Raw genomic sequence first — 71,912 nt, forward strand, 5'->3', positions numbered from 1 at the left:
GCTTTCAATTTTGGTTAAATATGTCCTGCGGTGGCAGAGGAATTTGGGTTTTTTTGGGTTCGTTTTTTTACGAATTTGGCCTCTTATGATGTTTGTGCGGTATACTGTGTGTAATACAAGGCTGCAGGGAGGCTACTGCATCCATTCATTTGTCTGTTCAGTTGATGTGTATGGATTTGTCCTGCATTTATTTTAGTGTGCAGACATGCAGGGTGTGTTATATACAGACCTTTGAATGTGTATGTATCATTTTGTATAATATGCTTGGATTCTGTGCTTTCCATCTTGTAGAGTCACTGTGACTTCAGTTTCGAAAGGAGCTGATGGTTTACCTGCTTTGTTTTGTCCTTATTCAATAAAGGAACATAATGTTACACATTGTGTTTTTATATTCATATGGAATGTGTATTTGTTTATATGACAGAGTACTAGGGCCACACTGAAGAAAAAGGATAAAGTCATAAATTTATGAGGCTGGTTCTTTCTGCAGAAAAGCTACATATTGTTTTTACAGTTTTGATACTTATGACAATGTGATACTTAATATTCTGGCACATCAGCATGTCTTTGTTTATGAAACCATACTGAAGTACAATTTCACGAAATGCCCCACATCTGTCATTTTAACAACTGTCCTCCTTTAAAACAACTGGTTACAATATTATGACTTGTGTTTTTTTCCCCTCTGTGGCCCTAATATTCTATCATTTTATATATAGCCTTATAGTCTATGGGAAACTGTAAATTATCTAATGATAGCAACATCATCTAAAAATCATTTTTTATCCAAAATCATTGAAATTAATGATCACAAACGTTTAAATAATGACAGTGGGTCTAGTTATATGTGATAACAATGTATAGTGAGCAGTGAAATAACTATTGGTTTCCATTTGTGGTGACTGCTGACTGACATTAGGGATGAGATTAAATAGATCCTGGAATTTAGCCTGGTCTGGAGCAGGCTAGCTCCACAGAATAAATCTCCATGGTAATTTATACCATAACATATCCTCCTGCCCCCTATCCATCTTTAGTGCAACCGGATTACGGATCAATTGAGCCAGGATCACCAAGATATCCTGGCTTAATCCCTTATCCTAGTTTTGTGCAACAGGCCCCAGGAGCTGAATAACAGGAACACGGATACAGAGCCAGAGTGAGTAAACGGTAAATAGTGGAGAGATGTTGCGGTAAACTGAAGCGTCAACTTTGTGCGCATGTTGAGAACTTTAGATATTGACAAGATATTAATCATGGAAAAAATACTGCCGGACTTTTCTAACTTCTAGAGATAGGACAGAATGGGGAAATTACAATATCATGTTTTTCTGTCAGCCTACACCTAGTTTTAAAACACAGAGACGTGGGAAAGTTGTCGTGGAATAGCCAGGTGAGGGTAGGAAACCAATAGAGGGAAATGTGTTCCCCCATTCCTCCTGGTTTATTTACAGGAGACACTCCGCAGCAGTGAGTCCGGTGCCCAGCCGTGAATACACTGCGCGTCTTTGTGCGCAGCCGGCGTGCCAGCTCAACTGCCGTCTAAACTGCTGATCCCGGGGGGGATACTGACACACAGGCTTTGCCCTAGGAATTTCCACCGTCTCTTATTTCTCCCCCCTCTCTCACAACTCTCTCTTTCTCGCTCACTCAAAATTCACAACGGTCTGCGATCATTGTAGATGGAGACATCTTTGAAAAATTAGTTAAAACATAGTTTTTCAATTGCTAAATAGAAACAAGTAGGCTATTGGTCACCAAGGATTACATCGTTTTGGTTTGATTTATCTGGAAACTTTCCTCGGTTCAGGTAGGGACAATCTCCCAAACCAATATTTCCATACTTAGTGGATTGTTTTGGTTCAGGTAGACTGCAACTTCAGACTACAAGGTGATAACGGTTTCATAAGTGTGATGAAATAGCTTAAACGTGTGTCTGTAGGCTATCATTGAAATACTGTCTTTAGATGTGGAAAAACACTTTAAATTAGTGAATTTCCATTATGAAACTAGGACACACATTGGGATTCATGCCATTCTTGCTATTATTGGCTATTAGGCCTACACTCTAAATACATTTTCTCGCAGTCTGAATCTGGTGACGCATGTATTGGAAAAGGCAGGTTTGAGAATGTTTCCATTTATTAGTCGCTCTATCCATACATTCAGACAGGCCTACACCTTTTTACGCACGATGTAAGACAATGTCACCCATGAACAAAGCTGTATGGTCTCGTGGAGTTTTAGCCTACAATCAGTGGCCACTTTAGCATATAGGTACATTATAACTATTTTTTTTTGTTATGTAGGCTATTGAATAAATACGTATTTATATCGTTTTACGCATGGATTAACCGAATGCGTAATTAGAGTTGTTGGGACCACATTTAAATACATGTCTTTGGATAGTTTTAACAGAGCGAGGTGTGAAACGGCTTTTCAAGTCGAGATGCGTCTCACCGAGCTGATAATGAAGCCATGGAATGTAGACCGGCGAAAACCGACGCATACCAGCAAAGACTTGAGAAAGCAAATAGCCCAAATTACTCTAATCCGAAAAATAGACGGGTTGAGAAATTGGATTAACTCGATTAAGGGCCAATACATTTGAGACTCTCTAAACATGTAGGTCTATATAGGATATGGAATGGCTGTCAACTTTGTTTATCTTGTAGTAGAATAATATTTGCGCAGCCAGTTGAATCTCCTTTGATTTTCCAGATGTATCCCATGGTCTGCCCCACAGCCTTGAGGCCTCTGCTGGTACTGCTCTTAGCCATCCCGGGGGCGTACCTTGGCAAGTGTCCAAAGGAGTGCACGTGTGACCAAATCTCACTCACTGTTACCTGTGTCAACAAAAACCTGACAGAGGTGCCTCCCACAATCAATGAGGTAAGCCTAAACCCCATGTGACTGACTCAATGAAATTCTGGATTTTATGAAGTAAGTCTAAAGATTACAATTCAAGGGGCAACCTGTTTGAATAGAGCAGGGTTTCCCAAACTCGGTCCTGGGGCCCCCCCTGGGTGCACTATTTGTTTTTGCCCTAACACTACACAGCTGATTCAAATAATGCTTGATGATGAGTTGGTTATTTGAATCAGCTGTGTAGTGCTAGGGCAAAAAACAAAATGTGCACCCAGGGGTGGCCCCAGGACCGAGTTTGTGAAACCCTGGAATACAGGTTGAATAAGAAAATCATATATATTAAACAAATCTCAATCCTTATCAATTGATTCCCCATCAGATCACAGTGAAGCTGGATCTGAGAGGCAACTACATCCAGGAGCTGCCATCAGGTGCGTTCAAACACACGCCGTACCTGACACACCTGTCCATGCAGCGCTGCAATCTCCGCACCGTGAAAGAGGGGGCGTTCCGTGCTCTGGGCCGCCTCGTCTTCCTCAACCTGGCCAACAACAACATCGAGATCCTCTATCAGGTGAGAGAGATTGACATAGTGTTATATGTGACTGTTTCGTTGCTGTGGTTTGACTATGTTTCTGGGGGAACTTGGTGTTGAAAATGAAAAGCTCCACACTCTCTTTCTTCATCTCATTTTCCCTTTATCTCTCTCTCTCTCAGCAGCTGCTCTCTCTCTGTCTTCCTTTCATTCCTGGGCCGCCACTCTCTCCCCTCCCTCTCATTCACCCTCCCCCCCTTCCTCTCACTCTCTCTCCTCGCCCATCTCCAGGAGTCGTTCGACGGTCTCTCCTCGCTGAAGCAGCTGCTGATTGACCGTAACCGTGTGGAGGAGATCCAGCCAGGGGCCTTCTCTCAGCTGGGCTTCCTCAACCTGCTCTCCCTCACCCACAACCAGCTCACCTACATCCCGAACATGGCCTTCCAGGGCCTGCAGAACATCAAGTGGCTGCGCCTTAGCCACAACTCCCTTAACTACATGGCCACTGAGGCCTTCGCAGGCCTCTTCACCCTCACGCGCCTCAGCCTCGACCACAACGAGCTGCAGTTCTTCCCTACTGAGACCATGACCAGGTATGATGGTTGTGTTATCGCTTCCCTGACATACACCACACCACCTTTTTTCCAGGTACCATAAAGGCCTATTCTACTAACCATTCACGTCTCTCTCTCTCTGTGTCCTCTCTCTCTCTGTGTGTCGTCCGTCTGTCTGTCTGCTCTTGCTCTCTCTGTTCCCTCTCTCCAGACTCCCAGAGGTGACCCGTCTGGACCTCAGCTTCAACCCCATGACCTTCCTGGGCGAGGAGACTGTCTCCATGAACAAACTCACCCACCTCTTCATGGACCACATGTCCCTGCAGGACCTGTCCCACACGGCCGTGTCCCTGTCCCCCTCTCTCACCCACCTGGACCTCAGCCACAACCAGCTCCGCGTCCTTCAGCCCTTCACTCCAGCCTCCCCCAAGCTGGCCCGCCTCAACCTGGCTGGAAACCCCATCTACTGCAACTGCTACCTGCTGCCACTGAGGGAGTGGGGCATACGGAAGAAGGTGAAGCTAATGGGGGCTTGCGGGGGACCGGCTCACTTCTCTGGGGAGAACCTGGAGGCCATCCACCCCCGGGACCTGCGCTGCCAGAGCCAGGAGGCCATGCTGAAGGCTGAGTTTGAGGAGCAGACCAGGGTGATGCCGCCCCCCACCCCTGAGCCCACCAACAAGGTCAAGTGTCCCGCCAACTGTGCCTGTGAGGTGAGAGAGGGGATGCTGAGATTTTGATATGGGTTGTTATGATCTTGCCATCCTAAAATTGATTTACCTCACCAAACCCTCTTCTATCCATCCCTCCTGTCCTCCCTTTTCCATCCCTCCTCCGCTGTTCCCCTCAGGGTGAGACACACCACTCCTCCTGTGAGAACCGTGGCCACACCAAAGTACCCCGCGGCTTCTCCCCCGACACGCGCCTCCTCGACCTGCGCGGCAACCACTTTCACTACATCCCCGCCAACAGTTTCCCGGGGGTTGTCAAGGTAGTCTCCCTCCACCTGCAGCGCTGTAAGATTGTGGAGGTGGAGCCTGGTGCGTTCCATGGCATGAAGGGGCTGGTCTACCTTTACCTCTCAGAGAATGAGCTTGACTCCCTCAGCCCCGACGCCTTCAAGGGCATGCCTCAGCTCACCTACCTCCACTTGGAGAATAACAAATTCACACTCTTCCCCAAGGGGGCCTTCAAGCTGCTGCCTGGCCTGCTGACCCTTCACATGGAGAACAACTCCATTGCCAAGCTGGAGCCAGGGATCCTGACTGGGGCTGAGAAGCTGAGGGGGCTCTACCTGACCTCCAACGCCATCACTGGTGTGGCCCCCAGGGCACTTGACCCGGCCCCCGACCTCGACACTCTTCACTTGGGAGGGAACAAGCTCAAGGAGGTTCCCAGTGATGCTTTAGCGAAGACAGGCAACCTGGGAGAGTTACGGCTGTCTGGGAATCCCATTCGCTGGATTGGGCCACATGCTTTCCAGCCATTGGCTAGGGCACTGAAGGATCTGTATCTGGACGGCATGGGATTGGAGAAAGTGAGGGGATATATTTACATGCCAGTACATCTGTGGTTTTCCTGTCACAATCTCTTATGCTCCAGTTCCTCTCCTCTCCCCTCCCCATGACACCCCTGTGTTTTGTGGTTCTCCTGTAGATGTCTAAGGACTCTCTGGCAGGGCTGGGTGCTGGTCTGAGGAGTCTATACCTGGAGGGGAACCAGCTAGAGGAGGTGCCTGACTTCAACCCTCTGACCGGCCTGGAGGTCATCAACCTGGCAGAGAACCCTCTGCTGTGTGACTGCCCCCTGCTGCCGCTACGCATGTACGACATTCGCACATTATTCTCGCTCTTGCTCCCTCTCGCTCTCTCTCTCTCATATACACACACTGATACATGCTTGCAGACTCCCCCTCTTTCTTCCTCTCTCATGTACACACATGCTGTAACCCACTCACCTTCACCCTCTCATACAAACTGTAAACACACATACAAACATGTATTATTGGCCACTCAGAAATAGACTATACTCAACACACGACAATGCCTTTGTTAAAGCCTAACTCTCTTTGCCTCAGGTGGATTGAGAAGGTGAACCTGAAGGTCCGGGCCACCTGTGTCCACCCACCTGAGCTGCGAGGCCGGAGGGTCAAGGACGTCCACATCTTCAAGGCCTGCCCTGGAGGGGAGAGCCTGTCCTCCGCCCCCCTCCCGAAGGTCTCCAAACCCCCCAAGTCCACCAAACCCAAACCTGCCCACCTCAACGCCCCCAGACAGGTCAAAGTGGTCAAAACCAAAGCTGGCAAGATTCAGACCCCAAAGCCCGCCATCTCAAAGAAAACCACCAAGAGAAGCAAGGTGGTTTGATTGCATGAAGCTTTCACTAGAGGGAGCTATAACTATTATACGTAACTACAGGTGAGGAGGTGTAACTGCTGGAGCTATAATGATGAGCCTTACTTGTCTCCCTCAAGGCTTTGACCTCTGTAGATATGCACAACTCAACGCAGAACAGACCAACACATAAAGGATACTAAGACAGACACACAGGGATCTCCATAGAGGGATGCTATTCTGAAGAGGGTAGGTGGAAATAGATGTAGAATTTCAATAATGTTGAAACTTTTCTTCAACTCCAGGATTATACTATGTTATTTCTATATTGAGTGGCTTCCTGTTGAAAATGTTCTGAATTCATACTAATATTTTAAATGTATGTCACATTCAAGTTTAGTCCGCTATGTTGATGCTTGCTAGTGAAAACCAAACTGTAGGAAGTTCCAACAATTATTTCCCAATCTCCACATTCCGAATTACATTATACTAAGACTCACTATAATGGCCATTAAAGGGCAGTTTGACATACGTTATAATTGCACTTTCAGTTACACACTTTGAAAACATTTTTGAATGTTACCGAGATATAAATAAACAATTATTTCAAATGAGATGGTTGTTCACTGTCGAAAAATGTGGCATTAGAAATAGCTGAACGCTAGGTTCCTACTAGTACCTCCCACTACTCTATTGTCTCTGTACGTGGTAGTGGATGTGTTTCATAGCTGATCCCAGTTTAGTCATTAAAATGTCAAACGTGAAGGAAGGTCATAAATCCCACAGACCCTCAGAGCAATCAGTTCACTGAAGTATTTTAATCCAGGATTGTATATACAAAGGAATCTGGATATAAAACAAAGAAATAAACATTATACAACAACGACTGGGTGTTTGTTATTCAATGTATGAAAGAATATCCTTAACGGGTGTCACAGTACTGGCCTTTCTGTTAAACTGTCCCACACAGATACTCCTGAGAACACTTTTATTCAGCTCCAGAGCTGAAAATGTTCAGAACTGGGACCAGCTCAGCTCAATAGATTGTTTATAAGATGCTGAAATCCATAAAAGCAAGTACGGGTTAAATAAACTCATCTGATTTTCAGGTTGAGGTAATTCAAAGTGATCAGTAGTGTAGTGATATAAGGCTGTGATGGTGTAGAATGAAGTTGACCATAGACACTCATCTATGGTCATTTTGGAAAATTGTATTTAGGGTATATCAATATCAGTGAGTCTCAACGTTCCATCGGTTCCACCTCTGCCTGTTGCTTCTTCTGAGGTTCCGCTTTCTGCTGGTCCTCTCCCTGTGGCTCCTGCTTGACCACCCCCAGGGAGGGTGGAGGAACCTGGGCCTCTGGCAGGGTAGGGACGATGGGGGTCTCCATCTCCACCTCCTCCACCTTCACTGCTATGACTAGAGAGAGAGAGAAAAAGAGGGCACAAACAGTGAGCAATTAAGAAAAGTGAAAGGCATTCAATAATAATCTGTATCTTCTCTCTCTTCCAAGTTATCAACTACATCTTGTATGGATGAACTGTAAGTCATTAAAGGACGCATGTCTACTCACTCTCCTGCTCCTCAGGCTCAGCCTTAATCTGCTGTATGAGAGTTGTGGGGTCTGACTGTTCTGGGGTTCCGGCTTCAGGTTCAGACTGTTGGCTCGGACGTCTTGGGGGGCGGTTCTTGGAGATGAGGTTCGCCAGTTTCTTCTTCACCATCCTTTTCTCTGGAACGTGCAAAGAGAGAGGGTTACAACAGAGGAAAGAATATTGAGTTGCATGGTTGAATCTCAAAGTGGGTTATCTGGTTTAGTTAGTATCTGTGGTGTGGGACGGTTTTGGGAGGACTTACTCTTTTTCCCCATAGGCTTGTGTTTCTTGCGACTTGCAACAGGATCTACGAAAAGGAGAGAACAAACACATGCCAATCAAACACTCAAAGCATCAACACCAAACAGTGGGGCGTGTGTGTTAGTGCCTTCCATCCCTCAGTCCAACCTGGACTCAGGAGTACATGTAACATAGTAAACGAAAATCCAGGACAATCAAATGAATATGTGTTTACGAATTCCAATTTCTAATGTTAGCTAGGTTAGGGGTTAATGTTAGAGGAAGGGTTAGCTAACATGCTAAGTAGGTACAAAGTAGCAAGTAGTTGCAAAGTTGCTAATTAGCTCAAATGCTAATGTTGTCCGTGAGGAGATTCGAACAGGCAACCTTTGGGTTGCTAGACATTCGCGTTATATGCCCACCCATCTACCCCGACCAAACACCTTTCGTTTTTGCCTTAAATAACCTTCTGTCTTATGGACCATACCAAACGTAACATATCATACTCATTTGAGTGTCTCGGATTTGAATTTACTATGTTACGTCTAGTCTATTTTTGTATTTGTATTTATTAGGGATCCCATTAGCTGCTGCCTTGGCAGCAGCTACTCTTCTTGGGGTCCAAACATATTAAAACACTTACATTACATATAAAACAAAAGATAAAACAGTACATCATATAACATTATTACACCACTACATATCTACAATATAACATGTTTAATACCACCATACAACAATATCACAATGTGTGCATATGCATGTGTCTGTACCTTTGTGTGTGTCATTAATGTTAGCTCTCCATGTACTTTTAAGGGCCAGCCGTGCTGCCCTGTTCTGAGCCAACTGCAATTCTCCCAAGTCCCTCTTTATGGCACCTGACCACACTATTGAACAGTAGTCTAGGTGCGACAAAACTAGGGCCTGTAGGACCTGCCTTGTTAATAGTTGTTAAGAAGGCAGAGCAGCGCTTTATTACGGACAGACTTCTACTGTTGTAATAATATGTTTTGACCATGACAGTTTACAATCCAGGGTTACTCCAAGCAGTTTAGTCACCTCAACTTGCTCAATTTCCACATTATTCATTATGAAATGTAGTTGAGGTTTAGGGTTTAGTGAATGATTTGCCCCAAATACAATGCTTTTAGTTTAGGAAATATTTAGGACTAACTTATTCCTTGCTACCCATTCCGAAACTAACTGCAGTTCTTTGTTAAGTGTTGCAGTTATTTCAGTTGCTGTAGTAGCTGACGTGTATAGTGTTGAGTCATCCGCATACATAGACACACTGGCTTTACTCAAAGCCAGTGGCATGTCGTTAGTAAAGATGGAAAAAAGTAAGGGGCCTAAACAGCTGCCCTGGGGAATTCGTGATTCTACCTGGATTATGTTGGAGAGGCTTCCATTAAAGAACACCCTCTGTGTTATTTTAGACAAGTAACTCTTTATCCACATTATTGCAGGGGGTGTAAAGCCATAACACATACATTTTTCCAGCAGCAGACTATGATCGATAATGTCAAAAGCTGAACTGAAGTCTAACAAGACCAGGCTGCTGAGTCCTCAGTTCTTACCTGGTCCAATGGGTGGCTGGAGCTGGTATCCTGTGACCTCGCACCAGCCCACAGGGTAGATGTCTGGTGACTGGACGTCCACCCACTGGTCAAAGTCTGGCTCCCAGCCATCAAAGTGCAGCAGGAGCAGCCGACCCACACAGCGCCTCACAGTGGCCACGCACACCAGCCACGGCTCCATCAGGTCCACCGCTTCCAACTTCATTTTCTGAGTGAAGCCGTGACCAGAGCCGTCCTGTAGGACACACACGCAGTCACGCGCACCCGCCCACACACCATAGAAGCAGAATTAGAACAGTGTTTCCCAAACCTCTGTCAGTACCAATAGTGTCATAAGTCCATATACTGTAGGCTGGGAACCTGTATGACACTGGGTAGATAAAAAGCTTTGAGTTACCGTGTTGAAGAGCTGTGCTGGTGCTGCTCTGGCTCCCTTCTCCTCCAGGTATTTTGCCCAGGAGAAGGTTTTCCAGTCATAGCCTGGTGGAGAATATTAATATGCCACTGGTATAAGGGATGTGACACTGCATGGGGAACCACTCACTTAATTCTTATCATAGATTCACCAAGCAGGTGGTGTTTGACCAAAACAGTTAACCAGAGCAACAAGAAATAGGAAGAGAGAGAGAGCGTAGGGGAGAGAGAGTAGAGGAGAGAGCGTAGAGGAGGAGAGGAGAGAGTAGGGGAGAGAGAGTAGAGGAGAGAGAGAGAGTAGGGGAGAGAGAGTAGGGGAGAGAGTAGAGGAGAGAGAGTAGAAGAGCGAGAGTAGAGGAGAGAGAGTAGAGGAGAGAGAGTAGGGGAGAGAGAGTAGAGGAGAGAGTAGAGGAGAGAGAGTAAGAGAGAGAGAGTAGGGGAGAGAGTAGAGGAGAGAGTAGGGGAGAGAGAGTAGAAGAGAGGAGAGGAGGAGGTAAGGGAGAGAGAGTAGAGGAGAGGGGGAGAGAGGAGAGGAGAAAGAGGAGAGAGTAGAGGAGAGAGAGTAGGGGAGAGAGAGAGTAGAGAGAGTAGAGGAGAGAGAGGAGAGGAAGAGAGGAGAGAGAGTAGAGGAAGAGAGGAGAGAGTAGAGGAGAGGAGAGAGAGGAGAGGAAGAGAGGAGAGAGAGTAGAGGAAGAGAGGAGAGAGTAGAGGAGAGAGTAGGGGAGAGAGAGTAGAGGAGAGAGTAGAGGAGGAGAGGAGAGAGAGTAGAGAGTAGGGGAGAGAGTGTAGAGGAGAGAGAGTAGAGGAGCGAGAGTAGGGGAGGGAGAGTAGAGAGAGTAGAGTAGGGAGCAGGAGTAGAGGAGCGAGAGTAGGGAGAGTAGAGAGGAGAGAGAGTAGAGGAGAGAGTGTATGTACCAGATGCTCAGCAGGCTCTGCTCACAATTACTGGCCTGAGGCCAAACCACATGACCAACAACATTAGACACTTTATGGAACACAAAGCATTCACTATTTCATCCTGGAATATCCAAGGCCTGAGGTCATCTGCCTTTGGCCTAAAGAGCAGGAACCTGGACTTCACCAAAGAAATCGGAAATACAGACATTGTCATCCTACAAGAAACATGGTATAGAGAAGACGGACCCACTAGTTGCCCTCTAGGTTACAGAGCGCTGGTAGTCCAATCCACCAAATTACCAGGTGTGAAACAGGGAAGGGACTCAGGGGGTATGCTAATTTGGTATAGAGCAGACCTAACTCACTCTATTAAATTAATCAAAACAGGAACATTTTACGTTTGGCTAGAAATTCAAAAGGAAATTATCTCAACAGAGAAAAATGTCCTCCTGTGTGCTACCTATATCCCCCCATGAGAATCCCCATACTTTAATGAAGACAGCTTCTCCATCCTGGAGGGGGGAATCAATCATTTCCAGACCCAGGGACATGTACTAGTCTGTGGTGACCTAAATGCCAGAACTGGACAAGAACCTGACACCCTCAGCACACAGGGGGACAAACACCTACCTGGAGGTGACAGCATTCCCTCTCCCATATGCCCCCCTAGGCACAACTACGACAACATAACCAACAAAAACTGGGTCACAACTCCTGTAGCTCTGTCGCACGCTGGGTATGTACATAGTCAATGGTAGGCTTCGAGGGGACTCCTATGGTAGGTACACCTATAGCTCATCTCTTGGCAGTAGTACTGTAGACTACTTTATCACTGACCTCAACCCAGAGTCTCTCAGAGCGTTCACAGTCAGCCCACTGACACCCCTATCAGACCACAGCAAAATCACAGTCTACTTGAACAGAGCAGTACTCAATCATGAGGCATCAAAGCCAAAGGAACTGAATAATATTAAGAAATGCTATAGATTTACATTTACATTTTAGTCATTTAGCAGACGCTCTTATCCAGAGCGACTTACAGTTAGTGCATACATTATTATTATTTTATACTGGCCCCCCGTGGGAATCGAACCCACAACCCTGGCGTTGCAAACGCCATGCTCTACCAACTGAGCTACATCCATGGAAGGAAAGTAGTGTCGAAACCTACCAAAAAACAATTAGGCAACAACAAATTCAATCCCTTTTAGACAACTTCCTTGGACAAAACGTTCCACTGTAAATTGTGAAGGTGTAAACTTGGCAGTAGAAAACCTAAACAGTATAGTTGACCTCTCAGCTTCCCTATCAAATCTAAAAATCTCTAACAGAAAACCAAAGAAAAGTAACAACAGTGACAAATGGTTTGATGAAGAATGCAAAATCCTAAGAAAGAAATTGAGAAACCTATCCAACCTAAAACATAGAGACACAGAAAACCTGAGCCTACGCCTTCAATATGGTGAATCACTAAAACAATACAGAAATACACTACGGAAAAAGAAGGAACAGCACGTCAAAAATCAGCTCAATGTAATTGAAGAATCCATAGACTCTAACCAATTGGAAAACACTAAACAAACAACAACACGAAGAGCTAGCTATCCAAAACGGAGATGTATGGGTAAACCACTTCTCCAATCTTTTTGGCCCTATAACAAAGAACAAACAGCAAAAATATATACATGATCAAATGCAAATCTTAGAATCAACTATTAAAGACTACCAGAACCCACTGGATTCTCCAATTACATTGAATGAACTACAGGACAAAATACAAACCCTCCAACCCAAAAAGGCCTGTGATGTTGACGGTATCCTCAATGAAATGATAAAATATACAGACCACAAATTCCAATTGGCTATACTTTAACATCATCCTTAGCTCTGGCATCTTCCCCAATTGTTGGAACCAAGGACTGATCACACCAATCCACAAAAATGGAGACAAATTTGACCCCAATAACTACCGCGGGATATGCGTCAACAGCAACCTTGGGAAAATCCTCTGCATTATCATTAACAGCAGATTAGTTCATTTCCTCAGTGAAAACAATGTTTTTACCAAATTACCGTACGACAGACCACGTATTCACCCTGCACACCCTAATTGACAAACAAACAAACCAAAACAAAGGCAAAGTCTTCTCATGCGTTGTTGATTTCAAAAAAGCTTTTGACTCAATTTGGCATGAGGGCCTGCTATACAAATTGATGGAAAGTGGGGTTGGGGGAAAAACATACAACATTATAAAATCCATGTCCACAAACAACAAGTGTGCGGTTAAAATTGGCAAAAAACACACACATTTCTTTCCATAGGGCCGTGGGGTGAGACAGGGATGCAGTTTAAGCCCCACGATCTTCAACATATATATCAACAAATTGGTGAGGGCACTAGAACAGTCTGCAGCACCCGGCCTCACCCTACTAACATCTGAAGTAAAATGTCTACTGTTTGCTGATGATCTGGTGCGTCTGTCACCAACCAAGGAGAGCCTACAGCAGCACCTAGATCTTCTGCACAGATTCTGTCAGACCTGGGCCCTGACAGTAAATCTCAGTAAGACAAAAATAATGGTGCTCCAAAAAAGGTCCAGTTGCCAGGACCACAAATACAAATTCCATCTAGACACCGTTGCCCTAGAGCACACAAACAATTATACATACCTCGGCCTAAACATCAGCGCCACAGGTAACTTCCACAAAGCTGTGAACGATCTGAGAGACAAGGCAAGAAGGGCCTTCTATGCCATCAAAAGGAACATAAAAACCAACATACCAATTAGGATCTGGCTAAAAATACTTGAATCAGTTATAGAACCCATTGCCCTTTATGGTTGTGAGGTCTGGGGTCCGCTCACCAACCAAGAATTCACAAAATGGGGCAAACACCAAATTGAGACTCTGCATGCAGAATTCTGCAAATAATATCCTCAGTGTACAACAAAAAACACAAAATAATGCATGCAGAGCAGAATTAGGCCGATACCCGCTAATTATCAAAATCCAGAAAAGAGCCGTTAAATTCTATAACCACTTAAAAGGAAGCGATTCCCAAACCTTCCATAACAAAGCCATCACCTACAGAGAGATGAACTTGGAGACGAGTCCCCTAAGTAAGCTGGTCCTGGGGCTCTGTTCACAAACACAAACAGACCCCACAGAGCCCCAAGCCAACAACAACAACACAATTAGACCCAACCAAATCATGAGAAAACAAAAAGAGAATTACTTGACACATTGGAAAGAATTAACAACAAAACAGAGCAAACTAGATGCTATTTGGCCCTAAACAGAGAGAACACAGTGGCAGAATACCTGACCACTGTGACTGACCCAAACTTAAGGAAAGCTTTGACTATGTACAGACTCAATGAGCATAGCCTTGCTATTGAGAAAGGCTGCCGTAGGCAGACCTGGTTCTCAAGAGAAGACAGGCTATGTGCACACTGCCCACAAAATTAGGTGGAAACTGAGCTGCACTTCCTAACCTCCTGCCAAATGTATGACCATATTAGAGACACATATTTCCCTCAGATTACAGAGATCCACAAAGAATTAGAAAACAAACCCAATTTTGATAAACTCCCTTATCTACTGGGTGAAAAACCACAGTGTGCCATCACAGCAGCAAGATTTGTGACCTGTTGCCAAAAGAAAAGGGCAACCAGTGACGAACAAACACCATTGTAAATACAACCCATATTTATGTTTATTTATTTTCCCATTTGTACTTGAACTATTTGCACATTGTTACAACACTGTATATATACAGTCGTGGTCAAACGTTTTGAGAATGACACAAGTATTGGTCTTCACAAAGTTTGCTGCTTCAGTGTTATGAGATATTTTTGTCAGATGTTACTATGGTATACTGAAGTATAATTACAAGCATTCCATAAGTGTCAAAGGCTTTTATTGACAGTTACATTAAGTTTATGCAAAGAGTCAATATTTGCAGTGTTGACCCTTCTTTTTCAAGACCTCTGCAATCCGCCCTGGCATGCTGTTAATTAACTTCTGGGCCACATCCTGACTGATGGCAGCCCATTCTTGCATAATCAATGCTTGGAGTTTGTCAGAATTTGTGGGTTTTTGTTTGTCCACCCGCCTCTTGAGGATCGACCACAAGTTCTCAATGGGATTAAGGTCTGGGGAGTTTCCTGGCCATGGACCCAAAATGTCGATATTTTGTTCCCTGAGCCACTTAGTTAACAATTTTGCATTATGGCAAGGTGCTCCATCATGCTGGAAAAGGCATTGGTCGTCACCAAACTGTTCTTGGATGGTTGGGAGTGAGCCCACTCCCTTGGCTGAGAAGCAACCCCACACATGAATGGTCTCAGGATGCTTTACTGTAAGTCGCTCTGGATAAGAGCGTCTGCTAAATGACTAAAAATGTAAATGTAAACGACACAGGACTGATGGTAACGCTCACCTTGTCTTCTCCGGACAAGGTGTTTTCCGGATGCCCCAAACAATGGGAAAGGGGATTCATCAGAGAAAATGACTTTACCCCAGTCCTCAGCAGTCCAATCACTGTACCTTTTGCAGAATATCAGTCTGTCCCTGATGTTTTTCCTGGAGAGAAGTGGCTTCCTCGCTGCCCTTCTTGACACCAGGCCATCCTCCAAAAGTATTCGCCTCACTGTGCATGCAGATGCACTCACACCTGCCTGCTGCCATTCCTGAGCAAGCTCTGCACTGGTAGTGCCCCGATCCCGCAGCTGAATCAACTTTAGGAGACGGTCCTGGCGCTTGCTGGACTTTCTTGTGCGCCCTGACGCCTTCTTCACAACAATTGAACCTCTCTCCTTGAAGTTCTTGATGATCCGATAAATGGTTGATTTAGGTGCAATCTTACTAGCAGCAATATCCTTGCCTGTGAAGCCCTTCTTGTGCAAAGCAATGATGACGGCACATGTTTCCTTGCAGGTAACCATGGTTAACAGAGGAAGAACAATGATTTCAAGCACCACCCTCCTTTTAAAGCTTCCAGTCTGTTATTCTAACTCAATCAGCATGACAGAGTGATCTACAGCCTTGTCCTGGTCAACACTCTCACCTGTGTTAACGAGAGAATCACTGACATGATGGCAGCTGGTCCTTTTGTTGCAGGGCTGAAATGCAGTGGAAATGTTTTTTGGGGATTAAGTTCATTTTCATGGTAAAGAGGGACTTTGCAATTAATCTGATCACTCTTCATGACATTCTGGAGTATATGCAAATTGCCATCATCAAAACTGAGGCAGCAGACTTTGTGAAAATTTGTATTTGTGTCATTCTTGTTACCTTTGACCACGGCTGTACATAATATTACATTTGAAATGTCTTTATTCTTTTGGAACTTCTGAGTGTAATGTTTACTGTTAATACTTATTGTTTATTTCACTTTTGTTTACTATCTACTTCATTTGCTTTGGCAATGTTAACATACGTTTCCCATGTCAATAAAGCCCTTAAATTGAAATTGAAATTGAGTAGAGGAGAGAGAGTAGGGTATTACCAGGGGGTGGTGTGAGCTGTATGTTGTGCTTTTGGCAGTATCCCTTGGGTAGGATGGCATGGGAGGAAGCGTGGTAGCAGAACCAGTCAGACCCATCACCCGACCCATCTGTGCCATCAATGCCCACCATCAGGTAGCCATCCAACAGCACCTGAGAGACAGAGACAGAGAGAGAAAGAGAGAGTTACAGCAGTTACCTTGCTACTAGATTCCATTTCAAGGTACAACTGCTTTCTCCCCACCTGTTTTAACCAGGTTGGATCACAAGTCTGCTGGATAGAAGAAGCCATTAAAGCACTACACAGCTGATTTAAATAATCAAAGCTTGACGATGAGTTCATTATTTCAAATCAGCTGTGTAGTGCTAGGGCAAAAACCAAAACGTGCACCCCTTGGGGTCCCCAGGAACGAGTTTGGGAAACCCTGCTCTAAAATAAACCCTTTTTCAGGACCCTGTCTTTAAAAGATAATACAAATCTAAATAACTTCACAGATCTTCATTGTAAAGGGTTTAAACACTGTTTCCCATGCTTGTTCAATGAACCATAATCAATTAATGAACATGCACCTGTGGAACGGTCGTTAAGACACTAACAGCTTACAGACAGTAAGCAATTAAGGTCACAGTTATGATAACTTAGGACACTAAAGAGGGTAAGGTACAGTGGGGAAAAAAAGTATTTAGTCAGCCACCAATTGTGCAAGTTCTCCCACTTAAAAAGATGAGAGAGGCCTGTAATTTTCATCATAGGTACACGTCAACTATGACAGACAAATTTAGAAAGAAAAAAATCCAGAAAATCACATTGTAGGATTTTTTATGAATTTATTTGCAAATTATGGTGGAAAATAAGTATTTGGTCACCTACAAACAAGCAAGATTTCTGGCTCTCACAGACCTGTAACTTCTTCTTTAAGAGGCTCCTCTGTCCTCCACTCGTTACCTGTATTAATGGCACCTGTTTGAACTTGTTATCAGTATAAAAGACACCTGTCCACAACCTCAAACAGTCACACTCCAAACTCCACTATGGCCAAGACCAAAGAGCTGTCAAAGGACACCAGAAACAAAATTGTAGACCTGCACCAGGCTGGGAAGACTGAATCTGCAATAGGTAAGCAGCTTGGTTTGAAGAAATCAACTGTGGGAGCAATTATTAGGAAATGGAAGACATACAAGACCACTGATAATCTCCCTCGATCTGGGGCTCCACGCAAGATCTCACCCCGTGGGGTCAAAATGATCACAAGAACGGTGAGCAAAAATCCCAGAACCACACGGGGGGACCTAGTGAATGACCTGCAGAGAGCTGGGACCAAAGTAACAAAGCCTACCATCAGTAACACACTACGCCGCCAGGGACTCAAATCCTGCAGTGCCAGACGTGTCCCCCTGCTTCAGCCAGTACATGTCCAGGCCCGTCTGAAGTTTGCTAGAGTGCATTTGGATGATCCAGAAGAGGATTGGGAGAATGTCATATGGTCAGATGAAACCAAAATAGAACTTTTTGGTAAAAACTCAACTCGTCGTGTTTGGAGGACAAAGAATGCTGAGTTGCATCCAAAGAACACCATACCTACTGTGAAGCATGGGGGTGGAAACATCATGCTTTGGGGCTGTTTTTCTGCAAAGGGACTAGGACGACTGATCCGTGTAAAGGAAAGAATGAATGGGGCCATGTATCATGAGATTTTGAGTGAAAACCTCCTTCCATCAGCAAGGGCATTGAAGATGAAACGTGGCTGGGTCTTTCAGCATGACAATGATCCCAAACACACCGCCCGGGCAACGAAGGAGTGGCTTCGTAAGAAGCATTTCAAGGTCCTGGAGTGGCTTAGCCAGTCTCCAGATCTCAACCCCATAGAACATCTTTGGAGGGAGTTGAAAGTCCGTGTTGCCCAGCGACAGCCCCAAAACATCACTGCTCTAGAGGAGATCTGCATGGAGGAATGGGCCAAAATAACAGCAACAGTGTGTGAATACCTTGTGAAGACTTACAGAAAACGTTTGACCTGTGTCATTGCCAACAAAGGGTATATAACAAAGTATTGAGAAACTTTTGTTATTGACCAAATACTTATTTTCCACCATAATTTGCAAATAAATTCATTACAAATCCTACAATGTGATTTTCTGGAGAAAAAAATTCTCATTTTGTCTGTCATAGTTGACGTGTACCTATGATGAAAATTACAGGCCTCTCTCATCTTTTTAAGTGGGAGAACTTGCACAATTGGTGGCTGACTAAATACTTTTTTTTCCCACTGTATTTGGCTAAGGTGTATGTAAACTTCCGACTTCAACTGTACATAGTGCTTTCATTTCTAAACGGTAAAACATACAGTTGAAGTCGGAAGTTTACATACACCTTAGCCAAATACATTTAAACTCAGTTTTTTCACAATTCCTGACATTTAATCCTAGTAAAAATTCCCTGTTTTAGGTCAGTTAGGATCACCACTTTATTTTAAGAATGTGAAATGTCAGAATAATAGTAGCAATAATTATTTATTTCAGCTTTTATTTCTTTCATCACATTCCCAGTGGGTCAGAAGATTACATACACTCAATTAGTATTTGGTTGCATTGCCTTTAAATTGTTTAACTTGGGTCAAACGTTTCGGGTAGCCTTCCACAAGCTTCCCACAATAAGTTGGGTGAATTTTGGACCATTCCTCCTGATAGAGCTGGAGTAACTGAGTCAGGTTTATAGGCCTCCTTGCTCGCACATTCTTTTTCAGTTCTGCCCACAGATTTTCTATAGGATTGAGGTCAGGGCTTTGTGATGGTCACTCCAATACCTTGACTTTGTTGTCCTTAAGCCATTTTGTCACAACTTTGGAAGTATGCTTGGGGTCATTGTCCATTTGGAAGACCCATTTGCGACCAAGCTTTAACTTCCTGACTGTCTTGAGATGTTGCTTCAATATATCCACATAATTTTCCTTCCTCATGATGCCATCTATTTTGTGAAGTGCACCAGTCCCTCTTGCAGCAAAGCACCCCCACAGCATGATGCTGCCACCCCCGTGCTTCACGGTTGGGATGGTGTTCTTCGGCTTGCAAGCAACCCCCTTTTTCCTCCAAACATAACAATGGTCATTATGGCCAAACAGTTCTATTTTTGTTTAATCAGACCAGAGGATATTTCTCCCAAAAATACGATCTTTGTCCCCATGTGCAGTTGCAAACCGTAGTCTGACTTTTTTATGGCGGTTTTGGAGCAGTGGCTTCTTCCTTGCTGAGTGGCCTTTCAGGTTATGTCGATATAGGACTCGTTTTACTGTGGATATAGATACTTTTGTACCTGTTTCCTCCAGTATCTTCACAAGGTCCTTTGCTGTTGTTCTGGGATTGATTTGCACTTTTCACACCAAAGTACGTTCATCTCTAGGAGACAGAATGCGTCTCCTTCCTGAGCGGTATGACGGCTGCGTGGTCCCATGGTGTTTATACTTGCGTACTATTGTTTGTACAGATGAACATGGTACCTTCAGGCGTTTGGAAATTGCTCCTAAGGATGAACCAGACTTGTGGAGGTCCACAATTCTTTTTCTGAGGTCTTGGCTGATTTCTTTTGATTTTCCCATGATGTCAAGCAAAGAGGCACTGAGTTTGAAGGTAGGCCTTGAAATACATCCACAGGTACACCTCCAATTGACTCAAATGATGTCAATTAGCCTATCAGAAGCTTCTAAAGCCATGACATCATTTTCTGGAATTTTCCAAGTTGTTTAAAGGCACAGTCAAATTAAGTGTATGTAAACTTTTGACCCACTGGAATTGTGATACAGTGAATTATAAGTGAAATAATCTGTCTGTAAACAATTGTTGGTAAAATTACTTGTGTCATGCACAAAGTAGATGTCCTAACCGACTTGCCAAAACTATAGTTTGTTAACAAGAAGTTTGTGGAGTGGTTGAAAAACAAGTTTTAATGACTCCAACCTAAGTGTATGTAAACATCCGACTTCAACTGTATGAAAATACCCTCAAATAAAAAGGTGACATTCTGTACTGTCACCTCATGAAAAAACATTTAATATAAAATCCAAAATGTTGGAGTATAGGGCCAAATTAAGTGTACAATATTAGCTAAAACATCACACCATTGCAGCCAGGAAGGAAAATCCTCTCAATCATTACCTTGTGTATAGTGGCCACACAGATGTTGCCCAGGTTTACAGGGTTGATGGCCTCCAGTTTCATCCCCACCTCAAAGAAGCCTCCTTCCATGTACACAGTCCTGGGCTGTGGGGGTTCATAGAGGCATAGCAGTGTTATAAAGGTCCACAGTCATGAAACAAGCCGTTGTGGTATGCAGAAACACAGCTCTATTTGTGCTTCTTTAGCCGACTCCTCTGGTGTTAGTCATGCCAAAGTATCAACAAAGTATCTATAGCTAGACATTGATTCATGTGATAAGTCTATACACTGACCTTCTTAAACAGCATAGGGACGCTGTCACAGTACACCTTACGGAATGTTGGGTGGTCAACGTCTGGGGAAAAAAGTTAAATATGATCAGCCTTCAACTTGATCAACATAGAAAACAAACTAATATTGAGATGCACCCTCCCCTTTTGCACTCAGAAGAGCCTCAATTCGTCGGGGCATGGACTCTGCTGTCAAAAGCGTTCGACAGTGATGCTGGCCCATGTTGACTCTAATGCTTCCCACAGTTGTGTCAAGTTGGTTGGATGTCCTTTGGGTGGTGGACCATTCCTGATACACACGGGAAACAGTTATGCGCAAAAAACCCAGCAGTGTTGCAGTTCTTAACACAAACCGGTGCGCTTGGCACCTACTACCATACCCTGCTCAAAGACACTTAACTCTTTTGTCTTGCCCGTTCACCCTCTGAATGGCACTCATACACAATCCATGTCTCAATTGTCCTAAGGCTTAAAAATCCTTCTTTAACCTGTCTCCTCGCCTACATCTATGTTGATTTTGAAGTGGATTTAACAAGTGACATCAATAAGGGATCATAGCTTTCACCTGGACTGTCATGGAAAGATCATGTGTCCTTAATGTTTTGTACACTCAGTGTATAAATCATTACGGATTTGACGAATATCCACTTTGTTAGATCAGATTTGTGGAATGTGTCTCAATGACGGCATCAGTGTCCTGCGTTCCATTGACCTCTTTACAGCATCTGTGCTAATGTATAATCTCACCTCAAATTTTGACTATCAGTCTCTGTCAGTTTTAAGAGTTGCTTCCTAGGATGGGAAAAAGGCAAAGTAGTACCAACCTTTACCCTGTTGCATATAGAATTGTATCTTATATAATTCTATATACTATAAAGTATAGATAATATACAGTATATATATTTGATTTGTGAGACACTGTAGGAAACCAAATTAATGCAATAAATTCTTAGAATGAAAATAAAAATAAAAAAATAAAATAAAAAAAAACAAAAAAAAAACATAGAAAACAAAAAAACAAACACTGTGCACCAGTTGGTTTAATCCCGTACCAGTCAGTTTGATGACGTGGCCCACTTTGCTGGACCAGCCCACTGGGTGCAGTATGGGGCTCCACATGTGGCACCAGAAGTCTGAGAGGGGCTCCCCTTGGGCCTCCTGCTCCCCGTCCTCATAGACCAGTCTTAGGCGGCCTCCGGTCACAGTCTCCACCATTGCCAGCCGCGTCCGGCTCACCAGAGTGCGGTCCACCACCTCCACACGCATGCCTGTGCGGAACGGACACTTCATACTCTCTGCCAGCTGAGAAAGAAAGAGGAGGGAGGGGGGGGGGGGGGACAGGCAGAGAGAGAAGGGAAGGCCATTAGAGAAGAAAAGGGCAGTGGTGGAGAGATGTGGTAATTTGGTTGGTTCTACCACAGAGAAAAGGCAGTTTGTCTGACACAAGTGTTACCTTCATATAGAAGTCCACAGGCAGCGTTCTGGCTCCAACCAGCCGGTTCATCAGGTACTCCTTCCAGTCGGAGATGTTCTGGTGCACAGCTAGAAAAGGGACACACAACCAATATACAGTGCATTCGGAAAGTATTCACTTTTTAAACATTTTGTTAATTTACAGCCTTATTCTAAAATTGATTAAATTGTTGGTTTTTTTCTCATCAATCTACACACAATACCCCATAATGACAAAGCAAAAACTGTTTTTTAGATATTTTTTGCAAATGTATTAAAAATAGAAAAACAGAAATATCACATTAAAATAAGTATTCAGACCCTTTACTCAGTACTTTGTTGAAGCACCTTTGGCAGCGATTACAGCCACGAGTCTTCTTGGGTATGACGCTACAAGCTTGGCACATCTGTATTTGTGGAGTTTCTCCCATTCTTCTCTGCAGATCCTCTCAAGCTCTGTCCGGTTGGATGGGAAGCGTCGCTGCACAGCTATTTTCAGGTCTCTCCAGAGATGTTCGATCAGGTTCAAGTCAGGGCTCTGGCTGGGCCACTCAAGGACATTCAGAGACTTGTCCCGAAGCCACTCCTGCGTTGTCTTGGCTGTGTGCTTAGGGTCATTGTCCTGTTGGAAGGTGAACCTTTGCCCGAGTCTGAGGTCCTGAGCGCTCTGGTGCAGGTTTTCATCAAGGATCTCTCTGTACTTTGCTCCGTTCATCTTTCCCTCGATCCGGACTAGTCTCTCAGACCCTGCTGCTGAAAAACATCCCCATAGCATGATGCTGCCACCACCATGCTTCAACGGATGGTGCCAGGTTTCCTCCAGACATGACGCTTGGCATTCAGGCCAAAGAGTTCAATCTTGGTTTTATCAGACCAGAGAATCTTGTTTTCTCAGCTCTAGGAAGAGTCTTGGTGGTTCCAAACTTCTTCCATTTAAGAATGATGGAGGCCACTGTGTTCTTGGGGACCTTCAATGCTGCAGACATTTTCTGGTATCCTTCCCCAGATATGTGCCTCGACACATTCCTGTCTCGGAGCTCTACGGACGATTCCTTCGACCTCATGGCTTGGTTTTTGCTCTGACATGCACTGTCAATTGTAGGACCTTATATAGACAGGTGTTTGCCTTTCCAAATCATGTTCAATCAATTGAATTTACCACAGGTGGACTCCAATCAAGTTTTAGAAACATCTCAATGGACTCCCCACTGCCCTCTCCCACCTGGACAAAAGGAACACCTATGTGAGAATGCTGTTCATTGACTACAGCTCAGCGTTCAACACCATAGTGCCCACAAAGCTCATCACTAAGCTAAGGACCCTCTCTCTGCAACTGGATCCTGGACTTCCTGACGGGCCACCCCCAGGTGGTAAGGGTAGGCAAAAACATATGCCACGCTGATCCTCAACATATCTGCCACGCTGATCCCTCAGGGGTGCGTGCTTAGTCCCCTCCTGTACACCCACGACTGCATGGCCAAACACGACTCCAACACCATCATTAAGTTTGCTGACGACACAATAGTGGTAGGCCTGATCACCGACAACGATGAGACAGCCTATAGGGAGGAGGTCAGAGACCTGGCAGTGTGGTGCCAGGACAACAACCTCTCCCTCAATGTGAGCAAGACAAAGGAGCTGATCGTGGACTACAGGAAAAGGCGGGCCGAACAGGCCCCCATTAACATCGAAGGGGAGGTAGTGGAGCGGGTCGAGAGTTTCAAGTTCCTTGGTGTCCACATCACCAACAAACTATCATGGTCCAAACACACTAAGACAGTCGTGAAGAGGGCACGACAACACCTTTTCCCCCTCAGGAGACCAAAAATATTTGGCATGGTCCCCAGATCCTCAAAAGGTTCTACAGCTGCACCATCGAGAGCATCCTGACCGGTTGCATCACCGCCTGGTATGGCAACTGCTTGGCATCTGACCGTAAGGTGCTACAGAGGGTAGTGCGTACGGCCCAGTACATCACTGGGGCCAAGCTTCCTGCCATCCAGTACCTCTGCCTAGATGGTCAGCATCCCGGAGTCGCCTCTTCACTGTTGACGTTGAGACTGGTGTTTTGCGGGTACTATTTAATGAAGCTGCCAGTTGAGGACCTGTGAGGCGTCCGTTTCTCAAACTAGACACTAATGTATTTGTCCTCTTGCTCAGTTGTGCACCGGGGCCTCCCACTCCTCTTTCTATTCTGGTTAGAGCCAGTTTGCGCTGTTCTGTGAAGGGAGTAGTACACAGCGTTGTATGAGATCTTCAGTTTCTTGGCAATTTCTTGCATGGGATAGCCTTCATTTCTCAGAACAAGAATAGACTGACGAAGTTTCAGAAGAAAGTTATTCGTTTCTGGCCATTTTGATCCTGTAATCGAACACACAATTGCTGATGCTCCAGATACTCAACTAGTCTCAAGAAGGCCAGTTTTATTGCTTCTTTAATCAGCACAACAGTTTTCGGCTGAGCTAACATAATTGCAAAAGGGTTTTCTAATGATCAATTAGCCTTTTAAAATGATAAACTTGGATTAGCAAACACAACGTGCCATTGGAACACAGGACTGATGGTTGCTGATAATGGGCCTCTGTACGCCTATGTAGATATTCCATAAAAAATCGTCTGTTTCCTGCTACAATAGCCATTTACAACATTAACAATGTCTACACTGTATTTCTGATCAATTTGATGTTATTTTAATGGACAAAAAAATTGCTTTTCTTTCGAAAAAATGACATTTCTAAGTGACCCCAAACTTTTGAACGGTAGTGTATATACTAGGCGTGTCAGAGGAAGGCCCGAAAAATGGTCAAAGACTCCAGTCACCCAAGTCATAGACTGTTCTCTCTGCTACCTACATGTACAAATTACCTCAACTAACCTGTACCCCCACACATAGACTCGGTACCGGTACCCCCTGTATATAGCCTCGTTATTGTTATTTTATTGTATTACTTTTAATTTTATTTTTTACTTTAGTTTTAGATTTATTTAGTAAATATTTCCTTAACTCTTTCTTGAACTGCATTGCTGGTTAATGGCATGTAAGTAAGCATTTCACGTTAAGGTCTAAACATGTTGTATTCGGCGCATGTGACAAATAACATTTGATTTGATTTGAATTTCGAGTCTCATAGCAAAGGGTCTGATTTTTTCAAATATATACAGTGAGGGAAAAAAAGTATTTGATCCCCTGCTGATTTTGTACATTTGCCCACTGACAAAGAAATGATCAGTCTATAATTTTAATGGTAGGTTTAACAACAACAAAGTATTTGATAACAACAACAAAATCCAGAAAAAACGCATGTAAAAAATGTTATAAATTGATTTGCATTTTAATGAGGGAAATAAGTATTTGACCCCCTCTCAATCAGAAAGATTTCTGGCTCCCAGGTGTCTTTTATACAGGTAACGAGCTGAGATTAGGAGCACACTCTTAAAGGGAGTTTTCCTAATCTCAGCTTGTTACCTGTATAAATGACACCTGTCCACAGAAGCAATCAATCAATCAGATTCCAAAACTCTCCACCATGGCCAAGACCAAAGAGCTCTCCAAGGATGTCAGGGACAAGATTGTAGACATACACAAGGCTGGAATGGGCTACAAGACCATCGCCAAGCAGCTTGCTGAGAAGGTGACAACAGTTGGTGCGATTATTCGCAAATGGAAGAACAACTTCACTGCATCAAAGGGACGATGGACGGGGCCATGTACCATCAAATCTTGGGTGAGAACCTCCTTCCCTCAGCCAGGGCATTGAAAATGGGTCGTGCCCTGGCTGAGGGAATAATGTTTCCACCTCCATGTTTGACGGTGGGGATGGTGTTCTTGGGGTCATAGGCAGCATTCCTCCTCCTCCAAACACGGCGAGTTGAGTTGATGCCAAAGAGCTCGATTTTGGTCTCATCTGACCACAACACTTTCACCCAGTTCTCCTCTGAATCATTCAGATGTTCATTGGCAAACTTCAGATGGGCCTGTATATGTGCTTTCTTGAGCAGGGGGACCTTGCAGGCGCTGCAGAATTCCAGCATGACAATGTCCCAAAACACACAGCCAAGGCAACAAAGGAGTGGCTCAAGAAGAAGCACATTAAGGTCCTGGAGTGGCCTAGCCAGTTCGCAGACCTTAATCCCATAGAAAATCTGTGGAGGGAGCTGAAGGTTCGAGCTGCCAAACGTCAGCCTCGAAACCTTAATGACTTGGAGAAGATCTGCAAAGAGGAGTGGGACAAAATCCCTCCTGAGATGTGTGCAAACCTGGTGGCCAACTACAAGAAACGTCTGACCTCTGTGATTGCCAACAAGGGTTTTGCCACCAAGTACTAAGTCATGTTTTGCAGAGGGGTCAAATACTTATTTCCCTCATTAAAATGCAAATCAATTTATAACATTTTTGACATGCGTTTTTCTGGATTTCTCTCACTGTTCAAATAAACCTACCATTAAAATTATAGACTGATCATGTCTTTGTCAGTGGGCAAACATACAAAATCAGCAGGGGATGAAATACATTTTTCCCTCACTGTATATATATATATACAGTGGGGAGAACAAGTATTTGATACACTGCCGATTTTGCAGGTAGAGGTCTGTAATTTTTAATCATAGGTACACTTCAACTGTGAGAGACGGAATCTACAACAAAAATCCAGAAAATCACATTGTATGATTTTTAAGTAATTAATTTGCATTTTATTGCATGACATAAGTATTTGATCACCTACCAACCAGTAAGAATTCCGGCTCTCACAGACCTGTTAGTTTTTCTTTAAGAAGCCCTCCTGTTTTCCACTCATTACCTGTATTAACTGCACCTGTTTGAACTCATTACCTGTATAAAAGACACCTGTCCACACACAATCAAACAGACTCCAACCTCTCCACAATGGCCAAGACCAGAGAGCTGTGTAATGACATCAGGGATACAATTGTAGACCTGCACAAGGCTGGGATGGGCTACAGGACAATAGGCAAGCAGCTTGATGAGAAGGCAACAACTGTTGGCGCAATTATTAGAAAATGGAAGAAGTTCAAGATGACGGTCAATCACCCTCGGTCTGGGGCTCCATGCAAGATCTCACCTCGTGGGGTATCAATGATCATGAGGAAGGGGAGGGATCAGCCCAGAACTACACGGCAGGACCTGGTCAATGACCTGAAGAGAGCTGGGACCACAGTCTCAAGAAAACCATTAGTAACACACTACGCCGTCATGGATTAAAATCCTGCAGCGCACGCAAGGTCCCCCTGCTCAAGCCAGCGCATGTCCAGGCCCGTCTGAAGTTTGCCAATGACCATCTGGATGATCCAGAGGAGGAATGGGAGAAGGTAATGTGGTCTGATGAGACAAAAATAGAGCTTTTTGGTCTAAACTCCACTCGCCGTGTTTGGAGGAAGAAGAAGGATGAGTACAACCCCAAGAACACCATCCCAACCGTGAAGCATGGAGGTGGAAACATCATTCTTTGGGGATGCTTTTCTGCAAAGGGGACAGGACGACTGCACCGTATTGAGGGGAGGATGGATGGGGCCATGTATCGCGAGATCTTGGCCAACAACCTCCTTCCCTCAGTAAGAACATTGAAGATGGGTCGTGGCTGGGTCTTCCAGCATGACAACGACCCGAAACACACAGCCAGGGCAACTAAGGAGTGGCTCCGTAAGAAGCATCTCAAGGTCCTGGAGTGGCCTAGCCAGTCTCCAGACCTGAACCCAATAGAAAATCTTTGGAGGGAGCTGAAAGTCCGTATTGCCCAGCGACAGCTCCGAAACCTGAAGGATCTGGAGAAGGTCTGTATGGAGGAGTGGGCCAAAATCCCTGCTGCAGTGTGTGCAAACCTGGTCAAGACCTACAGGAAACGTATGATCTCTGTAATTGCAAACAAAGGTTTCTGTACCAAATATTAAGTTCTGCTTTTCTGATTTATCAAATACTTATGTCATGCAATAAAATGCAAATAAATTCATTAAAAATCCTACAATGTGATTTTCTGGATTTTTGTTTTAGATTCCGTCTCTCACAGTTGAAGTGTACCTATGATAAAAATTACAGACCTCTACATGCTTTGTAAGTAGGAAAACCTACAAAATCGGCAGTGTATCAAATACTTGTTCTCCCCACTGTGTGTGTGTGTGTATATATATTAGGGCTGTCAAATGATTAAAATTTTTAATCAAATTAATCAGAATTTTCAGTGGATTAATCATGATTAATCACTATTTGCAATTACACCTGAATCCTAACCATTTTTTTTCTGAAATGCATACCAAAAGATAAATAAAGATATGATTTACTTGAGCCAAGACCTCTTTCCTTTTTTCTTTTTCGTTTTCATAGAGCTCGTGGATTTTCTTCATAACTGTGGCTCTTGACGGTGGCTTATAGAATGAGTCTTGAGACGCCACTTGCAAAACATCAAGGAAACCTGAGTCTTCTACAATGCTAATGGGTCTACAATCCTTTGCAATCCATTTTGCTGTTGTGTTGGTCAAATTATCTGAGGTTGATTTTGTTAATTGCCTGCAAACATTCAGCGTGGTCTGGCGCAAACCACTTGCTGAATCTGACGGCCCAGCAAACGCATGTTTGGCGTTGACATGGTACTTCAAGCTTGAACAGCTCCGGTGAAATTGAAACTCCTTCTTACAAATCTTGCAAATAACCTTGTACTTGTTAACTGTACCATCATCATTCTTTTTATATTTGAATCCGTCAATAGGCCCACTTTGCTCACCTTGCTCCATCTCGCCTCTAGCTCCCAACCACTTTCCTGACCTGAATAATTTGTCACACTGCGCATGCGTGAAATGCGTTAAAAAAATTGACGTAATTAACAGCAAACAACTAATTAACGTCGTTAACGCGCTATTTTTGACAGCCCTAATATATATATATATATATATATATATACAGTGGGGAAAAAAGTATTTAGTCAGCCACCAATTGTGCAAGTTCTCCCACTTAAAAAGATGAGAGGCCTGTAATTTTCATCATAGGTACACGTCAACTATGACAGACAAAATGAGGAAAAAAAATCCAGAAAATCACATTGTAGGATTTGTAATGAATTTATTTGCAAATTATGGTGGAAAATAAGTATTTGGTCAATAACAAAAGTTTCTCAATACTTTGTTATATACCCTTTGTTGGCAATGACACAGGTCAAACATTTTCTGTAAGTCTTCACAAGGTTTTCACACACTGTTGCTGGTATTTTGGCCCATTCCTCCATGCAGATCTCCTCTAGAGCAGTGATGTTTTGGGGCTGTCGCTGGGCAACACGGACTTTCAACTCCCTCCAAAGATTTTCTATGGGGTTGAGATCTGGAGACTGGCTAGGCCACTCCAGGACCTTGAAATGCTTCTTACGAAGCCACTCCTTCATTGCCCGGGCGGTGTGTTTGGGATCATTGTCATGCTGAAAGACCCAGCCACGTTTCATCTTCAATGCCCTTGCTGATGGAAGGAGGTTTTCACTCAAAATCTCACGATACATGGCCCCATTCATTCTTTCCTTTACACGGATCAGTCGTCCTGGTCCCTTTGCAGAAAAACAGCCCCAAAGCATGATGTTTCCACCTGGCACTGCAGGATTTGAGTCCCTGGCGGCGTAGTGTGTTACTGATGGTAGGCTTTGTTACTTTGGTCCTAGCTCTCTGCAGGTCATTCACTAGGTCCCCCCGTGTGGTTCTGGGATTTTTGCTTACCGTTCTTGTGATCATTTTGACCCCACGGGGTGAGATCTTGCGTGGAGCCCCAGATCGAGGGAGATTATCAGTGGTCTTGTATGTCTTCCATTTCCTAATAATTGCTCCCACAGTTGATTTCTTCAAACCAAGCTGCTTACCTATTGCAGATTCAGTCTTCCCAGCCTGGTGCAGGTCTACAATTTTGTTTCTGGTGTCCTTTGACAGCTCTTTGGTCTTGGCCATAGTGGAGTTTGGAGTGTGACTGTTTGAGGTTGTGGACAGGTGTCTTTTATACTGATAACAAGTTCAAACAGGTGCAATTAATACAGGTAACGAGTGGAGGACAGAGGAGCCTCTTAAAGAAGAAGTTACAGGTCTGTGAGAGCCAGAAATCTTGCTTGTTTGTAGGTGACCAAATACTTATTTTCCACCATAATTTGCAAATAAATTCATTAAAAATCCTACAACGTGATTTTCTGGAAAAAACATTCTCAATTTGTCTGTCATAGTTGACGTGTACCTATGATGATCCAACTTTGATGTAATGTCCTTAAAACAAGTCAAAATGAGGCTCAGTAGTGCGTGTGGCCTCCATGTGCCTGTATGACCTCCCTACAACGCCTGGGCATGCTCCTGATTAGGTGGCGGATGGTCTCCTGAGGGATCTCCTCCCAGACCTGGACTAAAGCATCCGCCAACTCCTGGACAGTCTGTGGTGCAACGTGGCGTTGGTGGATGGAGCGAGACATGATGTCCCAGATGTGCTCAATTGGATTCAGGTCTGGGGAACGGGCGGGCCAGTCCATAGCATCAATACCTTCCTCTTGCAGGAACTGCTGACACACTCCAGCCACATGAGGTCTAGCATTGTCTTGCATTAGGAGGAACCCAGGGCCAACCACACCAGCATATGGTCTCACAAGGGGTCTGAGGATCTCATCTCGGTACCTAATGGCAGTCAGGCTATCTCTGGCGAGCACATGGAGGGCTGTGCGGCCCCCCAAAGAAATGCCACCCCACACCATGACTGACCCACCGCCAAACCGGTCATGCTGGAGGATGTTGCAGGCAGCAGAAAGTTCTCCACGGCGTCACCAGACTCTGTCACGTGTTCTGTGTGAACCTGCTTTCATCTGTGAAGAGCACAGGGCGCCAGTGGCGAATTTGCCAATCTTGGTGTTCTCTGGCAAATGCCAAACGTCCTGCACGGTGTTGGGCTGTAAGCACAACCCCCACCTGTGGACGTCGGGCCCTCATACCACCCTCATGGAGTCTGTTTCTGACCGTTTGAGCAGACACATGCACATTTGTGGCCTGCTGGAGGTCATTTTGCAGGGCTCTGGCAGTGCTCCTCCTGCTCCTCCTTGCACAAAGGCGGAGGTAGCAGTCCAGCTGCTGGGTTGTTGCCCTCCTACGGCCTCCTCCACGTCTCCTGATGTACTGGCCTGTCTCCTGGTAGCGCCTCCATGCTCTGGACACTACGCTGACAGACACAGCAAACCTTCTTGCCACAGCTCGCATTGATGTGTCATCCTGGATGAGCTGCACTACCTGAGCCACTTGTGTGGGTTGTAGACTCCGTCTCATGCTACCACTAGAGTGAAATCACCGCCAGCATTCAAAAGTGACCAAAACATCAGCCAGGAAGCATAGGAACTGAGAAGTGGTCTGTGGTCACCACCTGCAAAACCAGTCCTTTATTGGGGGTGTCTTGCTAATTGCCTATAATTTCCACCTGTTGTCTATTCCATTTGCACAACAGCATGTGAAATGTATTGTCAATCAGTGTTGCTTCCTAAGTGGACAGTTTGATTTCACAGAAGTGTGATTGACTTGGAGTTACATTGTGTTGTTTAAGTGTTCCCTTTATTTTTTTGAGCAGTGTATATATATACAGCTCTGGAAGAAATTAAGAGACCACTGCAAAAATATAAGTTTCTCTGGTTTTACTATTTATAGGTTTGTGTTTGGGTGAAATTAACATTTTTGTTTTATTCTATAAACTACTGACAACATTTCTCCCAAATTCCAAATGAAAATATTATCATTTAGAGCATTTATTTGCAGAAAATAACAAAAAGATGCAGTGTTGTTAGACCTCGAATAATGCAAAGAAAATAAGTTCATGTTCATTTTTAAACAACACAATACTAATGTTTTAACTTAGGAAGAGTTCAGAAATCAATATTTGGTGGATTATCCCTGATTTTCAATCACAGCTTTCATGCGTCTTGGCATGCTCTCCACCAGTCTTTCACATTGATGTTGGGTGATTTTATGCCACTCCTGGCGCAAAAATTCAAGCAGCTCGGCTTTGTTTGATGGCTTGTGACCATCCATCTTCCTCTTGATCACATTCCAGAAGTTTTCAATGGGGTTCAGGTCTGGAGATTGGGCTGGCCATGACAGGGTCTTGATCTGGTGGTCCTCCATCCACACCTTGATTGACCTGGCTGTGTGGCATGGCACATTGTCCTGCTGGAAAAACCAATCCTCAGAGTTGGGGAACAATGTCAGAGCAAAATGAAGCAAGTTTTCTTCCAGGACAACCTTGTACGTGGCTTGATTCATGCATCCTTCACAAAGACAAATCTGCCCGATTCCAGCCTTGCTGAAGGACCCCCAGATCATCACCGATCCTCCACCAAATTTCACAGTGGGTGCGAGACACTGTGGCTTATAGGCCTCTCCAGGTCTCCGTCTAACCATTAGACGACCAGGTGTTGGGCAAAGCTGAAAATTGGACTCATCAGAGAAGATGACCTTCCTCCAGTCCTCTACGGTCCAATCCTTATGGTCTTTTGCAAACCTCAGCCTGGCTCTTCTTTGCTTCTCATTGATGAAGGGCTTTTTTCTGGCTTTGCCCCTAGGAGCCTGTTTCGAGCCGTCCTCGCCGTGCAATTCACCCCAGCTGCCGTTTGCCATTCTTTTTGTAGGTCACTTGATGTCATCCTACGGTTGTTGACTGACATTCGAATGAGTTGGCGGTCATCCCGGTCAGTAGAGAGTCGTTTTTGCCCTCTGCCAGTCTGTAGCTTTGTTGTCCCCAATGTCTGCTGCTTGACCTTGTTCTTATGAACCGCCGTCTTTGAAATTTTAAGGATGGAAGCAACCTGACGCTCACTGTATCCCTCTGCCAGTAAAGCCAGAATTTAACCCTTCTTTTCCTCACTCAAAACTTTCCTTTTCAACTCTTTTGGCATGGTCAATAGTTATTTTTTGATTAATATTACTTTTGAGGTACTATTAGCACTGTTTTTGCCATCCAGCTGGTCCTATTGCAAGAGGAAAGTGATGACCACAGCAGTGGTTTTTATACTTTTCCTCGTTAAATAAGATTTGGTTCAGGTGATCACCTACTCAGTACCTAATTCAGTAGAATGAGGTGTGCCTGTGTTGGAATTCAACAGACACTGGAATGGAATGGCTGTCATACATGTAGAGATGCTGATTTAAGAAAACTTTGCACTGGTCTCTTAATTCTTTCCAGAGCTATATATATATACACACACACACACACACAGTTGAAGTCAGAAGTTTACATACACCTTAGCCAAACACATTCAAACTCAGTTTTTCACAATTCCTGACATTTAATCCTAGTAAAAATTCCCTGCCTTAGGTCAGTTAGGATCACCACTTTATTTTAAGAATGTGAAATGTCAGAATAATAGTAGAGAGAATGATTTATTTAAGCTTTTATTTATTTCATCATATTCCCAGTGGGTCAGAAGTTTATATACACTCAATTAGTATTTGGAAGCATTGCCTTTAAATTGTTTAACTTGGGTCAAACGTTTCGGGTAGCCTTCCACAAGCTTCCCACAATAAGTTGGGTGAATTTTGGCCCATTCCTCCTGACAGAGTCAGGTTTGTAGGCCTCCTTGCTCGCACACGCTTTTTCAGTTCTGCCCACACATTTTCTATAGGATTGAGGTCAGGGCTTTGTGATGTCCACTCCAATACCTTGACTCTTTTGTCCTTAAGCCATTTTGCCACAACTTTGGAAGTATGCTTGGGGTCATTGTCCATTTGGAAGACCCATTTGCGACCAAGCTTTAACTTCCTGACCGTTGTCATGAGATGTTGCTTCAATACATCCATATAATTTTCCTTCCTCATGATGCCATCTATTTTGTGAAGTGCACCAGTCCCTCCTGCAGCAAAGCACCCCCACAGCATGATGCTGCCACCCCTATGCTTCACGGTTGGGATGGTGTTCTTCGGCTTGCAAGCCATCCCCTTTTTCTTCCAAACCTAACGATGGTCATTATACCCAAACAGCTCTATTTTTGTTTCATCAGACCAGAGGACATTTCTCCAAAAAGTATGATCTTTGTCCCCATGCACAGTTGCAAACCGTAGTCTGGCTTTTTTATGGCGGTTTTGGAGCAGTGGTTTCTTCCTTGCTGAGCGGCCTTTCAGGTTATGTCGATATACAGTGAGGGAAAAAAGTATTTGATCCCCTGCTGATTTTGTACGTTTGCCCACTGACAAAGACATGATCAGTCTATAATTTTAATGGTAGGTTTATTTGAACAGTGAGAGATAGAATAACAACAACAAAATCCAGAAAAATGCATGTCAAAAATGTTATAAATTGATTTGCATTTTAATGAGGGAAATAAGTATTTGACCCCTCTGCAAAACATTACTTAGTACTTGGTGGCAAAACCCTTGTTGGCAATCACAGAGGTCAGACGTTTCTTGTAGTTGGCCACCAGGTTTGCACACATCTCAAGAGGGATTTTGTTCCACTCCTCTTTGCAGATCTTCTCCAAGTCATTAAGGTTGAGAGGCTAGGCCACTCCAGGACCATTGGCAAACTTCAGATGGGCCTGTATATGTGCTTTCTTGAGCAGGGGGACCTTGCGGGCGCTGCAGGATTTCAGTCCTTCACAGCGTAGTGTGTTACCAATTGTTTTCTTGGTGACTATTGGCCCAGCTGCCTTGAGATCATTGACAAGATCCTCCCGTGTAGTTCTGGGCTGATTCCTCACCGTTCTCATGATCATTGCAACTCCACAAGGTGAGTTCTTGCATGGAGCCCCAGGCCCAGGGAGATTGACAGTTATTTTGTGTTTCTTCCATTTGCGAATAATCACACCAACTGTTGTCACCTTCTCACTAAGCTGCTTGGCGATGGTCTTGTAGCCCATTCCAGCCTTGTGTAGGTCTACAATCTTGTCCCTGACATCCTTGGAGAGCGCTTTGGTCTTGGCCATGGTGGAGAGTTTGGAATCTGATTGAGTGATTGCTTCTGTGGACAGGTGTCTTTTATACAGATAACAAGCTGAGATTAGGAGCACTCCCTTTAAGAGTGTGCTCCTAATCTCAGCTCGTTACCTGTATAAAAGACACCTGGGAGCCAGAAATCTTTCTGATTGAGAGGGGGTCAAATACTTACAGTGGGGAGAACAAGTATTTGATACACTGCCGATTTTGCAGGTTTTCCTACTTACAAAGCATGTAGAGGTCTGTAATTTTTATCATAGGTACACTTCAACTGTGAGTCTATAATCTAAAACAAAAATCCAGATAATCACATTGTATGATTTTTAAGTAATTAATTTGCATTTTATTGCATGACATAAGTATTTGATACATCAGAAAAGCATAACTTAATATTTGGTACAGAAACCTTTGTTTGCAATTACAGAGATCATACGTTTCCTGTAGGTCTTGACCAGGTTTGCACACACTGCAGCAGGGATTTTGGCCCACTCCTCCATACAGACCTTCTCCAGATCCTTCAGGTTTCGGGGCTGTCGCTGGGCAATATGGACCTTCAACTCCCTCCAAAGATGTTCTATTGGGTTCAGGTCTGGAGACTGGCTAGGCCACTCCAGGACCTTGAAATGCTTCTTAAGGAGCCACTCCTTAGTTGCCCTGGCTGTGTGTTTTGGGTCGTTGTCATGCTGGAAGACCCAGCCACGACCCATCTTCAATGCTCTTACTGAGGGAAGGAGGTTGTTGGCCAAGATCTCGCAATACATGGCCCCATCCATCCTCCCCTCAATACAGTGCAGTCGTCCTGTCCCCTTTGCAGAAAAGCATCCCCAAAGAATGTTTCCACCTCCATGCTTCACGGTTGGGATGGTGTTCTTGGGGTTGTACTCATCCTTCTTCTTCTTCCTCCAAACACGGCAAGTGGAGTTTAGATCAAAAAGCTCTATTTTTGTCTCCAGACCACATGACCTTCTCCCATTCCTCCTCTTGATCATCCAGATGGTCATTGGCAAACTTCAGATGGGACATGCGCTGGCTTGAGCAGGGGGACCTTGCGTGCGCTGCAGGATTTTAATCCATGACAGCGTAGTGTGTTACTAATGGTTTTCTTTGAGACTGTGGTCCTAGCTCTCTTCAGGTCATTGACCAGGTCCTGCCGTGTAGTTCTGGGCTGATCCCTCACCTTCCTCATGATCATTGATGCCCCACGAGGTGAGATCTTGCATGGAGCCCCAGACCGAGGGTGATTGACCGTCATCTTGAACTTCTTCCATTTTCTAATAATTGCGCCAACAGTTGTTGCCTTCTCACCAAGCTGCTTGTCTATTGTCCTGTAGCCCATCCCAGCCTTGTGCAGGTCTACAATTTTATCCCTGATGTCATTACACAGCTCTCTGGTCTTGGCCATTGTGGAGAGGTTGGAGTCTGTTTGATTGAGTGTGTGGACAGGTGTCTTTTATACAGGTAACGAGTTCAAACAGGTGCAGTTAATACAGGTAATGAATGGAGAACAGGAGGGCTTCTTAAAGAAAAACTATCACGTCTGTGAGAGCCGGAACTGTTACTGGTTGGTAGGTGATCAAATACTTATGTCATGCAATAAAATGCAAATTAATTACTTAAAAATCATACAATGTGATTTTCTGGATTTTTGTTTTAGATTCCGTCTCTCACAGTTGAAGTGTACCTATGATAAAAATTATAGACCTCTACATGCTTTGTAAGTAGGAAAACCTGCAAAATCGGCAGTGTATCAAATACTTGTTCTCCCCACTGTATATGCACATGTACACCACATACACACACATATACATACACAAAAATAAATACAAAATATCACAACATACTATCCCTTCCCTCCCACACCCTCTCATATCCCGTTGGCCAAAATTCTTACTCCTGATCAATATAAGGCAACTGTTCAAAAAAGGAAATGAAAGGCTGCCATCTCAAGAAAAAGTTATCAGTACAACCTCTCAAAGTATATTAAAAAAAATTCTAAGTGTAGAAAAGACATTAGATCTTTCAACTACGCTGATACAGTGAGAGGTTTGGAGGATTTCCAATTAAGCAAGATCTGCCGGCGATTTGGAAAGCCATAGTCAGTCAATAAATAATATATTAATACTCGTGGGAAAGGTTTTCATCTTTTAGCTCACAATCTGTGGATACTATATGATTAGAAAGGTTCAACATTTATGTAAAACATCACAGCACAATTGAAAAATATATGGCACATGGAAACCAAACAAGGGTGGTCTATGGTGATAGGTGGGATGGGCTGAGAGTGGATGAGGGGTGGGATTAAAGAGCTTATGTTTGGTAATGTATTATTGTTATATGACTGCTTTATTTAAAAGTAAAATGTATGTAAAATGTATGTATATGTAGCAGAAAAGCTGTAAAAAAACAAAAAATATGTGCCAGCGGAATATCTGCTTTACTTTTAGTGAGACTAGGCAACAAAGATGGAACTCCAAATTTAGCTATCAACGGACAAGGCTGCAGGTCAATATCTAGAATTTTAGAGAGTATTAAAAAAGGATGACCAATACTCAGACAGCTTAGAACATGAAAAAAACATATGGGTGTGGTCTGCCCGAAGTGATTGAACATCTATCACGTGTCATTTGTGTCTGGGAGGAATTTACTACATTTTTCTTTGGTGTAGTGAATTCTGTGCAAGACCTTGAACTGAATTAAACTTAACCGAGCACATGAGGATGTGGAGTTAACCCTAAGAAGAGCCTCCTCCCAACAGTCATCTATAAGGTCAAGTTCACTACCCCAGTCTGTCTTGATTTTGTTTATTGGAGAGGGTTCAGAGGAAAGCATAATGTCATATAATCTAGAAATCAAACCCTGCCTAATCCATGGCAGGGACTAAATCTCTTCTAGCAACGTCTTGGGAGGTAGTTGAGGAAAGGTGGAAAAATGAGAGAGAACAAAGTTACGGGCTTGAAAATAGCAGAAAAGATTAGAATGAGCCAGATTACATTTAGCTACGAGATCATTAAAACAGGCACACTTCCCATCTACAAAATCTACTTTGAAACATACCAAACCTCTCTCTCGCCACAAAACAAAAGCCTGGTCGAGTTTGGAGGGTAAAAATAGGTGGTTGTTACAAATAGGGCTTAGAAGAGAAGCGGCCAAAAGTCTAAAATGTTGATGAAACTGTCTCCAGATCTTCAAAGTAGAGCACAATGGGGTTTGAAGGACACAAGGACAGTGTGGGGCAGTAAGAGCAGAAAGGGTCTGTGCTTCTAATGAGCACCAGTTGGTACTTGGAGCATTACACCAGGCCATAATCTTTTGAATATTGTCTACCCAATAGTAAAGCAGTAAATTTGGAAGTGCCAATCCTCCATCTTGTCTCTTTCTTTGAAGTATTGCCCTACGTATCCTAGGTGATTTGCCTGCCCAGATAAAATGACTGATGAGCCTATCCAACTTGGTAAAAAATGATTTAGGCAGAAAGATCAGAAGACATTGAAAAAGGTATAGAAACCCACAGTACCAGTCAAAAGTTTGGACACACCTACTCATTCAAGGGTTTCTCTTTATTTTTTACTGTTTTCTACATTGTAGAATAATAGTGAAGACACCAGAACTATGAAATAACACATATGGAATCATGTAGTAACCAAAAAAGTGTTAAACAAATCAAAATATATTTTATATTTGAGATTCTTCAAAGTAGCCACCCTTTGCCTTGATGACAGCTTTGCACACTGTTGGCATTCTCTCAACAAGCTTCATGAGGTAGTCACCTGGAATGCATTTCAATTAACAGGTGTGCTTTGTTAAAAGTTAATTTGTGGAATTTCTTTCCTTCTTAATGCGTTTGAGCCAATCAGTTGTGTTGTGACAAGGTAAGGTTGGTATACAGAAGATAGCCCTATTTGGTAAAAGACCAAGTTCATATTATGGCAAGAACAGCTCAAATAAGCAAAGAGAAACAACAGTCCATCATTACTTTAAGACATGAAGGTCAGTCAATCCGGAACATTTCAAGAACTTTGAAAGTTTCTTCAAGTGCAGTCGCAAAAACCATCAAGCGCTATGATGAAACTGGCTCTCATGAGGACCGCCACAGGAAACGAAGACCCAGAGTTACCTCTGCTGCAGAGGTTAAGTTCATTAGAGTTACCAGCCTCAGAAATCTGCAATTAACTGCACCTCAGATTGCAGCCCAAATAAATGCTTCACAGAGTTCAAGTAACAGACACATCTCAATATCAACTGTTCAGAGGAGACTGCGTGAATCAGGCCTTCATGGTCGAATTGCTGCAAAGAAACCACTACTAAAGGACACCAATAATAAGAAGAGATTGGACATTAGACCGGTGGAAATCTGTCCTTTGGTCTGATGAGTCCAAATTTGAGATTTCTGGTTCCAACCGCTGTGTCTTTGTGAGACGCAGAGTAGGTGAATGGATGATCTCTGCATGTGTGGTTCCCACCGTGAAGCATGGAGGAGGAGGTGTGATGGTGCTTTGTTGGTTTGATGTCTTCACTATTATTCTACAATGTAGAAAATAGTAAAAATAAAGAAAAACCCTTGAATGAGTAGGCGTGTCCAAACGTTTGACTGGTACTGTAGGTAAAATGTTAATTTTAACAGATTGGATTCTGCCAGCTAAGGAGAGAGGCAGACTATCCCAGCGTTGTAGGTCTGCTTTAACTTGTGTGACTTGCAAAGTTCGTTTTATGGAGGGTAGCCATAACGTTAGGTAGTAAGTGGCTACTGTGCTTGAAATTTAGCTAGCTTGTTGCTACCTGGATAGCAACTAGTAAACAATAGCTGGAACGACCTGGCGAACAGACGCGAACTGGCTGAGTCAATTCAGTGGCTAGCATTGCACTTGGCTAGCTAACAGTAGCTGCTAGGGGTAAGTCATAACCTACATTTGTGTTTTATTTTTACATATTGGTAGCTAGAGTCGTTCAAGGAATTCGGGACATGGGTGACTAGTTAACGTTAGTTTTGCTGTCTCTGTGTGTTTGTGCCGTGAAAGGAGGGGTTTCTTCTTTGTCTGAAAGCAATGGCTAGCTAGTATGCTAACTATTCTAGCTAACTAACTGGCTGAATAAGTTGATGACGGACTCGCTCAAGCTGTCGGGACTAACACACAACGTTAGACACGGACACGAACGATCTGCTTGGCGTGTTGACACACTGGTGGTTTGTTGTGGCCGAGTATTGGTGCTAAACCGTGTTGTTGGAGTCCGGCATGCTAGCTGGCTGTGGCGTCTTATGACTAGGTGCCCTGGACGATTTTTACGGAAGAATACTGTCCCTAGTTAGCTAGCTGAATAAACTAAGTTAGTCTATTCCTAGAAAACATTGAACCGCTGTAGTTTACAACAATTATAGTTTCTGAGGTGGAAGTTGGGAGAGTTATATTTGGGTGTTGTGGTGAGGGAGGCCCCGCTCTCTCCTTTCCCAGATGTTTAGTTCATTTCATTCTGATCTCCTTTGCATTATTGTAGCCATTTTCTGCAGCCTGTCAACTATGCCTCTGCCTATCCCTGTTCTCTCCTCTCCGCACAGGCTATACAAACGCCTCACACCGCGTGGCTGCTGCCTCTCTAACCTGGTGGTCCCTACACGCACCACCCACGTGGAGTTCCAGGTCTCAGGCAGCCTCTGGAACTGCCGTTCTGCTGCCAACAAGGCAGAGTTCATCTCAGCCTATGCTACCCTCCAGTCCCTCGACTTCTTGGCGCTGACGGAAACATGGATTACCACTGAAAACACTGCTACTCCTACTGCTCTCTCCTCGTCTGACCATGTGTTCTCGCATACCCCGAGAGCATCTGGTCAGCGGGGTGGTGGCACAGGAATCCTCATCTCTCCCAAGTGGACATTCTCTATTTTTCCCCTGACCCATCTGTATATCTCCTCATTTGAATTCCATGCTGTCACAGTCACTAGCCCATTTAAGCTTAATATCCTTGTCATCTATCGCCCTCCAGGTTCCCTTGGAGAGTTCATCAATGAGCTTGACGCCTTGATAAGTTCCTTTCCTGAGGATGGCTCACCCCTCACAGTTCTGGGGGACTTCAACCTCCCTACGTCTACCTTTGACTCATTTCTCTCTGCCTCCTTCTTTCCACTCCTCTCCTCTTTTGACCTCACCCTCTCACCCTCTCACCATCCCCCCCTACTCACAAGGCAGGCAATACGCTTGACCTCATCTTTACTAGATGCTGTTCTTCTACTAATCTCACTGCAACTCCCCTCCATGTCTCCGACCACTACTTTGTATCCTTTTCTCTCTCGCTCTCCTCCAACACTACTCACTCTGCCCCTACTCAGATGGTAATGCGCCGTCGCAACCTTCGCTCTCTCTCTCCCACTACTCTCTCCTCTTCCATCCTATCATCTCTTCCCTCTGCTCAATCCTTCTCCCTCCAATCTCCTGATTCTGCCTCCTCAACCCTCCTCTCCTCCCTTTCTGCATCCTTTGACTCTCTATGTCCCCTATCTTCCCGGCCGGCTCGGTCCTCCCCTCCAGCTCCGTGGCTTGATGACTCATTGCGAGCTCACAGAACAGGGCTCCGGGCAGCCGAGCGGAAATGGAGGAAAACTAGACTCCCTGCGGACCTGGCATCTTTTCACTCCCTCCTCTCTACATTTTCTTCATCTGTTTCTGCTGCTAAGGCCACTTTCTACCACTCTAAATTCCAAGCATCTGCCTCTAACCCTAGGAAGCTCTTTGCCACCTTCTCCTCCCTGCTGAATCCTCTTCCCCCTCCCCCTCCTCCCTCTCTGTGGATGACTTCGTCAACCATTTTGAAAAGAAGGTTGACGACATCCGATCCTCGTTTGTTAAGTCAAATGACACTGCTGGTCCTGCTCACACTGCAGATAAAATCTTGCGACTTGTGACGGCCGGCCGCCCAACAACCTGCCCGCTTGACCCTATCCCCTCCTCTCTTCTCCAGACCATCTCCGGTGACCTTCTCCCTTACCTCACCTCGCTGATCAACTCATCCTTGACCGCAGGCTATGTCCCTACCGTCTTCAAGAGAGCGAGAGTTGCACCCCTTCTCAAAAAACCAACACTCGATCCCTCTGATGTCAACAACTACAGACCAGTATCCCTTCTTTCTTTTCTCTCCAAAACTATTGAGCGTGCCGTCTTTAGCCAACTCTCTTGCTATCTCTCTCAGAATGACCTTCTTGATCCAAACCAGTCAGGTTTCAAGACTGGTCATTCAACTGAGACTGCTCTTCTCTGTGTCACGGAGGCTCTCCGCACTGCTAAAGCTAACTCTCTCTCCTCTGCTCTTGTCCTTCTAGACCTGTATGCTGCCTTTGATACTGTGAACCATCAGATCCTCCTCTCCACCCTCTCCGAGCTGGGCATCTCCGGCGCGGCTCACTCTTGGATTGCGTCCTACCTGACCGGTCGCTCCTACCAAGTGGCGTGGCGAGAAGCTGTCTCCGCACCACGTGCTCTCACCACTGGTGTCCCCCAGGGCTCAGTTCTAGGCCCTCTCCTATTCTCGCTATACACCAAGTCACTTGGCTCTGTCATATCCTCACATGGCCTCTCCTATCATTGCTACGCAGACGACACACAACTAATCTTCTCCTTTCCCCCTTCTGATAACCAGGTGGCGAATCGCATCTCTGCATGTCTGGCAGACATATCAGTATGGATGACGGATCACCACCTCAAGCTGAACCTTGGCAAGACGGAGCTGCTCTTCCTCCCGGGGAAGGACTGCCTGTTCCATGATCTCGCCATCACGGTTGACAACTCCGTTGTGTCCTCCTCCCAGAGTGCGAAGAGCCTTGGCGTGACCCTGGACAACACCCTGTCGTTCTCCGCTAACATCAAGGCGGTGACCCGATCCTGTAGGTTTATGCTCTACAACATTCGGAGAGTACGACCCTGCCTTACACAGGAAGCGGCACAGGTCCTAATCCAGGCACTTGTCATCTCCCGTCTGGATTACTGCAACTCGCTGTTGGCTGGGCTCCCTGCCTGTGCCATTAAACCCCTACAACTCATCCAGAATGCCGCAGCCCGTCTGGTGTTCAACCTTCCCAAGTTCTCTCACGTCAACGCGCTCCTCCGTACACTACACTGGCTTCCAGTTGAAGCTCGCATCTGCTACAAGACCATGGTGCTTGCCTACGGAGCTGTGAGGGGAACGGCACCTCCGTACCTTCAGGCTCTGATCAGTCCCTACACCCAAACGAGGGCATTGCGTTCATCCACCTCTGGCCTGCTGGCTCCCCTACCTCTGCTGAAGCACAGTTCCCGCTCAGCCCAGTCAAAACTGTTCGCTGCTCTGGCACCCCAATGGTGGAACAAGCTCCCTCACGATGCCAGGACAGCGGAGTCACTCACCACCTTCCGGAGACATTTGAAACCCCACCTCTTTAAGGAACACCTGGGATAGGATAAAGTAATCCTTCTACCCCCCCTTACCCCACCCCAAAGAAAGAAAGAAAGAAAAAAAAACATATTGTAAAGTGGTTATCCCACTGGCTATAAGGTGAATGCACCAATTTGTAAGTCGCTCTGGATAAGAGCGTCTGCTAAATAACGTAAATGTAAATGTAAATGTAGCCAGAGAATGTATTCACACCTAAATAGGAAAAACCAGAGGGTGACTGACGGAAAGGCAGGGCTCCAGGGGGAATTTGTTTGGCAGCCGGGTTGATCGGAAAACATTCACTTTTCTGAATATTCAATTTGTAACCTGAGAATGATCCAAATGTGTTTAAAATATCACAGGGTTAGTGATATATAATAGTAGATCATCTGCATTCAGTGACACTTTGTGTTCTTCACCAGCTCGGTGGATTCCAGTGAATGATGATAATTTTAAGGCCAAGGAAAGCGGTTCTATCGCAAGTGCAAAAAGGAGCGGGGACATAGGGCACCCTTGATGGGTCCCTCTGGAGAGGGGGAAGTATTTTGAATGTTGAGAGTTGGTGTGTACGCTAGCCGTAGGAGCAGAATAGAGCAGACGTATCCATGAGATGAAATTGGACCCAAAACCAAATCTTCCCAAAATCTTAAATAAATAATCCCATTCCACCCGGTCGAAAGCCTTCTCCGCATCAAGAGAAACAACAATTTTGGGGTCTGGAGAGACAGAAGGAGAGAGTATAATGTTCAAAAGACGGCGTAAATTGGAAAACAGTTGTCGCCCTTTGATGAAACCCGTTTGATCATCAGATATGACATCCTGAAGGCAGGGTTCCAACTGGCATGCTAGAACCTTAGCTAATAGTTTAATAGCGTTCAAAAGTGAAATGGGCCGATATCCACCACATTCCGCCGGATCTTTATTTTTCTTGAGTATAAGTGAGATGGAGGCTTGAGTTAGCGTCGGGGGGAGAGAGTCCTGTGATAACGAGTCGGTGAACATACCTAATAGTAATGGGGCGAGTTGATCTGAGAATATTTTATAAAAATTGACGGGGAAGCCATCAGGGCCTGGGGCCTTGCCACTTTGCATTAACTTTAGACCCTTTGTAATCTCATCTAGATGCAGAGGGTTATCCAGAACTTCACTCATGTCCATATCAAATGCTGGAATATCCAAGTTCTCAAAAGTTGTCCATAGCCGTATTACCTGATGGGGGTTCGGATTTGTAGAGGTTAGAATAAAATGACACAAAAGTTTAATTAATATTAGAGGGATCACTTGTAAGATTACGGGAAGAGTCATATACAGTGGGGAAAAAAGTATTTAGTCAGCCACCAATTGTGCAAGTTCTCCCACTTAAAAAGATGAGAGAGGCCTGTAATTTTCATCATAGGTACACGTCAACTATGACAGACAAAATGAGAAAAAAAAATCCAGAAAATCACATTGTAGGATTTGTAATGAATTTATTTGCAAATTATGGTGGAAAATAAGTATTTGGTCAATAACAAAAGTTTCTCAATACTTTGTTATATACCCTTTGTTGGCAATGACACAGGTCAAACATTTTCTGTAAGTCTTCACAAGGTTTTCACACACTGTTGCTGGTATTTTGGCCCATTCCTCCATGCAGATCTCCTCTAGAGCAGTGATGTTTTGGGGCTGTCGCTGGGCAACACGGACTTTCAACTCCCTCCAAATATTTTCTATGGGGTTGAGATCTGGAGACTGGCTAGGCCACTCCAGGACCTTGAAATGCTTCTTACGAAGCCACTCCTTCGTTGCCCGGGCGGTGTGTTTGGGATCATTGTCATGCTGAAAGACCCAGCCACGTTTCATCTTCAATGCCCTTGCTGATGGAAGGAGGTTTTCACTCAAAATCTCACGATACATGGCCCCATTCATTCTTTCCTTTACACGGATCAGTCGTCCTGGTCCCTTTGCAGAAAAACAGCCCCAAAGCATGATGTTTCCACCCCCATGCTTCACAGTAAGTATGGTGTTCTTTGGATGCAACTCAGCATTCTTTGTCCTCCAAACACGACGAGTTGAGTTTTTACCAAAAAGTTCTATTTTGGTTTCATCTGACCATATGACATTCTCCCAATCCTCTTCTGGATCATCCAAATGCACTCTAGCAAACTTCAGATGGGCCTGGACATGTACTGGCTTAAGCAGGGGGACACGTCTGGCACTGCAGGATTTGAGTCCCTGGCGGCGTAGTGTGTTACTGATGGTAGGCTTTGTTACTTTGGTCCCAGCTCTCTGCAGGTCATTCACTAGGTCCCCCCGTGTGGTTCTGGGATTTTTACTCACCGTTCTTGTGATCATTTTGACCCCACGGGGTGAGATCTTGCGTGGAGCCCCAGATCGAGGGAGATTATCAGTGGTCTTGTATGTCTTCCATTTCCTAATAATTGCTCCCACAGTTGATTTCTTCAAACCAAGCTGCTTACCTATTGCAGATTCAGTCTTCCCAGCCTGGTGCAAGTCTACAATTTTGTTTCTGGTGTCCTTTGACAGCTCTTTGGTCTTGGCCATAGTAGAGTTTGGAGTGTGACTGTTTGAGGTTGTGGACAGGTGTCTTTTATACTGATAACAAGTTCAAACAGGTGCCATTAATACAGGTAACGAGTTGACGACAGAGGAGCCTCTTAAAGAAGAAGTTACAGGTCTGTGAGAGCCAGAAATCTTGCTTGTTTGTAGGTGACCAAATACTTATTTTCCACCATAATTTGCAAATAAATTCATTTAAAAATCCTACAATGTGATTTTCTGGAGAAAAAAAATCTCAATTTGTCTGTCATAGTTGACGTGTACCTATGATGAAAATCACAGGCCTCTCTCATCTTTTTAAGTGGGAGAACTTGCACAATTGGAGGCTGACTAAATACTTTTTTCCCCCACTGTACCTGAGAGATGAGATGAGATGCTGATTGGCGTTTAAGTTGGTGTGCCAAAAGGCGGCTGGCCTTGTCACCATATTCGTAGTACGTACCCTTTGTTCGTTGCAACAGAAACGTTGCTTTATCAGTGGAAAGCAGATTAAACTGAGTTTGAAGTTTCAGCCTCTCTGCGTATATATTTCAGGGGATGGTGAAGTTGAATATTGGCGGTCTATTGCCAGGATTGAGTCCACCAGTTCTTGACGTTTCGGTTTTCTTTGTTTGACATAATGAGCATTGTAAGAAATTATCTTTCCCCATAATAAAGCTTTGAAAGTCTCCCAAAGAAAAGAGGGGGAGGTGTAATTTTTAAGTCCAGAATGTGGGGGGAATGGTGTGAAATTACTATAGAAGAATATTCTGTAGTTTTAACTGAGGAGAGAAGGGCCCTATCTAAAAGAAAGTAGTCTATGCGCGAGTAGGCTTGATGAACATGAGAAAAGTAGGAGAAGTTCTTTGTGACCGGGTGGAGGAAGCACCATGGATCAACACAACCCATTTGGATCATGAATGTAGAAAGAGCTTTTGCCATCCCGGAAGGAGTAAGTGTTCTGGGATTAGACCGGTCAAGTTTTGGTTCAATAACACAGTTAAGTTCCCCACCGAAGATGAGGCGGTGGGTGTCAAGATTAGGGAGAGAGGCTAAAAGAGATGTCATAAATCTAGTGTTATCTAATAGCCAGGTGTATTTATTTATTTATTTGTATTTATCTAGGGAAGTCAGTTAAGAACAAATTCTTATTTACAATGACGGCCTACCCCGGCCAAACCCTCCCCTAACCCGGACGACCCTATGGGACTCCCGATCACGGCCGGTTTTGATACAGCCCGGGATGGAACCCGGGTCTGTAGTGAAGCCTCTAGCACTGTGATGCATTTCCTTAGACCGCTGCGCCACTCAGGATCCCAGTTAGGGGCGTAAACATTCACAAGTACTACAGGGGTCTGGAAGAGGGTGCCACTAACTATTGTATAACGTCCTCCAGGATCTGAAATTATCTGTGAGGGTGAAAACTGTACTCGTTTGTGAATCACTATTGCTGTTCCCCTGGCTTTGCCGTTAAAATTTGAATGAAAAACCTGTCCAAACCATGCTTTACGCAATCTAGTATGGTCGTTAACACATATTCTTGAAGAGATGCGATATCAGTATTCAGGCTCTTCAGATGTTAAAATACTATGGAGCGCTTAATTTGCCCCCCACATCTGCGAATGTTCCATGTCACCAGTCTGACTGGAAGCCCCAAAATACCATCCTGACTTGTTGTTGAACTAGACATTAATCCTTATAAGAAGATAATTGAAATGAAAAAGAAACAGGAAAAGAGACATAGACATGGAGCTGCATGAAAAAAACACAGGAATATTTTTTTAAATAATCCTTTAGAGAAACAGAGCACAAGAATCTTTGATAATGCCAACATATGTGTCGCCACATGGCTGAGTAATGAGAAACATTCTAAATTAACCAGTAGGCTATGAAAAGGGTCAGCCCCTGTATTGGTAAACGTCCTTAGCATTTTGGATATGTACAATTAAGCAAACAAACCGTGGCTCTAAACTCTTCAGCTAGTGCAACAATTAAACAAGAGTAAAATTGGAAGAGAAGAGTGATAGTTTTAGACTCCAATGTCGTAGTGGAGTCCAAGATAATGTGAATGTGACTGAGGATCATCAGTGACCAGGGTCTGAATACTTATTTAAATAAGGTATTTCTGTTATTAGTTTTAATACATTTACATAAAATTAAACAAAAAAAAACGGTAATATGGGGTATTGTGTGTAAATTGATGAGGACATTTTTATTTAATCAATTTTAGAATAAGGCTGTAACGTAACAAAATGTGGAAAAAGTCAAGGGGTCTGAATGCTTTCCGAATGCACTGTATTGATCAACTAGCAAAACGTTTAATTAACACCAAAAAAAAAGTATGTGTAATCGAAATTTTGCACTTCTTCAGATACTGCTTAAAAAAGGGATGTCTCGTTACCCACATTTTTTATTTTTTTTACAGAAATGTTAACTAAAACTTTTAGACCTATAGTCCTCTATACCTGTGGAGGTCACTCACCCTGTGGTGGCACCAGCAGCTTGCCGGTCATGGCACACCATCCGATGGGGTACATGTCTCCAGAGCCCAGGCTGCACCAGAAGTCCTGGCTGCCGTCCTCCTCAAAACCCTCGTACCTCAACCGAGCTTTGTAGCCTGGAAAACAGAGGGAGGAAAAGGTAAACTAACATACAGTACATGCCAATAAATCAGGTTTGAGGTCTCAGGATGCCTCCTAAATGGAACCTTATTCCCTGTATAGTGTACTCAAAAGTAGTGTATAGGGAATATGGTGCCATTTTTAGATGTGCCATCAGTCAGTTTCAGTGTATTTGGCTGACCTGCAAGTTGGATGATGCTGGCGATCCAATAGACTTTACTGGGCAGGATGGCACTAGTGTTCAGGACCTCTACCTTTAACCCAACTGTGATGTCATCCCACTGGGCACAGAGCGGTGCCTGCAGGGGTGGAATGGAGGGGAACAGAGGCAACGTTGGTTCACCAGTCGAATAAAGTAAACGTTTTATTGCTACGCAACTTTAAAATGGAATAGGATAGTATTGTAACAAGTGCAAATGAAGACGTACATGTCTGAAGCAGGCCACTGAAGCAGCAAGAGAGCCTGCCTTCTCCAGGTAAGCACCCCAGTCAAAGTTTCCTGTTGCTGCAGCTATATCACAAGGGGAAAAGGGAGAACTAACACAGGTCTCAGAAAGGAACTAAATGTTCCCTTCTTGTAACTTACATAAAAAGATTGAGAGGATTTTCCTTCCTGGCTGCACTGGTGTGATGTTTTAGCTCATATTGTCTATGTACACTTAATTTGGCCCTATACTCCAGCATTTTGGACTTGATATTAAATGTTTTATGAGGTGACAGTACAGAATGTCACTTTTTATTTGAAGGTATTTTCATACATATGTTTTACTGTTTTGAAACGAAAGCACTTTATGTATCTAGTCCCCCCATTTAAAGGTGTCATCTGTATTTGGACAAATTCACTTATAGTGTACGAAAGTAGTCAGAAGTTTAGTATTTGTTGCCATATTCCTAGCACGCAATGGCTCCATCAAGCTTGTGACTCTAAAAACTTGTTGGATGCATTTGCAGTTTGTTTTGGTTGTGTTTGAGATTATGTTGTGCCCAATAGAAATTAATGGTCAAATATGTATTGTGTCATTTTGGAGTCACTTTTATTGTAAATAAGAATAGAATATGTTTCTGAACACTTCTACATAAAATGTGGATGCTACCATGATTACGGGTAATCATGAATGAAACGTGAATAATTATGAGTGAGAAAGTTACAGAGGCATACATATCATACCCCCAGAACATGCTAACCCCTCACCATTACCAATAACAGGTTAGCATTTTTAAGGGGTATGATATTTATGCATGTTTGACCAGATACTATGCTATTTCTCTGTGAACAATTTAACAACTGACTTTCGGCACGCTTATAGGGAAGGACACTCACCATGTACTGCACTGACACAAATGACTGATGATTGGCAGAAAGAAATGTATAATAAGAAGATTGTGGGAGCTGTTTGTTAGATTTCAGTGCAGCCTTTGATATTATTGACCATAATTTATTATTGAGAAAATGTATGTTATGGCTTTACATAATCTCCATGGATAGAGAGCTATCTATCTAATAGAACAGAGGGTTTTCTTTCATGGAAGCCTCTCTAATGTAAAACATGTAAAGTGTGGTATTCCACAAGGGAGCCGTCTTGGCCCTCTACAATACAGTCTCTATTGTTACTAATGATCTACCACTAGCGTTAAACAATGCCTGTGTGTTTATGTACTAGTGATGGGGGGGGGGGGAGCGTTACATATCGGGATATTATTTTTGATGATATATCGTATCGTTTTGACAGTACCACAATATTATTTTGTCGCTAGTTTGCTGTACCTGCACCAAAACTCCAGTATTTTTCTTCATAGCTTGTTCTCCATTATCTTTATAAATAGGGATCCCATTGGTTTTCAGCACTTTAACTTCCATGACAGATCAAAACGAATTTTCTCATGGCTCTCACTTGTCCCTCTGCAGCAGACATATGGTGAGAAATATGTTTGGAACATCGAATCGCATTAAACTCATTATCATATCGCAATATACAGTGGGGAGAACAAGTATTTTATACACTGCCGATTTTGCAGGTTTTCCTACTTACAAAGCATGTAGAGGTCTGTAATTTTTATCATAGGTACACTTCAACTGTGAGAGGCGGAATCTAAAACATAAATCCAGAAAATCACATTGGATGATTTTTAAGTAATTAATTTGCATTTTATTGCATGACATAAGTATTTGATCACCTACCAACCAGTAAGAATTCCGGCTCTCACAGACCTGTTAGTTTTTCTTTAAGAAGCCCTCCTGTTTTCCACTCATTACCTGTATTAACTGCACCTGTTTGAACTCATTACCTGTATAAAAGACACCTGTCCACACACTCAATCAAACAGACTCCAACCTCTCCACAATGGCCAAGACCAGAGAGATATAATAATAATAATAATAATAATAATAATAATAATAATAATATGCCATTTAGCAGACGCTTTTATCCAAAGCGACTTACAGTCATGCGTGCATACATTTTTTTTTGTGTATGGGTGGTCCCGGGGATCGAACCCACTACCTTAGCGTTACAAGCGCCGTGCTCTACCAGCTGAGCTACAGAGGACCACAGTGATATGTAAGGATCAGGGATAAAATTGTAGACCTGCACAAGGCTGGGATGGGCTACAGGACAATAGGCAAGCAGCTTGGTGAGAAGGTAACAACTGTTGGCGCAATTATTAGAAAATGGAAGAAGTTCAAGATGACGGTCAATCACCCTCGGTCTGGGGCTCCATGCAAGATCTCACCTCGTGGAGCATCAATGATCATGAGGAAGGTGAGGGATCAGCCCAGAACTACACGGCAGGACCTGGTCAATGACCTGAAGAGAGCTGGGACCACAGTCTCAAAGAAAACCATTAGTAACACACTACGCCGTCATGGATTAAAATCCTGCAGCGCACGCAAGGTCCCCCTGCTCAAGCCAGCGCATGTCCAGGCCCGTCTGAAGTTTGCCAATGACCATCTGGATGATCCAGAGGAGGAATGGGAGAAGGTCATGTGGTCTGATGAGACAAAAATAGAGCTTTTTGGTCTAAACTCCACTCGCCGTGTTTGGAGGAAGAAGAAGGATGAGTACAACCCCAAGAACACCATCCCAACCGTGAAGCATGGAGGTGGAAACATCATTCTTTGGGGATGCTTTTCTGCAAAGGGGACAGGACGACTGCACCGTATTGAGGGGAGGATGGATGGGGCCATGTATCGCGAGATCTTAGCCAACAACCTCCTTCCCTCAGTAAGAACATTGAAGATGGGTCGTGGCTGGGTCTTCCAGCATGACAACGACCCGAAACACACAGCCATGGCAACTAAGGAGTGGCTCCGTAAGAAGCATCTCAAGGTCCTGGAGAGGCCTAGCCAGTCTCCAGACCTGAACCCAATAGAACATCTTTGGAGGGAGCTGAAAGTCCGTATTGCCCAGCGACAGCCCCGAAACCTGAAGGATCTGGAGAAGGTCTGTATGGAGGAGTGGGCCAAAATCCCTGCTGCAGTGTGTGCAAACCTGGTCAAGACCTACAGGAAACGTATGATCTCTGTAATTGCAAACAAAGGTTTCTGTACCAAATATTAAGTTCTGCTTTTCTGATGTATCAAATACTTATGTCATGCAATAAAATGCAAATTAATTACTTCATACAATGTGATTTTCTGGATTTTTGTTTTAGATTCCATCTCTCACAGTTGAAGTGTACCTATGATAAAAATTACAGACCTCTACATGCTTTGTAAATAGGAAAACCTGCAAAATCGGCAGTGTATCAAATACTTGTTCTCCCCACTGTATATAGAATCGTGAGAATAGCAATACATATCGTATCGGCACCTAAGTATCGTGATAATATCGTATTATGAGGTCCCTGGCAATTCCCAGCCCTACTATGTATGCAGATGATTCAACACCAAACTTGTCAGCACCCATAGCTAGTGAAATCACTGCAACCCTAAACAAAGATTTGCAGTCAGTTTTAGAATGGGTGGCTATGAATAAACTAGTCCTGAACATATCTAAAACCAAAAGCATTGTATTTGGTACAAATCACTCTCTAGGCATTGAACCTCAGCTGAATCTGGTCCTGAATACTGTGGCTGTTGAGCAAGTTGAATAGACTAAGCTTATTGATGTTATATTAAATTGTAAACTGTCATGGTCAAAGCATATTGATTCTATTGTTGTAAAGATGGAGAGAGATTTGTCTGTGATAAACATATGCTCTGCTTTTTTAACATCACATGCAACCAAACAAGTCCTGCAAGCTCTGGTTGTCACCTTGATTATTGCCCAGTTGTATGGTCAGGTGCGGCAAAAAAAGACCTAGAAAAGCTGCAGCTGGCCCAGAACAGAGCAACACGTCTGGCCCTCAAATGCACACGAAGAGCCAATGTCAATAACATGCATGTCATTCTCTCCTGGTTCAGAGTGGAGGAGAGATAGACTGCATCACTGCTGTTCTTTGTAAGTATTGACGTGCTGAAAGTACCGAATCGTCTGTTCGGCCAGTTAATACACAGCTCAAAATACATGCAATCAGGGGTCTCTTCACAGTCCCCAAGTCCAGAACAGAGGCTGGGAGTCGCGCAGTAGTGTGTAGAGCAATGACTACATGGAATTCTCTTCCACCTCAGGTAACTCAGGCAAGCAAAAAATTAAATAAAAGATAAAACACCTCAAGGAATAACGCGTACTGTGAAGAGACACACACACTCTCCAACACAAACTCAACACACACCCACACATTATTCTTTGTATTATTCTTCTTCTTTAAAAAAAAAAACAGTCATATTGTTCTTTAGTCGTAGTGTTCTTAGTTTAAATTTGTGTTGCTGTTCCTGTCCATTAATGTTCTACATTGGGGAAAAAAAGTATTTAGTCAGCCACCAATTGTGCAAGTTCTCCCACTTAAAAAGATGAGAGAGGCCTGTAATTTTCATCATAGGTACACGTCAACTATGACAGACAAATTGAGAATAAAAAAATCCAGAAAATCACATTGTAGGATTTTTAATGAATTTATTTGCAAATTATGGTGGAAAATAAGTATTTGGTCACCTACAAACAAGCAAGATTTCTGGCTCTCACAGACCTGTAACTTCTTCTTTAAGAGGCTCCTCTGTCCTCCACTCGTTACCTGTATTAATGGCACCTGTTTGAACTTGTTATCAGTATAAAAGACACCTGTCCACAACCTCAAACAGTCACACAAACTCCACTATGGCCAAGACCAAAGAGCTGTCAAAGGACACCAGAAACAAAATTGTAGACCTGCACCAGGCTGGGAAGACTGAATCTGCAATAGGTAAGCAGCTTGGTTTGAAGAAATCAACTGTGGGAGCAATTATTAGGAAATGGAAGACATACAAGACCACTGATAATCTCCCTCGATCTGGGGCTCCACGCAAGATCTCACCCCGTGGGGTCAAAATGATCACAAGAACGGTGAGCAAAAATCCCAGAACCACACGGGGGGACCTAGTGAATGACCTGCAGAGAGCTGGGACCAAAGTAACAAAGCCTACCATCAGTAACACACTACGCCGCCAGGGACTCAAATCCTGCAGTGCCAGACGTGTCCCCCTGCTTCAGCCAGTACATGTCCAGGCCCGTCTGAAGTTTGCTAGAGTGCATTTGGATGATCCAGAAGAGGATTGGGAGAATGTCATATGGTCAGATGAAACCAAAATAGAACTTTTTGGTAAAAACTCAACTCGTCGTGTTTGGAGGACAAAGAATGCTGAGTTGCATCCAAAGAACACCATACCTACTGTGAAGCATGGGGGTGGAAACATCATGCTTTGGGGCTGTTTTTCTGCAAAGGGACCAGGACGACTGATCCGTGTAAAGGAAAGAATGAATGGGGCCATGTATCGTGAGATTTTGAGTGAAAACCTCCTTCCATCAGCAAGGGCATTGAAGATGAAACGTGGCTGAGTCTTTCAGCATGACAATGATCCCAAACACACCGCCCGGGCAACGAAGGAGTGGCTTCGTAAGAAGCATTTCAAGGTCCTGGAGTGGCCTAGCCAGTCTCCAGATCTCAACCCCATAGAAAATCTTTGGAGGGAGTTGAAAGTCCATGTTGCCCAGCGACAGCCCCAAAACATCACTGCTCTAGAGGAGATCTGCATGGAGGAATGGGCCAAAATACCAGCAACAGTGTGTGAAAACCTTGTGAAGACTTACAGAAAACGTTTGACCTGTGTCATTGCCAACAAAGGGTATATAACAAAGTATTGAGAAACTTTTGTTATTGACCAAATACTTATTTTCCACCATAATTTGCAAATAAATTAATTACAAATCCTACAATGTGATTTTCTGGATTTTTTTTTCTCATTTTGTCTGTCATAGTTGACGTGTACCTATGATGAAAATTACAGGCCTCTCATCTTTTTAAGTGGGAGAACTTGCACAATTGGTGGCTGACTAAATACTTTTTTCCCCACTTTATAAGTGAATTTGTCAAAATACTTATGACACCTTCAAATGGGGAGACTAGATACATAAAGTGTTTTCATTTCTAAACCGCAAAACAGATATGACAATACCCTCAAATAAAAGGTGACATTCTGTACTGTCGCCTCAAATGAAACATTTAATCTCAAATCCAAAACGCTGAAGAATAGAGCCAAATTAAAAGTTTGTATGTGTCTGTCTATAATGTGGCTTTTCCACTAACCCAGCAATGGAAAAGCCCTCCAAGTGGTCTCACCGTCCTGTGCTGTAGAGCTGGAGCGGTTGTCCTGACTGCTGCCCAGAGAGGCGATCATGTTCCCCATCTGGGTGGACCATGCCGTTTTAGTCAGCACCTTGGCCTTCTTGGTGGGAGGCTTTCCCTGGAGAAAATAAAACAATGAGTGAAGACAAGGGTGATGCTATATGAAAGGCTTTATAAAGGCTATACAGTATAAAGTCTATAAACATCTAGCCTCACCACCTGTAACACACAGAAAGACATTCTCTCTCACCTGAAGCCGTGCCAGGATAGAGGACTTCTTGCAGTTGGAGGAGTAGGCTCTGGAGCAGGAGACGCTGCAGAAACGCTTGGTCTTGGAATAGAAGGTGTCTCTGGTCCCACTGAAGCCACACATCTCACACACCACTGTGGAGGGAAGAGGATGAGAATATGTTACAGACTGGATCTGTGGTTTTGGTGATCCATGATGAGTAGCCTTGCCTGGAACTTTAGATCAGCAAGCTAACTGATTAACATTATATCAGCAAGCTAACTGATTAACTTTAGATCAACAAATCAAATCAAATTTGATTTGCCACATGTGCCGAATACAACAGGTGTAGACATTACAGTGAAATGCTTACTTACAAGCCCATAACCAACAATGCAGTTTAAGAAAAAATAAAAAGAGCAAATAATTAAAGAGCAGCAGTAAAATAAAATAACAGTAGGGAGGTTATTACAGGGGGTACCGGTACAGAGTCAATGTGCGGGGGCACCAGTTAGTCGAGGTAATTGAGGTAATATGTACATGTGGGTAGAGTTAAAGTGACTATGCATAGATAATAAACAGAGTAGCAGCAGCGTAAAAGAGGGAGTTGGGGTGGGGGGGGGCAATGCAAATAGTCCGGGTAGCCATGATTTGCTGTTCAGGAGTCTTATGGCTTGGGGGTAGAAGCTGTTAAGAAGCCGTTTGGACCTAGACTTGGCGCTCCGGTACCGCTTGCCATGCGGTAGCAGAGAGAACAGTCTATGACTAGGGTGGCTGGAGTCTTTGATAATTTTTCGGGCCTTCCTCTGACAATGCCTGGTATAGAGGACCTGGATGGCAGGAAGCTTGGCCCCAGTGATGTGCTGGGCCGTACGCACTACCCTCTGTAGTGCCTTGCGGTCGGAGGCTGAGCAGTTGCCATACCAGGCAGTGATGCAACCAGTCAGGATGCTCTCGATGGTGCAGCTGTAGAACGTTTTAAGGATCTGAGGACCCATGCCAAATCTTTTCAGTCTCCTGAGGGGGAATAGGCTTTGTCGTACCCTCTTCACAACTGTCTTGGTGTGTTTAGACCATGATAGTTTGTTGGTGATGTGGACACCAAGGAACTTGAAGCTCTCAACCTGTTCCACTACAGCCCCGTCGATGAGAATGGGGGCGTGCTCAGTCCTCTTTTATTTCCTGTAGTCCACAATCATCTCCTTTGTCTTGAGCACGTTGAGGGAGAGGTTGTTATCCTGGCACCACACGGCCAGGTCTAGATACAACAGGCTAACTGATTAGCTTTAGATCAGCAGGCTAACTGATTAGCTTTAGATCAACAGGCTAACTGATTAGCTTTAGATCAACAGGCTAACTGATTAGCTTTAGATCAACAGGCTAACTGATTAGCTTTAGAGCAACAGGCAAATGCAGTCTTTCCTCACCTGGTCCGTCATCTATAGTGAGAGCAGAGTAGTAATCTCCAAAGGAATCATCCATCTCGTCTTCATCATCTTCCTCTTCATCGTCATCTTCATCGTCATCCTCTGCGTCAGTGTCATCCGACTGCAGAGGGCCCCCCTCAACATCCTCCTTTGAGAGAGAGGAACAAGGTTGGGTAAGAGAGAGGGTCATGTATGATTTGAACTATTCTGCGAACATGGAACTGTGCTTTAGCTCTTAAATAAGTCTTTACCATCACAGATGATCAACCTTAGGTTATAAATCTATCTAGCTACCTCTTGTTTAAGAAAGTATAGAATTGGGCAGTTTTTTCCCATGTCAGGTGGTCACCGACACACAACACTCACGGTCGCAGACTCACCGTGTCATACTCCTGTGGTTCTACGGGGACGCCACGTCTCTGGGCTTTGGGGATGCACACATTGCAGCCTAAGCCATCACAGGAGGTGCAGGGGGGCCGTATGAACACTGTGGGGACCGCCCCATGCTTCAGCTTCAGCTGTCCTTTGGCAGCGAGAGCCTTGAGGACGGGGTAGGGCTTGTTTTCAAAACACTCCTTCCCGAAGTGTTCACAGCAAAGCTGGGAGTTCGGCGTGGCGGTCCAGTTGCTGCGTGTCCGCTGGACCTGCTTCTCCCATTTGTGAAACTCCTCTGTGTCATTGTTGGGGAAATTGTACAGAGTCACGCCATCGTCCCAAGACTTGCCACACCCATACGCCACACAGCGGTCGGGCATCTTCTTCTGGCACGTGATTGGACTGTTTTTGGGGTGATGTCAGGCTGTCAAAGTCTAGAGTCAGGGCTTCCTTCTTGTTGTCTCGTGTGATATCATACCACTACTCCTGGTGGTGCACTCTGTAACCAAAGGGGCAAGATTGAATTTGACATCACGTTATTGGTTAACAGGGGACTTGTGCTCCTTGCATCAGAAATGTATTCTATACTTTAAACAAAATCTTCAGATCATCATGTCTTCTCTAATATCGAACATAACAGTGCTGATTGCACATCCAGTGACATACAACAATTAACACATTACAGTTTGCTACCTTGCTAGCTAGCATGCTAACAGAGTAGTAGTGAAGCTATGCGTTTCTCCGACTCTATTCTACCACTTGCCAATACTGTAAAAGCAATCTTAGATTTCGTTTATTAGTATTCTACCAATGTACCCTTGAATCACTTCGCTTAAAAGCAACTTTGTAAAATCAGCCTCAGTAACACATGTTGGTAGTCCCTACCGCTTCTTCGTGTTTATTCCTGTGAAAGGTATTCTGGGAGTTGTAGTTTTCAGCTGCTTGAGGCATGCTACTGCAATCTGGACTGGCGGTACCGTATGATTACATTTTTTACATTTTAGTCATTTAGCAGACGCTCTTATCCAGAGCGACTTACAGTTAGTGAGTGCATACATTTTATTTTATTTTTTATTCTTTCATACTATGATCAGAGATATTTTGGCATGATCAACCAATCAATCAATCAACCAATGTATCGATCACCTAATCTATTAATCAATCAACCAATAAATACATTAATAACATTATATTTGTGTAAAGCTTTTTTACAAATACATTTGTCACAAAATTAAACTCAGCCCTAAACCCATGTAAAGCAAGCAGATGCGACAGTGGCAATAAAACACTCCCTAGATCAGATGAAACTTTTGGAGGAACCAGACTAATAGTCCATGGGCCAGGGGGGTCGGTCGGGCTCACTTGGGGTGACGATGTCCATTAGTGATTTTCTTGAAGTCTATGTCCCTAGAGTTGTAAAATGTGTGGTAGCAGTGCAGCAATGGCAGCTTTCTTTGTGTTGTCAGGCTTTCATTCATCCCTCCATTCCATTCATTTTTGTGGATTTTACCCTATGACAAACAATGTCAGCATACAACAAGTTATTGCTCACATTAATCATATATCATTGGAAAGCTTAGATTCACAGTTATCCATTCGACACATTTTTGGAATGCTCAGGTCAACATAACTTTGACATTTGACCTCTAGGGTACATATCAGAATTACCTGTAAAGGTTGCTTTAAAATGAACCCCTGATACATTTGAAACTTTGTTTGACAAGTGGTTCTGAAAGGTCATGAAATGACCTTTCAAATTATATATAATATAACCAACTTTGAAAGCACTACCTACAACTATTGGCCCATATTGTGCCATTGACGTTATAATGTTGGAAGCTTAGCCATAGAATTCCATGTAGTGAGGCAGCTATGTTTTTGGATTGTAACTTTGGGGATAGAAGCACCAAATTGCACACACACAGCTATAACAGGGTTTTAAAAATATTTGTAAATACAGGGCCATTACAGTATTCACGCATTAACCCTACAGAAGTCCAGAATCCAAGGAAGGCAACAACACATCTGCCACGCTGACCATCAACACGGGGACCCCTCAGGGGTGTCTGCTTGGTCCCCTCCTGTACGCCCTGTTCACCCACGACTGCTTGGCCACACACGACACCAACACCATCATCACCCCCAGGTGGTAAGGGTAGGTAACAACACATCTGCCACGCTGATCCTCAACACGGGGGCCCCTCAGGGGTGCGTGCTCAGTCCCCTCCTGTACTCCCTGTTCACCCATGACTGCATGGCCAGGCACGACTCCAACACCATCATTAAGTTTGCCGACGACACGACAGTGGTAGGCCTGCTCACCGACAACGATGAGACAGCCTATAGGGAGGAGGTCAGAGACCTTGCCATGTGGTGCCAGGATAACAACCTCTCCCTCAATGTGATCAAGACAAAGGAGATAATTGTGGACTACAGGGGAAAAAAAGAGGACTGAACACGCCCCCATTCTCATCGACGGGGCTGTAGTGGAACAGGTTGAGAGCTTCAAGTTCCTTGGTGTCCACATCACCAACAAACTATCATGGTCCAAACACACCAAGACAGTCGTGAAGAGGGCACGACAAAGGCTATTCCCCCTCAGGAGACTGAAAAGATTTGGCATGGGTCCTCAGATCCTCAAAAAGTTCAACAGCTGCACCATCGAGAGCATCCTGACTGGTTGCATCACCGTCTTTTATTTTTTATTGAAAAACTGCATTGTTGGTTAAGGGCTTGTAAGTAAGCCTTTCACTGTAATGTCTACACCTGTTGTATTCGGTGCATGTGGCAAATAAAATTTGATTTGATTTGATTTGATCATCAATTTTTCTGACGACACGACAGTGGTAGGACTGATCACCGGCGACAATGAGGCAGCCTATAGGGAGGAGGTCAGAGACCTGGCAGTGTGACAACAACCTCTCCCTTAACATCAGCAAGACAAAGGAGCTGATCGTGGACTACAGGAAACGGAGGGGCGAGCACACCCCCATCCACATCGATGGGGCTGTAGTGGTGCGGGTTGAGAGCTCCACTACAGTGTCCACATCACTAAGGAATGAACATGTCCACATCACTAAGGAATTGACGGTGTCCACACACATCACACAGTTGTAAAGAGGGCACGACAGCGCCCCTTCCCCCTCAGGAGGCTGAAAAGATTTGGCATGGGCCCTCAGATCCTCAAAGAGTTATTCAGCTGCACCATTGAGAGCATCCTGACTGGCTGCATCACTGCTTGGTACAGCAACTGCAAGGCACCAGACTGCAAGGCACTACAGAAGGTGATGAGTACAGCCCAGTACGTCACTGGGGCCGAGCTCCCTGCCATCCAGGACCTCTATACCAGGTGGTGTCAGAGGAAGGCCAAAAAATTTGTCCGACTCCAGCCACCCAAGCCATAGATTGTTCTCTCTGCTACCGCATGGCAAGTGGTACCAGTGCACCAAGTCTGGAACCAAAAGGACCCTGATCAGCTTCTACCCCCAAGCCATAAGACTGCCAAACAAGACTGCAAAATAGCTAATCAAATGGATACACGGACTACCTGCATTGACCCTTTTTTGCACTAACTCTCTTGCACTGGACTCTACACACACACTGGTCTCTACCCACACACTGGAATCTACACACAAACTGGATTCTACTCACACACTGGACTCTACACACACACTGGACTCTACCCACACACTGGACTCTACACACACACTGGACTCTACACACACACTGGACTCTACACACACACTGGACTCTACCCACACACTGGACTCTACTCACACACTGGACTCTACACACACACTGGACTCTACACACACACTGGACTCTACCCACACACTGGACTCTACTCACACACTGGACTCTACCCACACACTGGACTCTACTCACACACTGAACTCTACCCACACACTGGACTCTACCCACACACTGGACTCTACACACACACTGGACTCTACACACACACTGGACTCTACTCACACACCGGACTCTACCCACATACTGGACTCTACCCACACACTGGACTCTACCCACACACTGGACACTACCCACACACTGGACTCTACCCACACACTCTACCCACACATCTATGAATATTTACATGTATAAATCGATTTTAAATGTTTGAAGATTAAATATTGCAATCAAGGATTTAAACATTATTTGGACAGCTATTTGGGCACATTTTTATCACAATTCGGTGAATAATTTAACATCTTTATATATCTGGCACACCTGGCTCATTTGGTTGTGTATTCTACATCACTATGAACATTTTAATATATTATTGGGCATACTACAATTCACAGGAGGTTGGTGGCACCTTAATTGGAGAGGACGGACTCGTGGTAATGGCTGGAGCGGAATTGGTGGAATGGTATCAAATACATCAAACACATGGTTTGATGCCATTCCATTCACTCCGTTCCAGACATTATTATGAGCTGTCCTCCCCTCAGCAGCCTCCACTGCTACAATTATAATTTATACAGTTATGGTCATGTGAAATTGATCAAATACGACCCCATTGAGTTGTTTGGCAGCCATATTGGAAAAAGGCTTCTGGGGGATTAACCCTTTACACCCGTGGGAATTGGCCTATATGGATAGGGCTAAATTGAAATGTTTCTTACAGAAGAAAAATGAAAAGCATATGCATAACCATGGTAGCAATTGAAAGGGAACCGTTTGGAGAATATGGAGAAATTATTAGACCAAAGGTGAGGACACAAGTTCACCTGAGACAAGACTGAATCCAAACATTACACTCTTGCTGTTGATTTATTGTGCATTTTACATTTACTGTACTTTTTGCTGCATTTGTTGATAACGAAATCTGAAAATACTCTGGATACATTCAGTAACATGATAAGAATATTCCTGCAACATAAAACAAAAAATGACAAGGGTTTGAGTGAGAGGACTAACTGGTGTATCCAAGTGGCCACATACCTCTCCAAAGTGTTCACAGTTCCTTAGTAATTTCAAAGCACTTTTATGACTCAAAGAAGAGTCCTCAACTATAAGGTGCTTTTTTGAGCTCTGCTAGCTGTGCTGTTGAGGAACTAGAGCAGGGATGGGCAAATTCGATGGGGGTGGGGGCCACAAAAAATCTGAACTCATCATGAGGGGCCGGCCACAGTCCCCCCCCCTACTTCTTGTCGCGCGAGGTGCTCAAGTTCAGAACGGCTGTCAGTCAAAACCCATACAGCACTGTGAAGCGCCTAGCCAGAGCTCTGACGTCATGTATAGCATGTTACTGTACAGCCACTGCGTTCCAATTTAGGCGTTTATCCGTGGAAAAATCTGCCATTTTCAACCCGTATACGGGTATGAGTGTAAAGGACTACTGTGTGAATCCTGTGATTGCCTTACAGTGCATTCGGAAATTATTTATATAGACTTTTTCAAAATTTTGTTACATTACAGCCTTATTCTAAAATTGATTAAATAGTTTTTCCCCCTCATCAATCTACACACGATACCCCATAATCACAAAGCAAAAACTGAAATTTTTGCAAATGTATTACAAATAAAAACAGAAATATAACATTTACATAAGTATTCAGACCCTTTACTCAGTTCTTTGTTGAAGCACCTCTGGCAGCAATTACAGCCTGGAGTCTTCTTGGGTATGACACTACAAGCTTGGCACACCTGTATTTGGGGAGTTTCTCCCATTCTTCGCCCCAGTCTGAGGTCCTGAGTGCTCTGGAGCAGGTTTTCATCCATTCATCTTTCCCACCTATCCTGACTAGTCTCCCAGTCCCTGCCGCTGAACAACATCCCCACAGCATGATGCTGCCACAACCATGCTTCAGCATACGAATGGTGCCAGGTTTCCTCCAGACTTGACGATTGGCACTCAGGCCAAAGAGTTCAATATTTGTTTCATCAGACCAGAGAATCTTGTTTCTCATGGTCTGAGAGTCCAAGCAGGCTGTCATGTGCCTTTTACTGGATGATTTAAGGATGATCAATGGAAACAGGATGCACCTGAGCTCAATTTTGAGTCTCATAGCAAAGGGTCTAAATAATTATGTAAATAAGGTATTTCCATTTTGTATTTTTATTTTTAATAAATGTGCAAAACTTTCTAAAAACCTGTTTTCGCTTTGTCATTGTAACCCTGTTCTAGCTGTGTGTGTGCAATTTGGTGCTTCTATCACCAAAGTTACAATCCAAAAACATTGCTTCCCAACTACATGGAATCCTATGGCTAAGTTTCTAACATTCTAATGTCAATGGCACAATACGGGCTATTTTAAAACAACAGTTGTAGGTGGTGCTTTCAAAGTTGGTTATAGTATATATTATTTTTTATGTAATTTCATGACTTTTCAGAACCACTTGTCAAACTAAGTTTAAAAAGTATCAGGGTTTCCTTTTTAAAGCAATTTTTACTGTTAATTCTGATATGTACCCTAGAGGCCAAAGGTCAGTTATGTTGACCTGAATCTAAGCTTTCCAATGATAAATGATTAAAGGGTATACGTGAGCAATAATTTGTTGTATACTAACATTGTTTGTCATAGGGTAATGTCCCTATGGGAAATATGAATGGAATGGAGGGATGAATGAAAGCCTGACAACACAGAGAAAGCTGCCATTGCTGCACTGCCACCACACATTTTACAACTCTAGGGACATAGACCTTCAAGAAAATCACTATGGGACATCGTCACCCCAAGTGAGCCCGAAGTCCCACATTTGTGGGGCTTACCCATGGACTATAAAGAGCAGAGGTGGGCAACTCTGACTCTGGAGTGCCACTGTGTGCAGGCTTTTGTTGCAGTGTAACACTAATGCAGGGGAGCCCATCCTTGGCTGACTGTGGATGGGTTGGGTATAGGAGTTTGGAAACGGTGTCCAGAGAACATGACTATGTATCTAGTCCAGCCTAGCTCTAGAGAGCCCAAGGGGGCATTCCTACTGTAATGTAATGGATGGAATTGGAGTCATGATAAGGGAAAAGTCCAGCCAGACAGTTGCATAGACCATAGGGCAGAGTCAAAGCAGGACCAGCCAGGCATGTAGTATGGCACAGCATGGTGGAGGCTGACCCACTGAATTAGATGAGGGCTCACTTCCAATGCCCTAGAAAGTGTCAGTGTTATTTTTATATTTATGGTGATTTGTAATCATTTCATTGTAAGTTGCACAGAAAATGTATAGAATTTAAGTCATACCACAGATTTTCAATTGGATTGTCCCGTGTAGCTCAGTTGGTAGAGCATGGCGCTTGCAACGCCAGGGTTGTGGGTTCGATTCCCACGGGGTGCCAGTATGAAAAAATGTATGCACTTACTAACTGTAAGTCGCTCTGGATAAGAGCGTCTGCTAAATGACGTAAATGTAAATAAGGTGCCATGTAGAATAGGCTTATTGGGAATCATGCCAGTCCTATATGCATTCATCCAGTCTATATAGGCCTGAATGGCTCTGCATTTACTTACATTCTGAACATTTCAGTAGGCTCCTGAACATGGCCCGATAGGAGCCAGGGGCCAAAGGAAGGAAAAAAGAGAGGTGACTGAAAAACCTCATCATTATAAAGAAGTATTCAAGAGTGTAGGCCTACTAGGCTATATGAAATATGTTGTTGCATGGTGCAACCATAGAGATCCCATTAAAGTATTCTAATTCCTAATTCTAAGAGTGCAACATGGTATTTCAGATGATCGATAGCATATCCATAATTTACCACCATGCATGCAGTTGCAATTCTGATTTAACCAGATACATTGTATCATATTTGTATTGCATTGCAACATATAGGCTACATGTATTGAAATACACACTTTTCATCTATTGCATTTTCCAGAACCTGGAGATAACAGGCCATTTATTCTATCCCCAATAAATTGCAGCTGCGCTGGATTATTTTGTCGGCTGATTATTTTTTCGCATCACCTCTTCGCCACAGCCAACAAGGGTTTGCTGCCCGACGTTTATGTTCACTTTATGCTAAGGGTGGCATAAATGACGGGTGTAATCATGGAAGATATATATTGGGACAATTTTCTCGCATCAAATGAGGCTATATGAGTTTAGAGGAGAGCCGCTACGTGTGTCTCCCTCTCTCACACCGACCCCCCTCCTCCTCCGCTGGCAATTTATAAAGAACAAAAAATTCGACTAGGGAGGGGGTTGATACGCCGAAGCTGAAATCGAGAGGCGAACCCAGGAAAGGAGTATATTGTACACGCGACTTTCCCCCCCTTCGTCCCCCAAAAGGAGGGGGAAAAGTCACAATTGTGGAATCGAAAAGGAAAATAAGGTTCAAAAGACGTGAAAACGTCTTCCGTTGTGGATACCGTATATCTTTTTAATTCGAAAAAATATGGCCGAGAACGTTCTGGACTCTGGCCCGCCTTCAGCAAAGAGGCCTAAACTATCCTCTCCGGCACTGTCTGTCTCCGCCAGCGATGGGAACGGTAAATATTGTTTTTAATTTGGTTTGTAAGGATATTATTTTGTATGTTTATTTGGTATTATTTTCAATGATTTGTGATTTTTATTCGAAATGGAAAGGGGCCGTGCGATTGCCCCACTGTTTTTGTCGTACTAGCTCTAGCTACTTGGTAGCTAGCGAGTGTGTGTCGGACTTGACTAGCAGTAGGCTAGTAATTTCAGAAATACGATGAACGCTGGCTACTTCTGTAGCGAGTTACGAATGCGGGGCTTAGATTGATGGCTACCTCGCTGCATGGGTAGTTGGCTACATACTTAGTATATTTGTCGTTATTATTTAGGTATTAAATACTTGCAAATAAAAATGGTATGTCAACAACACGGCTAAAATTATTTTAAATTAATATCCCCGAGATTGACAAGGACGCGTTCCTTTTAGGCGACACGGCTAACGTTAGCTAGCTAACTATTTTTAAGTAGCTAACGTAAGCTAAAGCTCTAACTAGTGTTTAAGCTTACGGCTTGATCGGTGTGGCAAATGATGGTTGGAAAAATGTTTTATAATAAAGTAACTAACTAGCTAATTCAGCTAACTAAATGGCAATCCATGAAACACAAATGGTTCAATTCGCTCACTAGTAAATTGGCTTGCCTAGCCAAGTAGCTAGCTACTTTGCTTGCTAGTTAGCTATTTGTAGGTTGCTAGCTTGCTGTTTAGTCAGCTCGCTAGCTAACTTTCAAAGCGAGTTATGACAAAGCTCTCATCGCCATTCAATGCTAACTAGCTAACGCGTTAACTCATAAACACACCAACGAACAGTTAACTTAAACACTTTCTGATGTTTAGACATTTTCCAACAGAGTATTTCATAAAGTTAGCTCATTAACGATAACTATATATAACAAACGATATAACGTTAGCTAGCAAACTATTTGGTGAAGTTTCCTTCACCTGGTTACCTGGTAAAGTTACATGTTTCCAATTTAGTAAGCTAGCTTAGTTTTATTGATGTTTGCTAGCTAACGTGAATTACATAGACATAGTTAGATAGCTACTGCAGCAGGCCCATCCATGTAACGTTAGCTAGCTCGCTAACCGAGTGATTAAGTTCAAATTGCCATTGTTAGTTTTTCTGAAGATGTGTGGGAGAGACTGGAGGACCCAGGCTAGCAACTTTATACAAAAAGCAAAAAAATTACAGGGTTAAGACAAAAAGCCATAGAACTGGGCCACATTATTTACCACTGATGTGTTAAAATGGCCTTCTGCAGATGCTCGCTAGTAGTTATGTGAAAAGGCATTTTTGAAACTGTTCGTTCATTTTGCCATTGCATATCTACGGCCTCCCATTGTCCATCTATTACGTGCTAAAGTCAGCCACTTGACACAAAATACTTTGAGGTTCCAAGGTACCCTAGTAACAGAAAATTATCCAGTGCCTGTACTGCACTTTTGAAATGTATTTTTCCCCCATAATACTCAGAGAATGCTGTGGCAGTCCAATGTATCCAGAAAAACAATCCTGTAGGCCTATATGTAATTTTTAAAATTCTCTAGTTGTCATTTTGTGATGATCAGACTCATCCCTGGGTTGTGTTCAATACTCTGGCACATCTTTGCAAAACGTTACCCTTCTGTTTCGCTCCATTTCAATGTTTTTTCTCCCGTTTGTTGCCTACTGAACATGACCCTGGTGATGGACCTGTGTGTCCAGAGGGTCTCTATTAACCTGTCTCTCTCAGTGTGGCGTTAACGCAGTGTCGAGCCCCATCCATCACACTGTGTGTGTAAACCTGTCTCTGTCTGCGCCAAGCTTTAGCTCGAGGTCCAGCAGTCTGTGGTCGGCCACTGTGTGTGTTTGTGGGGGGGGAGGAGAGTGTCTGTTTGGGCATCCGCCTTCATTTCAAAGCTTTGGTTTTCCTCATTATACAAATGTAGTTCTCAGGCTATGTCAATTAGCCACCTCATTTGATGCAACCATGTCTGATTTATGTTTGAATGCAGTGTGCTGGATTTGGTTTTGTTAAGAGTAATTTATTCTTATGCCAGCAATGTACCCTGGCACACCTCTCACTCCTTCTCTCCCTTTCTCTTTTTTAAAATCTTCCAATCCCCTCTTCTCTTTCTCCATACTCTCTTGTTCTCTCCCTCCCTGCACAGATTTTGGCTCGTTGTTTGACCTGGAGCATGACCTCCCTGACGAGCTCATCAACTCCTCAGAGTTGGGCCTGGTCAACGGAGGGGACCTCAGTCAACTGCACACCAGCCTGGGAGGAGGAGGAGGAGGTGGGATGGGGTTGGGCCTGGGCCCTGGAGGAGGAGGGGGTGGCCAGGACGCGGTGGCCAAGCACAAGCAGCTCTCTGAGCTCCTTCGGTCAGGTGCTCCGCACGCCTCCACCCAGCAGGGCGCACTGGGCAGCCCAGGCGGGGCCAGCATGGGCCACCTGGGGAACATGAAGGCTTCCCCTGGGCCCCAGGGCATGGGACAGCAGCAACACCTCTCTCCCCAGCAGCAGGCCAACATGATGCAGCAGCAGGCGGGGATGGTGGGCGGCATGAACAGGGGCATGATGGGGGCCCAGAAGGGCAACGGACAGCAGCAGCAATCCATGATGGGCGGGCAGGTGATGAACGGATCCCCCAGGATGGGCTTCTTGAACCAGGGGATGGGGGGGAACAGTAACCTGCTGGCTGAGAATCTGCAGCAGCAACAACAGCAGCAGGGGGCTGGTGGACAGTCTGGACTCAGAGTACAGCAACCTGGAGCAATGAACAAGGTATGTATGGACCCTTCAGACAACAGGGCAGATATGTTTTTTTAATTGACCAGTTCTTTATTTTACCAAGGAGGGGACATTGAGATTGGTGTTTTTTTTTTCAAGTAAGCCCCCCTGACCAAGAAAGCTATATGCAGTTATTTTTTGCCCACACAACATTACAATGCAACAGTTTATTCACGCGAAAAGAGAGCAGGCTAAAATAGCATTATTCATTACTCATATTAAGGATGTATTAATCATGGTTTAAAAAAAAAAAAAGATCAAAAATATATCAAAAGCTCGGGGTGGTTAAGGGCTCTGTCGGGGAGGAGGAAGACCATTGAAAAGAGCATGGCTGGGATATGGAGGGAGAAAGCTGGGGAGGAGGGATATATGCAAATTGATGAAAACATTCACTTAACCCCCAGCTCTTAGAGAGGGGGAGATGCACACACACCAGCGCCACTGCCTTCTGCATTGCTTGCTCTTTGGGGTTTTAGGCTTGGTATCTGTATAAGCACTTTGTGACAACTGCTGATGTAAAACGGACTTTATAAAATAAATGTCATATTTTACTACAAATTGGGAGCCCTGTGGAAGCCCTTGATTAATTGAACACATCAGTGGTCGTCTTATTCCAACATGTCAACATGAAATGTGGGGCAACCGTGGCATGGCGGAGTGGTAATTGGGCTACCTGTTCTGAGACATCATTAATGAGTTAATTGAACCCACCAACGCTACCTGCCGCTAATTGATTAGAAATTAAGTATATTGTCTCTCTTTAGAAGTGGTTGATTTAATTGGTGTGTAAATGGCAGGGAGGGGAAGATGATTAGTGGTAAAAAGCAGCATGATTTAATAATCGCTCTCTGAAAGGGAGATGGTTGTTCTTTTAGCTTTGATGCTCTTCACTTTGTTAGTGAGTAATACCCCTGTGGTTGTGTTCATTTAACAGGACTACTCTGTCTGAAACGACACAATTCAATTGACTTGAACACTTACATTTTCTAACTCATTGTTTGGAACAGCATATAAAAGCTGTAGAAATAGATGTCCATTTATTTCACTGTCGTTGTCCCCCCCTCCTCAGATGGGTATGATGGGTAACCCGGGCCCCTATGGAGGCCCCTATGGAGGGCAGCAAGCAGGCCAAGGCCTTGGGGGAGCAGGGCTGGGTCCTCCACTCCAGAACAAAGGCTCCATGCCCAACAGCCTGGCCCAGTTCAGCATGGACAAGAAGAGCCAGCCCATGCAGGGCATGGCTGCCATGGTAAGGAAGTTGGCTAGCTAGTCTCCTACCTAGCATTTCTAACTTACCTGTCACGGAGCCTTCTTATGCAGGAGGTGCTACCTTTTTGGGTACCAGTCAACTGCAATGACCAGCCCTTAACCTACGATTATGGTTGCATTAATGTCGGTTGTTGTCTTTTCTCTGTTCCTCCGCTCTATCCCCAGGCCTCCCAGCAATCTGCTGCAGGTGTGGGCGGGGGAGCCGGGGGCACTGCAGGGATGGTCCCCAACGCCCAGGGAGGCCTGGGGCCTGCCGTGTCTGCAGCCGCAGCAGCCGGGGCTCCCCCTACGGCCGACCCCGAGAAGCGCAAGCTTATCCAGCAGCAGCTAGTGCTCCTGCTCCACGCACACAAGTGCCAGCGGCGGGAGCAAGCCAACGGGGAGGTGCGCCAGTGCAACCTGCCACACTGCCGCACCATGAAGAACGTCCTCAACCACATGACCCACTGCCAGGCCGGCAAGTCCTGCCAAGGTGAGCTGATGAGACGCAGAGTAGACCTGCAAGATGGTTCCCTGTCACACCTATACCCGAGATGTGTATGATATTCATCAAGCGCTGTCTGAAGTACTCATCACATTAGCTTTTTCTCCCTCCCTCCCTTTATATTTTCCTTCTCTCTCTGTCCCACCCCCCTCTCCCTCTCTCTGCCCCAGTGGCTCACTGTGCTTCATCCAGACAGATCATCTCTCACTGGAAGAACTGTACGCGGCACGACTGTCCGGTCTGCCTGCCGCTCAAGAACGCAGGGGACAAGAGGAACCAGCAGTGTGAGTGTATCTGCTGTTCTCTCTCTACCCCTCCCTCCCTCAGTCTGTTAGCTGGCTCGTGTAATAGTTGTATGCGCTTGTAGTAGTCTTATTGGGTTTAAAGAGCCGTCAGGTCTCAACTCTTTCAAGTAGTGTGTATGGATGGACATTGTTTTATGATTGCACTCTGCCATGGACTGTTGCCTTATAAATATGTTGTAAGTGACTACGTTTTAAACTTTGACAGAAGAATGCCTTGTTCCTGACCTAGGTGTTCATAGCATATGTCCTAGAGGACAGAAGTATTATCAGCCATCGATCTCTCCCGTCTCTACAGCTCTACTAGGAGGTTCTGGTGTAGGTCTGGGTAGTTCCTTGGGCTCAGTGCCCGGAAGCCAGCCCAGCACCCCAAACCTCAACCCCCCCAGCCAGATGGACCCCAGCTCCATCGAGAGGGCCTACGCAGCCCTGGGGCTCACTTACCAGGGCACCCAGATCCAAAACCAGGCCTCTCTGCCCTCACAGGGCCTGCAGAGCCAACCGGGCATGAGGCCGCTCAATCCCATGGGTAAGCTGTTTAGTTAGCTAGTCCAGTCTACTGTATGTTTTTTTTTATTTATTTTTACTGGTGTAAGTAATTGATGTACTACAGCAACAGTGTGCATGTTCCTCTTGGGGATTGAAGCTGTAACCAGTCAATATCCACAGTAGTAAGTTTATACTGCTGCTTTCCCTAACCCGAAACCTCCCCCTCTTCTCCACTTTAATGGGAATTACTCCAGCACACACACACACACACACGTTTACCTCTGCACGTTTTGTTTGTCAACATTTGTCAAGTTGACCTTTTATCAAGTCATTTGCAAATAAAACATGCAGGGGGAAGAATTTCTGTCATTGACTTCTAAGTAGTGTTTGTTTTTTTGGATTCTCAGAGCCACAAACAAAGGTCATGTTGAATATTGACCGTGTGTATTAATGTTTCTTACTCCCTGTCAGGTGGTAACCCGATGGGCGTGAATGGAGGAGTGGGTGTTTCACCCCAGAACCAGCAGGCCAGCCTGCTACAGGACACCATGCTACA

General features: G+C 44.2%; 4 protein-coding genes across 8 annotated transcripts in view; 3 read left to right on the plus strand and 1 right to left on the minus strand.

Annotated features, from left to right (window-relative positions):
• The window catches only part of LOC311148190 (putative nuclease HARBI1), a 1,610-nt gene extending 1,216 nt beyond the window's left edge, over positions 1–394 (plus strand). For both annotated transcript variants that reach the window (XR_014614872.1, XM_084185071.1), the window contains one exon: positions 1–394. This exon is cut by the window's left edge and continues 378 nt beyond it. The gene's annotated coding sequence lies outside the window, so the exon portion shown is untranslated.
• Positions 395–2,721: 2,327 nt separating this feature from the next.
• Positions 2,722–6,323, plus strand: chadlb (chondroadherin-like b; the record flags this gene model as incomplete). The annotated part of the gene is made up of 7 exons (XM_084142711.1): positions 2,722–2,892; positions 3,248–3,442; positions 3,695–3,996; positions 4,169–4,670; positions 4,808–5,494; positions 5,614–5,780; positions 6,035–6,323. 7 exons carry the CDS (start codon positions 2,722–2,724, stop codon positions 6,321–6,323), a joined length of 2,313 nt encoding a protein of 770 aa, XP_083998837.1.
• A 766-nt stretch (positions 6,324–7,089) lies between these two features.
• Positions 7,090–58,527, minus strand: l3mbtl2 (L3MBTL histone methyl-lysine binding protein 2). Of its 4 annotated transcripts, none has more exons than XM_084165254.1 (18): positions 58,505–58,527; positions 57,625–58,118; positions 57,245–57,392; positions 55,839–55,972; positions 55,583–55,706; positions 49,318–49,400; positions 49,071–49,188; positions 48,751–48,885; positions 22,414–22,502; positions 22,013–22,262; positions 20,964–21,025; positions 20,671–20,775; positions 16,524–16,674; positions 10,101–10,183; positions 9,704–9,938; positions 8,149–8,193; positions 7,865–8,023; positions 7,090–7,710 (listed from the first exon to the last, which is right to left on the minus strand). In XM_084165254.1, exons 2-18 carry the CDS (start codon positions 57,997–57,999, stop codon positions 7,532–7,534), a joined length of 2,475 nt encoding a protein of 824 aa, XP_084021380.1. In that variant the 5' UTR covers positions 58,000–58,118; positions 58,505–58,527; the 3' UTR covers positions 7,090–7,531. The 4 variants fall into 4 exon arrangements, with proteins under 4 accessions (XP_084021380.1, XP_084021378.1, XP_084021379.1 ...); XM_084165252.1 differs by having other exon boundaries at positions 55,550–55,706; XM_084165253.1 differs by having other exon boundaries at positions 58,436–58,527.
• A 7,232-nt stretch (positions 58,528–65,759) lies between these two features.
• LOC311136164 (histone acetyltransferase p300-like) overlaps positions 65,760–71,912 on the plus strand; it is a 29,649-nt gene continuing 23,496 nt past the window's right edge. Inside the window, exons 1-7 of the mRNA XM_084170255.1 lie at positions 65,760–66,051; positions 68,190–68,806; positions 69,882–70,061; positions 70,247–70,553; positions 70,736–70,849; positions 71,166–71,396; positions 71,828–71,912. The exon at positions 71,828–71,912 is cut by the window's right edge and continues 21 nt beyond it. Coding sequence (XP_084026381.1) covers positions 65,958–66,051; positions 68,190–68,806; positions 69,882–70,061; positions 70,247–70,553; positions 70,736–70,849; positions 71,166–71,396; positions 71,828–71,912 — 1,628 coding nt within the window. The 5' untranslated portion in view covers positions 65,760–65,957. The remainder of the gene's footprint in view (positions 66,052–68,189; positions 68,807–69,881; positions 70,062–70,246; positions 70,554–70,735; positions 70,850–71,165; positions 71,397–71,827) is intronic.

This window comes from Coregonus lavaretus, assembly GCF_964263955.1.
Source record: "Coregonus lavaretus genome assembly, chromosome: 1".
NCBI lineage: Eukaryota > Metazoa > Chordata > Actinopteri > Salmoniformes > Salmonidae > Coregonus > Coregonus lavaretus.

Excerpts from the sequence above, each read along its gene's own strand:
- l3mbtl2 (XM_084165252.1), bottom strand. The coding sequence starts at position 57,999 with ATGCCCGACCGCTGTGTGGCGTATGGGTGTGGCAAGTCTTGGGACGAT. Across the intron at positions 55,707-55,838 it reads CTATCCTGGCACGGCTTCAG|GGAAAGCCTCCCACCAAGAA; the intron begins GTGAGAGAGAAT and ends TATTTTCTCCAG. Across the intron at positions 49,189-49,317 it reads CAGTGGCCTGCTTCAGACAT|GCACCGCTCTGTGCCCAGTG; the intron begins GTACGTCTTCAT and ends CCACCCCTGCAG.